Here is a 71,661-nt window from a genome sequence, read left to right as displayed (position 1 = left end):
GCAGCGGACGCTGAAGGAGTCGTCCTTGACGTTGAGGTGCCTCGACTTCTCGAGCGCTTCCCTCCGGATGAAGCCGGGGAACCCCCAGTGCGCGCCGGGGCCGACGTACGGGGCCGTCGTGCCCGTCCTGGTGTAGGTCGGCGCCGGCTTGCCCGCGCGGTCGAGCAGGCTGATCGAGAACTGCGCGAGCACGGGGCCGCCTTCGGTGCCGGGGGCGACGCCGTTGAGGACGAGGTACATGGAGATGTACTCGGAGCGTTCGGCGCAGTCCCCGTTGGGGAGGTAGGCGAGGTGCCAGGAGTGGCCGCCGACGATGAAAGAGCAGGACTTGAGGTGGACGCCGGTGGCGAGGCCCTTGGTGCGCGAGTAGCCGTCGATCTTGAGCATGTGCGAGGCGGACGCGGTGTTAGCGACGATGGCGGAAGTGGTGAACGCCGGCTCCGACGACATTGTGGCCGGCGGTGGCGTGACACGAAATAGATCGGAACTCGGAAGGAGGGTTTGGGCTCAATCTTTTCTCTAGAAGATCGCGATTGGACAGCTATTGCTTAACCAGCAGGGAAAGACTAGCTAGTAGCAATGCATGTCCATGAGATTGTGGCTTTGTTTCACATGTCCCTCAGGCTCGATCTCCAGAATGGATGATTAGAAGCACAACTAGGAGGGGTTTTATAGATGATGGGAGATCAATGGCGTGGGACCGGGAGGAAAGAATTGGAGATAGATAGAAAAACAAGCCAAAGAACGGAAGCGGCGGGAAGTGTGAACTCTGCAAGCATACCACCCTAGGAAGGATTTAGATTGGAAGTCTTTTAGTAGGTCATTAAGAACTACTATTTTTTTCCTATTGTATCTTACCATTCGTAGTATTGTATATTTTAAGAGATCATTAACGATTCAACCTTTTTCCACTTATATCTTAAGATTACTATAAGCCAATGCTCCCTTTGTGATTCATAGTAGGATTGCACCAGCACCGGTACAGCTAAGATAGATTTATCAGAGTCTTATCTAATGGGATCAATGTAGATACATACTTGGTAGAATAAGAAATCGTTTCATATTGCCAAAGATTTAGGTGTTTCTAAAGCTAATATCTATTAGCAAAATAGTAGGTACATTATTAGATATACTATAACATCTTGAGATTTGAAAGAATAACAAAATATTTTATTATTTATATTTAGATTCTGTGGCACACATTGATCTCTAGTGTCCTGGTTATATTGCTATTTTGGTCGTAGTAACTGTACAAATAATAGGGAATCAAAGTATCCATTATATTCAACAAGATAATAAGCTAGATATTATTAACCAGAATGCGTTTCACCTTTTTTGCTTGTCACCACAGTTTTGTGTACGTTTGCTAGCATAAGCATTAATTAATTAGTTTCCTCCAGCTAGTTTTAACAAATATATTTGCTACACATTTGCTAGGGGACAGTAAACCATATCTAGCAGCAAATAATATACTCCTAGAAGTTGGAACACATGGATAACCGGGAAGGTATGTAAAATTTGTATAATTTGATTGTGTCTTAGAGTATAATTAATATCTTCCCATAGAATGCAATCCTACCAAATCATCCCCAATCTATTGAGGGTACTACTTTTATCAACCTTGGTCTCATGCATATCCATATCGTAGCAGTTATCAAAGGGTCCTGGTATTAGCTTTAAAATTTTCTTTTGTATATATTTTTTTAAAATAACATGTAGATATGTCGTACTAACCATTAAAAACAAGGATAACGTATCTCTAGGGTGTGCAGCTGCTATGGATGGCAGCAATGGTTAATTGCAGAAGATGGAGCTAGGCTATAACAGCACTCTAGACTCGGGAGCAGGGCCTGCTGTTGATTTGCGGGTGCGCGAAGATTTCAGAGAGCAAAATGACAATAGAATGGCCCTCACTGTTCCCCATTATCCATAGGATTTTTTTTCTTTTTAAAACATTCCCTAAAGAAGGTTGCCTAGAAAAAAATGCAAAAGTTATTTAAATCAAAATGAGAAAAGACTTTTTACTTAAAGTTTTTCACAAAGGTGTATTAGAAAAAAGAAGTACAACAAATTTATCCTCGAAATTTTCTAAAATAATGTTTTCTAAAAAATTGACAAAACAAAATATTTAAGGAAAAGTTATAAAAATAATTGTTCATGAATATTTTTTTTGTTGAAAAAAGTTTTCCAAAAAGTTATAAAATAAAGTTCTACTAAAAATGATGAACAAGTTTTTCCTAATAAATTATTAATATTGTTTTCATAAAAACCTAACATCGGTTTTGAAAACCAAAATAGAAAAATTAAAATAATTAAAAAAGGAAGTAGATCTTGCCTGGTAATGGAGGTCCCATGTCGTGCTGCCGCTCGCCGAGCTTGCCACCGTTGGTGGCCATCCGTGTCACTATGGCTACTACCATGCTTGATGAGCCACCGTCGCAACACCCTCCCGATGTTGCTTGACCATGCCTGCTGCCGCATATCACCAAGTTGGGCCTGCTTGCATCTCCGGTGTCCTCCAAGTGCATCCCGTGAGCGCCGCCACCGCTTAGCCACACGTTGGCGATGTGTGCAAGTTGTCGTACCGCATCGCACCCCCACCGCACCATAGGTGTGGTCGTTGGTCTTCATGGAAAGCCGCCCTCAAGCTCTGCTCCCCTCCATCAGAAGCTGAGGCCAACCTCTACCGAGGTCGACCAGATCTGAGTGAGAGGGGAGGATTGAGATTGGAATAGGTTGTAGAGGGAGTGAACGAGAAAGGCATAGAGGCGAGAGAGATATATAAAGTGGGGAACAGGTCAAGCGAAACGCTCCGTGGACCCCTGTTATAAACTTGCAAGCGAAGCTTCTAGCAAAGTGAGTGGGCGTGCTATATGGGCCCAAAATCGGGCGCTAGAGCCGTCATGAACCATAATAGAAGCCCATTGGGAAACTATGGTTCATAAGGGGCCTAGTAAATTTGGAGGTGATCAATTGGTACATCGCAAGGTAAATTTTATGAATAAAGTTGATGGTCAAGTGACAAGTGTCACTTAACTGATTGCTTTCTCGGCTTGAAGTGGTCCTTTACCTCCACACGCACTTGCTCCATGGTTTTCTCATCAGTTAGGTCATAAGGTTTCTTCTTAGGTAAAGACTTGCTAAATGACATGCTTGGCTTCTACTCTTGCGGGCGGGGTGGAGGTGATGGGAACTACCTTTCATCCATGTGGTAGCGTTGGTTGTCCACGTTGGAATCCCCGTGGAAGCGCAGCTGCTTCGATACAGAGAGGGGCTAAGCATCACATTAGGAATTGATCCAGTTGTCTAGATCTCGCTAAGTGCAATCAACATTTGTTGTTTAACTTTGCTTGGCTGCTTGCTTCATTTGCAGCTAGCCATTCTCCTAAATTACAAACCCTGTACTCATGTTCGGCCTTGCTTCTCTTTCGATATCTATAAGAGTCCATGTCTTGAGCAAATGCATATATACTTCCACAATCCACAGAATCACGCTTTGTGATTTGAATATATTCCGGTTATTTTTTAATAAACATGGAGTTCTCTCTAAGCTACAAATACAATTTTAAAATTTTCAGCAGGATTATTGTATTTACTGAATATCATTTCTATCCGTAGGGTCTGGTAAATTTTCCTAGCCTATACTGTTTGTAGCTAAGGCCCTGTCCTCATCTGTCTTTCTGACCACTTGCAATTGTGAGTACTGAAGCCTCATGCTCAAGTCCTGATTTTCAAGGCTATAAGCAACCACGGGATTCTGAAAGGAGCTGCTGCGGGCCACACTAATCGGCTAGAGGCAAGTTCTGTTCCTAAACACAGTTGCCTTCAATCTTACCCAACATCCATTTCCAGCATGTTGGCTTCGCATGGACCGAAGCCAGACCAGACAGATCAAGAGAAAAAGAACTCAAGCTTAACTTAATAACCTTAGAGTGATAGAGTGAAAAGAAGAGCAAGCCGGATGAACAAGTAAACAAATGAGCTTTATTTATAGGGAAGAGGTGACAGTTTATATTTATTCCATTGGTAGGGTCGAGTATTATAAGAAGGTCCCTACAATTTTCAAAAGAGTCCCTGAAGCTTACAATCAGGTCCCTAGATGCTCCAACTAAGTTCTTAGACCTCACAAACAAACTCTTAGACCCCTAACTTAGCCTCTTTTACACAAAAGGTCCCTAGCCTTAGGTGATGGTCTAAAGCGCACCCCAACAGTAGCCCCTCAGCTATTCGATCTTGGCTAGCACAATGAGACCGAGTAGCTGATGCTGTTAAAAGAGGCATATCTACAAACCGGACCCCGGTTGCAAGGAATGTCCTTTGTAACCTACACATGTGCGCCTCGATAAAAACTCCATCCAAAAATCCATTGGGAAAAAAGGGGATAGAAAAAAGAGCACGCACATGTTTTGATTTATACGTATAAGTGCCAACTTTAGATCCTACAAAGCTTTGATTTTGCGGGCAGCTTCGCTCTTGAGCTTTGATCAGCGGGTGGCTCCTCTTCCGATGTAGTCGGAGTAGTCGTGGCCGAAAGTAGCCACCACGTCTTCGAGTCTTATCTCACGAGCGTCGGATAAGACTCTGTCGTCTAAGATGGACTGGTCCTCCAGTGGACCCTCTAGCTCCTCTTAGCTGGTGTTCGTGAGATAAGCTTCGTATGTAGTGGAAGTAGTCGATGTAGGTGATGTAGTAGTTGAAGTAGTTGTAGTAGTGGTCGAAGGTGATGCAGTTGTCAAGCCGAAGGTCACGGCAAGCCCCTTGAGCCGAAGCTACGGAGAGGATGAAGCTGGTGGTGAAGTCGAAGGTCCCGGTGAGCCCCTCGAGCCATCGTAGCGGAGAGGGTGAAGCCGGTAGTGAAGTCGGAGGTCCTGGTGAGCCCCTCGAGCCGTCGTAGCAGAGAGGGTGAAGCCGGTGCTAAAGTCGGAGGTCCCGGCGAACCCTCGAGCCGTCGTAGCGGCGGATGCGAAGTTGCTGACGATGCCAAAGGTGATGGCGAAACCCTCAAGCCAAAGTAGTAGCTGAGATGAGTCAAAGTTGAGGCCGAGGGTGTCAACGTTGAGCCCCTCAAGCCTAAGTGGAGATGACCACTTCTCTACTCAGCCTGAGACACTACCGGAAAAAAGATCTTTGCCGAGTGTCAAATATTTTGCCGAGTGTTTTTTTTCGGGCACTCGGCAAAGAGCTTCTTTGCCAAGTGCCGGTCTTTGCCGAGCACCTTTTTTAGACACTTGGCAAAGAAGCTCTTTGCCGAGTGCCTTTTTCAAGACACTCGGCAAAGAAGCTCCTTGCCGAGTGCCTTTTTTAGACACTCGGCAAAGATAATTTTCAAATCATATTTTGAAGTAGTAAATTAATTCAAATAAAAATATTTTCAACTACAAAGTTGTATAACTCATCAAGATGCACAATTCTTATTTTGAACATTTCTTCATTTGACAAAATAAATGTACATTTGTTCACAAAACATATATATCTCTCTCGTAGTTTATGAAACTAGAAGAGACATATATAAGATTTGTGAACAATATTAGAACTATCATGTCAGATGAAGAAATGACAAAACAACCAAAATAAACTTTATAAATCTTGAGAAGTTATAAGATTTTACAGTTGGCAACATTTTAATTTGAAGTCATCTTAACAAAAACTACATCTGAATATAGAAAATTAAAATTTGAATTTTACAAATGACCTCGAATGGAAAAACCATCAAAATTAAAGTTGTAGATCTCAAAAAGTTATAAAAGTTTGTAGTTTACAACTTTTTGATTTGAAATCATTGTGTCATATTAAAATACGTTTGAAATTTTCAAATTTTGTAAACGATCTCGGATGAAGAAACTACCAAAATAAAAGTTGTAGATCTCTAAAAGTTATGCTACTTTGTAGTTCACAACTTTTTCATTTGAATTTATTTACTATCTCAAACAAATAATTTACACTCGGTTAATTATAATATATGGAGAATAAAAACGTAACATTGACACACGTGGTCCAATGGTGCAGTGGTAGAGAGAGTTGTTTGTGTGTAGGAGGTTGTGAGTTCGAAACCTATCATCGACAAATTATGAAAAATTGCTGAAAAAATGTGCAACCCATTAGATGGGTGACTAGTTGGATGTGCATGCCTCCCCAATAAATTCGTTTTTTTGTTTCATTTTTTGGATTTTTTTCGATTTATATTTTGCCAAAAAATACTCGGCAAAGACGTCTTTGCCGACGAAATCACTGCCGAGTGCCCTTTGCCGAGTGTAATCGGGGCTTTGCCGAGTGTCCTAGACACTCGGCAAAGCCCCTGATTCTGGTAGTGAGAGCAACCATTCTCTACACGAATGTGCAGCCCCTTAGCCTGCAAACATAGTTTCTACTCCGAAAGAACGTTAAGGTCCCTTTTGGGACTGAGGATATAACAAACTCGATTGGTATCGGATCGAGATAACCGTAGACCGCCTCTTGATGAGAAGGTTAGTGCTAAATCAACACATCGCCGTCATTGTTCATAACCTTCTCTCGGTGATAGGCGCTCTATCACGTTAACAACTGGAAGATTTATATGTTCCCCAACACCATATGGCTGAATTGGAGATGATTCAAGTGACATAGGTCTAGGAAGCTTCGCTGCCAAGCCATCTTGTTATGCAACTTGGTGCTATCTTTTGACTTTGCTCTCTCTTTTCTTTTTGATCGGAGGTGCTCAGCTAAATATTTTTAGCTTTTGGAAGTATTTAAGGACCATCGATATGCATATCTCATCATGAGTTTGTACTGTGTTTTTTTAAATTAGCTTTGCTGCATGTCTTCCGTAGGTGGGTTGCTTCAACCAGCTTGAATATGTCATGCTTGGCTAGGCGAAGGTGCCAGAAAGATGGTGTGCAAGGGTGACGTCGCTGTCCGCGGCTTCGATCGATCAGCACGACGTGCGGCTGAGCGAGGGCGACTTAGGGGTGACATGCAGAGCTGACGCAGATGACTCATGACTGCATTTTTTTTTCAGGGTAGATGACTCCAGCTTCGAATGGCTCGACATGCGACAGGCTCCTACGACCTCACAACCTTGCATTGCTGTCATGCCTGGGTGACGAGAAGCGGACATATAAGTAATTAGACTATTAGAGCTCTGCATTCTTCCTTGCCACCGAGCAGTTTGGTTGCCTTATTTTTAGCTTCTGCGAAGGTGATCTGCTGCCTCGCTCGAAGGTGACGAGGTGGTCAGCCTAATGCTCGAGGGTGGTGGTGAGCAGGTTAACTGTTATTCTCTTAGTCTCCACTGCATTCGTTCTTGCCTCGAGCGGACATGGCACTGTTCTTTCCTTAGCTCAAGAGAAGGTTGCCTGTGTTGTTACCTCACTCGAAGGTGACAAGGTGGTCGAACCAGTGCTCGAAGGTGGTGAGCTTCACTTCATGCAGCTTTAGCATTAGCGTGCACCAGTTTGGTTGTGTAACTTGGACGAAACCTTGAGCGAAGCTGATGCTTGGCTTTTACGTTTCAGTTGAACACAAGTGAAGGCCCTTTACTGCTGATTGATCAATTAACTTGTCAACAATAGTGGTATTACTGGCAGCTTCGCTGTCTTTTTCCTAGCAGCTTCGGTCCGAGCTTTCTAAGGAGGCACCGTCTAATTCTTCTATTTGGTAACCCATCGAAGGTGATGTGATAATAATGATCATAGTTACCATCTTGCTTGGCACCCTCGTTGCCTTCGATTGGCTTGGTGTGCAGAGATTCGTGCCGTTTTGCCGGACAACGGCTTCATGTCGCACCGCTTGTATGTACATGACCTCCGTTTGGGCTGTACCTCGGCCTCCATATAAGCTTCGCTACTAGAAACACCTGATATTGATACTAGTGTTCTGGTTCCGTGCAAAATATATGGGCAAGACCATCCAACGAAGGTTAGGCCATGACGATGATGATGACTGCCAAGTTGCTTGGCACCTTCGATCTTGGCTTAGTAGATTGCTGCACTCATCATTTCTTGTCAATTCACGAGGGAAGGAAACGCCGAGCGAAGGTGACGCCAGGTCGAGAGCATCCATTGCAAGGTGCTAGTGGACCTTCGTATGTTGATTTGCTTGCATTTCAATTAAGTATTCGATGGTGGAGACTGTTAGGCAACATCGGATCGCTCAATGAACTTCGCTCTCTGCTTCTCCTCGTACAAGTGACCAAGGTCTACGAAGCTTCACTGCTATTGGGTTAGGATAACCAAGATCGGCTTCGTTATGAGAAGATTATTGCTGAACCATCTTGTTACCCTTGTTAAGCTCATAACCTTCTCTCAGAGAGAAGGTGCCCCCGGACTTTATAGGTGAACTCTAAGGATGATGCCTCTAACGAAGGTAAAGAAAGCTTCGAACCGCCTCTTTTCAAGGAGGTTAGTGTCGATCAACTTGTTGCCCTCAACAAACTTATAACCTTCTCTCAGTGAAAGATGCCATATCGCATCAGGACACTTCTTATTTTTAGAAGGCAAAGTCTCATTGTAGAGGTCACAAGCCTCTTAGCTCCTCCTCGAAGCTAATATTTTCTTTGTCATGCATGAAGATGATGTGTTCATACGATGAGATGATTTGATGTATATTTTTGATGCGTATGAATGGAATGAATGCATTTTCATAAATATAGTTGAAGGTTTTTTTAGCCTCTAGTTACTTTCAAACCATGAGAGCCCCTTGGCTTTCGAGTGCTTATTGCACTTTTGCTTTTGAGCCGAAGGTGTTTTGGCTTCGATACCCTTAGGTTCGACAACCCCTTGGCTTTCGAATGATTATTGCACTTTTAGATAAGTATGCAAAGTTTGCGGGGTATGGGAACTTTGCTAACTTACTCGATCCGAGCATTCAAGATGCGATGGTCGATGTTAGCAACTCTTCGTTGCTTCAACCCAAGACAAACTATGATCTTCTTCAAAGATCAATAAGGGTAGAAAGCCAATAAGATGACAACCTTCGTTATGACCTTCTCTATAGGCTAAAGAAGGTAGAAAATTAAAAAGGTCGTAACCTTCTCTAAGAGTCAATAGAGATTGAAACCTAATAAGATGATAACTTTCGTTATAACCTTCTCTTAAAGCCCTGACCTTTTTGGGGTAAATAGAAATCGAAAACCAATAAGTTGATGACCTTTTATTATGACCTTCTTTGAAAACCATGATTGGCCTTCTTCAGAATTCAATAGGGATGGTAAACCAATAAGGTGATAACCTTCTTTATAAGGCAAGTATGATTACTCTGCATTTTTGTAAGAGAAATTATCCCCAAGAGAGGGGTTAGTGAGTTAATTTCACTACATTGCACAGACTTAGTTGGAGAACAATGAGCTTAGAGCATGCTGATACAATGAAAAATGAGTAATAAACAAAGTTCTTTAAAGTATACACCCTACAAATATAGGGGTTAATTTTAAGAGAGGACTAGGCCCAAACATTAGGCTTAAAATTTTGCTAACAGTAGCTGTAGATAAAGGACCCGAACCTTACCACCAAAACCACCATAAATGAATCGGTGCAGATGGAACCTTCTACCCTTTAACTCCGTGGGATCAAATCCCCATCTGTGCACTTATCTCTTTTTTTTTCAGCTTTTGATGGTCTCGTTGAAATTTTCTCCATGACGAGACATTTTTCCCAAACCTTCGCTGGGTACTTAGTAGAAAAATTCAGACTTTCTTCAAGGGCCAATGGAGATGGAGCATTGAGAACCCAATAACCCTTCCTGGCGCAGCTCAATATGGTAAATATACTTTTTATTCAAATACCACAGATCTGCATTCCTTGGAGCAAAAGTAGCTTCCGTAGTGTCGGTGTTTTACTGCCACGCCCACCGAGGATACCTCCGAGGTGGTGAGTTTGTAGGTAGGATGCCGCCGAGATCAGAAATTCGAAGATGTAAGGAACACAAAGTTTAGATAGGTTCGGACCACCGAGAGCGTAATACTCTACGTCCTGTGTGGTTTGTATTGCCTTAGGTGGTGATCAGGTGATCGGATGGGTGATCTGTTGCATGAGACAAGAGTTGTCCCTCATGCTCCGGCTTGAGAAGGGTCTGCCCTTATATAGTCTGAGGGGACAGAGTTACACAGAAGTCCTAATTGGATAAGAGCCAGGAGTCCTACCCGAGTACTTTTCGGATAGTTTCCTACTGTATCGTACTAGTTTTACTACTATATGATTAGTTCTACTATGCTACGAGTAGTTACAACTAGTGTAGAACTAAGATGTAGGCCATGTCTGCAGTCCCATGGAGCCCGGGTCTGACAAGCCCCCAAGCTTTTCTTAATCAAGTACTGTAGGCTTCAAAGTACTTCTGAGGACGTCTTCAAGTTCTCCCGAACTCCATCTTCAATGTGTCTTCCGAGTACTTCCTTGGCTTCATCTAGGCTGTGAAGTGCTTATGCGTGTAGTTGTAAATTCAACTCGTACTCCATATGGAGTAGCCCTCCGAGCCTTAGGTTGACTCATAGAATCAGGTTGAGGGTCAATTTAGTGTTGAGTCTTCTGTCCTTACTTTCCAAAAGATTTGAAAAATAAGTCGCTAATGACACGTGTCCCTGCAGCCTCCGAGCCTTGAATCCAAATCCTCAAGGTTTTAAATAAAGAATCCAAAGAATCGTGGCATGCAATATAGGATGGTGAAGATTTGATGGTAAGATGGACAAGTTGGTACAAAAATTTGAAAAAACCACTTTTGAGGATGAATTTCCTGAAAAAATGGTTAAACAAATAACTTCACCAAAGAGTGTCCTAGAGTACCGCTCAAATCAAACCTTCATCGCTGAGAGCCATATCGTATCCAGCCCCCGAGCCTGGGAGCTAGATGAGTCACACAAGATACACTTAGTAGTAAGTGGCGCCAGCCCCCGAGCCTAGGTATTGGCCAAGTTGCCGCTGGATCTTAAACTCTCGATGAAACCGATTAGTCGGAGTCGATTCCGACTAGTTTTGTAGGCAAGATGAGTAGTCGAACACGCAAAAAACTAGTTGAGAACTAGCAAACGTAGTGTCATGGGAGCGAGACCCCTTCAGTAACATAGAGTACCAGTCAAGAACTAGTTATCTGACCGTTACTGGAAGCGTGGGAGCAAAGCCACTTTAGTAAACTCTACGTAGTATCAGTCGTGACCCAGTACACGGAGTAGTACTGGAGTTGTAGGAGTGAGTCTCATGCAGTAAACTCTACGTAGTACCATTCATGAACTAGTAAATGAAGTAGTACTGGAAGTATAGGAGCGATGCTCATGCAGTAAACTCTACGTAGTACCAGTCGTGATCCAGTAAATGGAGTAGTACTGGAAATATGGGAGCGAGTCCCATGTAGTAAACTCTACATAGTACCAGTCATGAACCAGTAAACGAAACAGTACTAGAGTTATAGGAGCGAGTCCCATGCAGTAAACTCTATATAGTACCAGTTGTGAACCAGTTAATAGAGTAGTACTGGAAGTATGGGAGTGATGCCCATGCAGTAAACTCTACATAGTACCAATCGTGAACCAGTAGATGGAGTAGTATTGGGGTTATTGGAGCGATGCCCATGCAGTAAACTCTACGTAGTACCAGTCGTAAACTAGTAAACGGAGTTGTACTGGGAGTATGGGAGCAATGCCCCTTTAGTAACATAGAATACTAGTCGGAAACTAATAATCTGAACATTACTGGAACTATGGGAGCGAGGCCCCTTCAGTAACATGGAGTACTAGTCGTAAACCAGTAGTCTGAGCGTTACTGGAAGTATGGGAACGAGACTCCTTCAGCATACTTGTATGGATACCAGTCGTGAACCAGTAGACGAAGTTATACTGGAAGTATGGGAGCGAGGCCCCTTCAATAAACTTGCACATATACCAGTCGTGAACCAGTAAACTGAGTTGTACTGGAAGTACGGGAGCGAGGTCCCTTCAGTAACTTGCACGTGAAGTTGAATGAGGAATGCCGTGCCCTCGTCAAGCACAACGCTAGTGAAGTTGAACGATGCCATCAAGTTTTCCGGTTGATGCTCGATGAACACCCTACCTGGCGCACCAGATGTCGGTGTTCTACCGCCACGCCCACCGAGGGATACCCCCAAGGTGGTGAGTTTGTATGTAGGTGTCGCCGAGATCAGGAACTCGAACGTTTAAGGAACACAAATTTTAGACACATTCAAACCGCCGAGAGCGTAATACACTACGTCCTGCGTGGTTTGTATTGTTTTAGGTGGTGATCGGGTGATCGGATGGGTGATCTGTTGCATGAGGCACAAGTTGGCCCTCGTACTCCTGCTTGAGGAGGGTCCCTATCCGCCCTTATATAGTCTGGAGGGACAGAGTTACATAGAAGTTCTAGTTGGATAAGAGCCCAGGAGTCCTAACCTAGTACTTTTCGGATAGTTTACTACTGTATCCGACTAGTTTTACTGCTGAGTGAATAGTTACAACTGGTGTAGAGTGTGGGCCATGTCCCACTATCCTGTAAGATGTAGGCCATGTGCGCAGTCCCATAGGTCCGGATCTGATATACAGTGGGTTAGGTAATCCCAACGGTTCATAAAGAGATGAAAAATGCAAAGATGGTAAAAATGAATTTAATAAGTATTTTAAAGATGCATCCTGCAAGCAAAAATGTTAGCTTAGAGAGAGCTCAATCTATGGATCCATATGCACTTGGATAGTGTACAAGGTGCAAGTGTGAGAGGAAACCACAAAATGTGAGGAGTGTTTTTGCTGTTTTGGCTGCAAGTTCTTAGGCTCCATTCTTTCTTAGAGCTGGTTTTTTTAAAAGTTTTGATAGCCAAAGACATAAAAAAGAGGACCGAAGCCCGCCCCAAGATGCACAATGGCTGATTTGGTAGAGAGGTAACCTTCGGTGCTTTCAAATCCCACTTTACGCACATGCATTATTATTGCTTTTTATGTACCTTAATGCCACTAAGCAGAGAGAATCACTGCTCTTTTTGACAACCGAAGGTTCTGCGACACTTGAAAAATCATATTAACTCGTACGTCCTATAAGCTTCGATCATGTGCTTGCCTGATACAATCGCTACAGGAGCTGGAAAGAAAGCTGCCGACGGTTCTGCATGGTGTTAGGCCCGAGGCTCCTTTAGAGCACCTATCTGTCAAGGCTCTTCAATCTTCGCTTGATGATTGACTGAGTTGACGCATGCATGCGTACTTTGCTTGATGCAGCGCATGCATGCGGAGGTTGAGCTCGAAGGACCAAGGTACGCACATGCCGCGAGGTTGCCGCTCGTCCTGGAGGTTGACCTCTCAGCGGAGGTCAAGGCTTGCCGCGGAGGTTCAGCTCGACGTAGAGGTTCGTGAACCCGGCGCGGAGGATCCCGCCGAGGTTCAGCGCTGGCCACGAAGGTTCTTGCTTGATGTGGAGGCCGCTGAAGGTCGCGAGGGTTCAGCTTCCTATGATGGACAGCAGCTTGGCGCGCAGCAGTGACGATTGACTAGCATTGCCCGGCCTGAGGCGCCTGCACTCTTGCTTGGCACTCTTGCCGGCTAGTCAGCTTAGAGCAGCAAATCAAAGAGGAAATGTGATTAGGAACTGCAATACATTTTGACAAGTACCTCGAAGGTGATAGGTAGAACATTCTATATAGAGAAATGGGACATGACCTTCGATTGGTTGCATACATGGTATCGCATTGAGAAAACTGACATTGGCCCATAACAGGGTGTGCCATGTGTGCATGCGCCGCGGAGGTTCATGCTTGTGGCAGAGAGGTTGGCTCGTTCCGGTGCAGGTTCATGGTTACCACGGAGGCCGTCATGTGTTTTCCGCGGAGGTTCATGCTCGCAAAATGGAAACAACTGAGGTGAAGTCATCAAAGTGATTAACGTAGAGAAAAGACATGACCTTCGCCTCTTCAAGCTTGGACTTGCTTCGCCCGATTAAAGAATTGGGTCGAGCTTCGATCAAGACAGAGCAGGCTTGCATAATGCGAGGCTTGTTGGCGGCTCGCGTCTTGCTGCTGTGCGGAGGTGTCACGCTGAGCTGACGATGTACGAACTGCGCCATCTTTCTTGGCTGAACCCTCGCTCGGCCTTGGTGCCTGGCAGCTTCGCAATGCATGCATAGATGACGTCAGCGGATTGCGAGCCGCTGAGTTGCTAAGTTGCCAAAACTGCTGGATTGGAGTGGGCGGTCCACAATCGAAGGTGACAATGTTAGCTTCTTCTTTGCTTTACGGTGATGGGTGAACTTCGATCGGATTTGCTGGTTTTCATTGGCCGGAAATGACGCTCATTTTCTAGCTTGCAGCTTTCCTCTTGTCAAAGTGATAAGCCATCAAAAGAAAAGTGATTAGAAATCACACGCTTTTTCTGGTTGCTAAACAAGAAGAAACGAACGAAGGTCACGTGATCAAAATATTTATTTTTGGAACAAAGAACGTAACTTTCGCTCATATGCTTTGCTCCGTTCTTTTTCTTCATCGGTATCATCGTGAGCTTTTATTTCGTGCGAAAACCACGGTGGGCACCAAGTCATGCTCAAGTCCTGATTTTTCAAGGCTGAAAGCAGCCATGGAATTCGGAAAGGAGCTGCTGCGGGCCACACTAATCGGCAAGAGGCAAGTTCTGGTCCTAAACACAGTTGCCTTCAATCTTACCCAGCATCCATTACCAGCATGTTGGCTTCGGACGGGCCAAACCAAACGGATTGAGAGAAAAGGAATTTAAGATCAACTTAAAAACCTTAGAGTGATAGAGTAAGAAAGAGCAAGAGTAAATAAATGGCCAAAAGTCCCCTCCTCCAAGCGCTAGGGCTCGGGAGGAGGAGTGGCAGTTTATATTTATTCCATTGGTGGGGTCCAGTATTACAAGAAGGTCCATGTGATTTTTAAAGGAGTCCCTAAACCTTACAAACAAATCCCTAGATGCTCCAACTAAATCCCTAGACCTCACAAACAAGCTCTTAAATCCTAACTTAGCCTCTTTTACACAAAGAGGTCCCTAACCTTAGGTGATAGTCTAAGGGTGCGTTTGGTTGGGGAGCGAAGTAGAACGGAGCCGTTCCGTCCTACTTTTACAGATGTTTGGTTGCCAGACTTGTGGAACGGAGCGGCTCCCGACAATGAATATTCCCGTCAGATGCCGAACGAGCCCGCTCCAAAAAGTCGGGCGGACGGAGCCGTTCCGCTCCGGACTCGCTCCTGCTTCGCTCTCCCGTCTCTGTGCACAGGTTCGTTCTCCCTCCCGTGCTCCCATGGTGCCCAACCAACCTGCGCCGCCTCCTCCTCCCTGGCCAGCCAATGGATTATATTATCTTCATGTATTGTGAATTGGTAATTTTTTCCTTGTTGTCTAATAATATATAGATGGGTGAGGACGATCAGCTTCTTGTCTTTATAGCTGCTACTCATGTGTTGCTTTCAATGATGGCAATGGTTATTAAAAGTAGAAAAAGAAAACGCCACGGTCATACACCCGTAGGACAAATTAGATATGCTCCAATTGATGAGAGGGATAGGAGGAGGTTTGAGTACCTTAATGATAAAATTTGGAAGAATGATATTATTTGTGTCAATATGCTTAGGCTTAATAGAGCATCGTTCTTTCGCTATTGTAAAATTTTTAGGGATAGAGGTTTATTAGAAGACAGTACACACATGTGTGTTGAGCAGCAAGTTGCTATGTTTTTACACACAATTGGCCACAATGTTAGGAATAGGGTAGTTGCCACTAATTTTGGTAGGTCCGGGGAAACCGTTAGTCAGTACTTCAATAAAGTGCTTCATGCAATTGGAGAGCTATGCAACGACTTCATTAAGCCACCATCATCGGCAACACCATCTAAAATTCAAGGGAACCCACGATGGGATCTTTATTTTAAGGTAGTATTTGGTTTGTTTGCACAAATTTTATTGATTCTAGGTAGACTTTTGAGGCCTTACACATTCTCATTGTAATGCTAAAATAGGATTTGTATTGGGGCAATTGATGGCACACATATTCGAGCGTCTGTTCCTAAGGAAATGGAGGCTGCATTTCATGGTAGGAAGAGTTACACTACATAAAATGTAATGGCAGCCGTAGACTTTGATCTACAGTTCACATTTGTTATAGCTGGTTAGGAGGGAACAACCCATGCCATCTCAATTTTACAAGATGCTTTAGAACGCCCAAATGGTCTTCGTGTCCCCGAAGGTACAATAAAATTTGAGTAGCTCATTTATACTAACCCACTGTATATAATGACTAGTGTACCTCACATACATATCCTTATATGATAGGCAAGTTCTACCTAGTTGATTCCGGATATGGAGCCAAACCGGGTTTTCTGCCTCCTTATCGTGGTGTGAGGTACCACTTGAATGAGTGCGGCAGCAACCCCGTACAAAATGAGAAGGAATTGTTCAACCTTAGGCACTCATCTCTCAGGGCTACAGTAGAGCGTGCATTTGGTTCTTTGAAAAGGCAATTCAAAATTCTTGATGATGCAATACCATTTTTTTCCCTTCCCTACCCAAGTAGAAGTTATTGCTGCTTGCATTATCCATAATTGGATCATAGAAGATGGCGGTGATTATTTGATTATATCTGAAAATGATGACCTCCCTAGTATTACCCATCAAACATCAACACATGGACAAGCAACGGAACATGCCTTCATGGTTAATTTTAGGTAAGAACTTGCCAATGCCATGTGGGAAGACTATCAGCAATATTATTCCAATACTTTATGAGTTATGTATCTTTTTATTTGTATGAGTCTATATATCTTTTGTTTCTATGAACCTATGTACCCTTTTATTTGTATGAGACTATGTATATTTTGTTTCTATGAACCTATGTACTCTTTTATTTGTATAAGTCTATGTAACTTTTGTTTCTATGAACCTATGTATTTTTTCTATGAACCTATGTATCTTTTGTTTCATTTAATGATGAAATCAGATTTACTTTGTACTATTGATGTTGCTGAAATTTAGTTTAATTTTCTTTCATTTAAAGCTTGATACAATGGAGGGAGAGGTAAAAGGTGGCACTGTTTGGACAGCAAGTCAGTCCACTTTTGTGCAAACTTTTCTTGCTAATCTTGTAGCTGATGGTTCCAAAACATCAAGTGGTTTCAAGAGAGTTCATCTCAATGCTTGTGCTAAGGCTTTGAATGATCATTTTAAGATCAATAGAACACATGAACAGATTTCCAACCACTTGAAAATATTGAAGAAAAAGTACATTAAAATCAATCAACTTAGGAGCAAGAGTGGTGCTGTTTGGGATGAAGAGAACTTTATCATCCATTATGATCATGAGACGTACGCAAGTCATTTTAAGGTAATAACTTTGTTGTACTTGTATATTTTCTTTTGTCATTATTGCTGTCCTGTAGATATTAATTACCTTGTCCAATGTTAGGATGAGAATGGAAAGAAGAGAAACAAGGGTGATGATGAGTACATAAACAAGACTCTTCCATACTATGGCAATCTAGCTACAATCTTTGGTGATAGTGTTGCAACAGGGCAATTTGTGAAGACCTCAAGTGAACCTCTTGCTGTAGATGTTGAAGAGGATACACAAAAGGATGAGATGAATGTTGGGATATCATCTAGTGCTACTATTGACAAAGATGACACGGCGGCTTCAGGCAATAGGCCCTCCAAGAGAGCTAAGAAGGCTGACAATGGAGCTGATCCTTTGGTTCAAGCCTTTGATCGTGGTACTCAAACCATAGCCAGTGCCATACGAGATGCAGCATCAAAGGAAGCTTTGCCACCGGGTTTGTCCGAAGCTGTGGATAGCCTTCCTGGTTTTGAACTTGAGCACAAGGCTAAGTACTATTCTTATTTGTTGAACCATCCTAATGTTGCACATGGCTTTGTGGATGCGCCGTTGTTGTACAAGCTCTCTATGGTTACTGAGTTCATTAATGCTGACATGTAGGCTTGCTAATGAGCAAATGATAGCAAGACTTTATTTTGGATGACATGAACTTGTATGTTATGCTTTTGATTGTATCCATGAACAACGCACTTTGGATTATATGCATGTCGTGATGAATTTTGGTTTATTTTATATGTTATGTTATGATGAATCTTAAGGAGGTGTAATCTTTGGATTATATGCTATAATGTTATGATGTCATTAATATTTTTGGATTGATTATTTAGCTAAAACATGAGAATGTGATTATTTTCTACTTTACTTGACTCCTCAACCAAACACAGGATGGAGCCGATCTGTTCCAGTTCACTCTGCAACAAAACAAAAAATAGAGCCGCTCCATTCCAGTTTGCCAAACACGGAACAGAGCAGCTCCGTTCCTAGAATCTGGGACGGAGCTGCTCCGTTCCACTTCGCTCATCAGCCAAACACTACCTAAGGCGCACCCCCGACACAGCAGCGACAATGACAGGTTAGTGTATCTTATTTCGAACAATACAGGTTAGTGTATATGGCGACCAAGACAGGTTGCATGCTAAATACAGCTAGGATGGGAATTCTCGACAATCCTCTCCGTCCATCTGGTTTCAGGAAGCATGCAACATCTGTAGCAACAACCATGCTCTTCACCAGTTTTAGGTACGTGTACATGGTTCAGCACTAACAGAAACTGTGAAGTTCAGCAGAGTGCTTATGTAACATCCTGAATTTTACCGAAATGTTATAAATATATAAAATTGTGAGTTTTCAAAAACTTTTTGTGAATGTGCTTTAGCTAGTTCCAAAAATAAGCATAAGTTCTCCCTATCTTGAAATGTTAGTGACTTAACTCAACATTTTTAGTTAAGGACCATTAAAATGTTAGTGTGGAATAAATTGGAATCATTTGGATTTAATTGCAATCTACCTTGTTGAAATTGATGATTGGATCTTACTCGATTTGCTTCTAAATTTGTTTGATTCAATTGGGTGGAATTTGAATTTGAATGGGCCATTCAAATTCAAATACTAACTGCCTAAACCTACTTGGGCCTATAGCCTGAAACCAGCCCATACGAGCACAGCCCGGCCCAGCATCCTTTCTTCTTTAATTTCCCCAGCACAGCCCGCACGGCCCACATGGCCCGCTCGTTCCAACCTGCCCCACGCGGTCCTCAGCCAGCCCACATCGCGGCCTAGCCCACACGCGCACTGCCGCCCGCATGCGCCGCGCGACCCCTCGCCTACCCCGTACTGACGCCACCGCCTGACCCCACGCGTCACACGCGCACTCCCTCTTTTCCCCTTTCTTCCTCCTGGCTGCTTTACCGCCAACGCCCGCCGCCGTCACCTACGCCTCTGGCCCACTCGCGTCATCGGCCCCGCTCCACCCCCATGTCGCGACAAAGGAGCCCAGCAGCCGCGCCGCGCCCGCCTGCATCACCATGCGCCGCATTGACCACCCGCGTGCGCTCCGCGCTCGAACCCTTGCCCGGGACCCCCTCGGATCCGCGCCACGCGTCCGCGGCACGGACGCCGAGGATCCAAGCCGTCCTCGTGCAATTGGCCAAGCCAAACCCTAGCGCCGCACCTATAAGAACCTCCAGCCGCCGTCTCCTCGAAACCCTAGAGCCTCGAGAACTTTCCCCATCCGCCGCCGCCACCGCCAGATCGAGGGAAGGGGGGAGCTCCACCCGGAGCTCGACGCCGCCACTGCACTAGGAGAAGAAGCAGAGGGAGAAGTGGAGCACCTGAGGAGGGAGAGCAATAGCCACCGCACCAAGGAGTCGACGCCGAGCCGCCCGAGGAGAAGAAGGCCGCCACCGATGGAGAGCTCCATCAAGCCAGCGCCCCGAACGACGACAACGCCATTGCCGCTCAGCACGGCACTGCCCACCTCACCACGACCTTGACTCGCCCCTGCTGCACCCGTTCTTCAACGACCATGCTGGTAGGGAACCCCCTCTTGGCACACCCTACAGAGTACCTGTTGTGGGTACAACTTGTTGGTTACTTGTTTGAGGTGTTGGGGGTGCCCGTAAAGGGTGCAGTTGCGGACCATTGCGATGGAGATGCATATGACGAAGATACCCGCTTCAGCAATTGAGGACCGAGTGAGTGTAACTATGAATTGTGCGACTATGGTAAACGTGCACACCACTTACCCATTATGAGGGTGGGCCCGGTTCGGGGCTAGTAAGTGCGGTACCAAGCCGGTAGGAGGATCGAGTATCGGTGCAGGGGAAGGAGGTGCTGACCTCACGTTCCCCGAGACGCAAAGGAGGCTTCACAGTCCCGGGGCGACCTCTTGCAGGAGGATGCGCCCAAGACCCAGGAAAGTCGGATGGTGCCGTGGCTCCTAGTTTTTGTTTCAGTAGACCGGTGTCTCGTCATTCAGGTGGTCGATGGACCATTTGACTTCGATTCGAGTGGGTCCAGGCGTACAACCCCTACAGGGTGAAAACTATACGTATAGCCACGTCCTCGGTCATGGACAACCCTACTCTTCTGTTGCTCTTATTAGTTAGTGTCTCTCATGATTTCTACCTCCCTCTAGAATGACTTCCTGCCAGGGGGCAGTTGAGATGCGAGGAGAGGGAGTCCTCGCATCAACTTGGTGGTTTTGAAAGGTGTGCGTTGGGCCGGGAGTCCGGAATGCCGGAAGGGCTCGAGTCGGAGCCGGAAGAAGGTTATGCCTACTTATATATGATGTTGCATGCATAGGAAACCCTAGCTTAATTCCTTGAACTTTGGTATACCCTTAGAATAGTTCACTATAAAGCTTGCATTCGGATGGTGACGTGAACCTATCCGATACCCTGGGGATAGCTTGGTACGATGCAGGGTCCGATCCGGAATTCGACCCCAACGATGACGGTTGGTACGACTGAAGCCCATGCTACGCTCGAGTTGCCTGTGGAGCAGGTTCCAGGAGATGAAGGACGGCCAGAGGCCTAGCTACCGCTTTGCGTTTTCTGCTTCATCGTTCCAGCTGAGAGGCTTGTAATAAATTCCGTACTACAAATTCTACGGATTTATGTAATAATTAAACCCGTGTTTGACCTTATGTGAAGTGTGACTATGATATTATGCTTAGAATGAGTTCTGTATGTGATAGCGCTTGATCCAAGGACTATCACAATGATACAGGGAGTCGGATTCTCGATTTGGGAATCCGGTTCATTTTAGTTGGTATCAGAGCCATACTGGACCATAGCTCGAGCCATAGAAATGGTCGGTAGATTTAGGACATTCAGAATGATTCTATCTGTTTAAATATACTACCTTGAACTATACTCTCCCCATACTTGACTTCTCCCCCACTTTTGTTCATTCTCTCACCTACGCTAACATCGCTCTTGCGTATTTTGCATAGAGTGAACACCGCTATGGAAGTCGCCATGATGAGTGTGACCCACGAGCCAGAGACGTACGCCCGCCATCGCCAGGGGCTAGTTGCCTGGTTGGAGCGCATCTTGTGGATCACCGGTTTCAGCCAGAACTGCATCAAGCTTTCCACGCGGATGATGGGGTCTTCCCCGCACTACTGCTGCAGCATGGTCAAGCTAGTTGTCATGCCCGATCTAGCAGTACTTGATTTCTCAGGAGAGATGGTCTTCAGCTCAGGCATTCTACTCACCACAGCCATCCAGTCAGCGGCTAGGAAGATGGTCAAGAGGATCCTCGCCAGGTACTGGGACGTCGTGTTCAAGGAAACCCACTCCAGACTAATCCCTAGAGCCATATTGGTAGCCAAAGACAGAATGACCGCCCACCTGGCAATGGCCATGGCTCCACACCAAGAATGTTAGGGAGACCACCTACTCCACACCACCGGGGACAACGTGTGTAGATGTTGGAGAATGAAGTCTAGAGGTGGACCTTGTCCTACGCTAGAGTAACTGCTACCGCGCATCACGTGAGCGAAGCCAAAGGACACGCTAGAGCTGAAGCTCTAGGAGGAGACTGCCCTGAGGGTAGCTGTCGAAAACAAGCTTATCAAGCAAGGATTGCCGAACTCGAAGCACGTCAAGCCGAGGAGGAGGAAGCCCCGTCACTCTGAGGACTAGGAGCACAAGATGGGGACCCACAAATATCGTAGGTTGTAAACTGGTAAGCCGACGACCCATCCCGACTGAGTTGTCCTGAGTCAAGTCTGTTTGTCGATATCGCATGCTGGCGGTAGTGCTAGGAGTTGAGTTTTCGATGTCTTGGAACAGTCACCCCCTCTTTTGTAACCTTCACGATGTATCTTTAGATGCGGGAGTAGCGTGTTATCTACAAGGTGTAGTCGTAACCTCGGGATAACATGGGTGTATGACTTGTGCTGTTGAATGAGTGAATGTTGAATCTTATACTTCCTATGATTTTACTTGCTTCTTCCTAATGAGTGAGTTTGTATTGTGTGTATCTGGGTTTCACCCTCCCTTGTAGTATGCAATGTTGCTAACTAGTGTACCGCCACTTGCGACTGTACAGAAGGATGTCGATCCGAAGGTACAATTGTTTGGTCGCACGCTTTGAGCAAGCTGCTCAGGAGGAAGCTGCCGCCGTTGCGCGCGGACGCGGTCGTTCTAATGGCCGTGGATGCAGATGTGCACCTCAAGTACCGGCCCCAGCAGTGGGACGCAGAGGGGGTAGAGCCCCCGCTGTTGAAGTCGCACCCTGCCCCGTTGGACAGGCACCAGAGGAGGATGAAGACGAGGAGGAAGTCGATGAGGAGTTCGATGTCGAACCCGTGCCAGAACAACCGCATAGAGGCCAGAACAACCGCCAGCAGCAAGCACCATCGCCGCCACCAAACCTCACTGAGGTCATGGCCGCGCAAACCCAGTTGCTACAGTGCTTGGCCGAGGTAGCCGAGCATCGCAATAATGGAGGCAATCATCAAGGCCAACCTGAAGAGGACCTCCAATGCAAGATCGAGAGGTTCATTCGCCTGAAGACCCCGACTTTCAGCTACGCCGATGACCTCATGGAGGCCGACGACTGGTTGAGAGTGATCGAGACCAAGCTGAACCTCACCAACTGCACTGATGCGGAGTGCGTCGACTTGCTGTTCACCAGCTTGAGGGACCTGCTATGTCATGGTGGGACAGCTACTGTGACTCCCACCAGGTCCCCGCGCACATCACCTGGGATGAGTTCGCTAGAGCCTTTCGTGAGCAACACATGCCCCGACAGGTACTCAGCCAGAAGGCCCAGGAATTCCGCACCATGACTCAGGGTATGATGAGGGTGGAAGAATATAAGTGCCACTTCACCAAGATGATGAGGTACGCTGTTGATGACACCAACACCAAGGAGAAGAAACATTTCTGGTTTCTTCGGGGACTACACCATGGCATCCGACAGATTGTGACAGGATGTGACTACCCATCACTCTGCAGCTTGGTCAACCGCGCCATAGCGGTGGAGACAGAGAGAATAGGTTGGGAGGACCGCTAGTGTGACAAAGAGAGGAAGACCGGATACCAGACTCATGACAGAAACCCCCAGAGGTCATGGAATGCACCATCCCGTCCGCCCAGGAACAGCATACGTTCTTACTTCAGCCACCCGAACATGGACTTCGGTGGCGGAACCGGCCAGTACTCAGGCAACAGAACCTTTGGAGGACAGACTCAGGGAGGAGGAAGCTTCAACCGCCAGCAGCCAACGCCAAAGGCCCCGACACCGGCTACCCCATTCATTTGCTTCACTTGCAACAAGCCGGGCCACAGTGTCCTACGAGTGCCCCGATCGAAGGACCTCCACTACAGCCCGGACTCCTGGTTCAGCTAGCAGGCCAGCTCAGACACTGCACACCGCCGACCGCGGCCGACTCACCCACCTGACAGAGAAGGCGACCAAGGCTGCACCCAACGTGGCAATAGGTAAGCACCTTTCGAAATCTCCAAGCATTGGTTTTGGATGACTCCTGAACTACATGCCCTTTCGAGCCCTAAGTTGCCTCTAATCTCGGGAACGAGATTCTTGTGAGGGGGGAGTCTGTAACATCCCGGATTTTACCGAAATGTTATAATATACAAAATTTTGAGTTTTCAAAAACATTTCGTGAACGTGCTTTAGCAAGTTCCAAAAATAAGCATAAGTTCTCCCTATCTGGAAATCTTAGTGACTTAACTCAGCATTTTTAGTTAAGGACCATTAAAATGTTAGTGTGGAATAAATTGGAATCATTTGGATTTAATTGCAATCTACCTTGTTGAAATTGATGATTGGATCTTACTCGATTTGCTTCCAAATTTGTTTGATTCAATTGGGTGGAATTTGAATTTGAATGGGCCATTCAAATTCAAATTCAAATACTAACTGCCTAAACCTACTTGGGCCTATAGTCTGAAACCAGCCCATACGAGCACAGCCCGGCCCAGCATCCTTTCTTCTTTAATTTCCCCAGCACAGCCCGCCTGGCCCACGTGGCCCGCTCGTTCGGATCTGCCCCGCGTGCACCTTAGCCAGCCCACATCGCGGCCCAACCCACTCGCGCACCGCCGCCCGTACGCGCCGCGTGACCCCTCGCCTACCCCCGTACTGACGCCGCCGCCCGACCCCACGCGTCAGACGCGCCCTCCCTCTTTTCCCCTTTCTTCCTCGTGGCAGCTTTACCGCCACCGCCCACTGCTGCCGCCTGCGCCTCTGGCCCGCTCACGTCATCGGCCCCGCCCCGAGCCGCTCCACCCCCATGTCGCGACAGAGGAGCCCAACGGCCGCGCCGCGCCCGCCTGCGTCACCCTAGCCCGAGACCCCCTCCGATCCGCGCCACGCGTCCTCGGCATGGATGCTAAGGATCCCCGCCGTCCTCGTGCAATTGGCCAAGCCAAACCCTAGCGCCGCAACTATAAGAACCCCCAGCCGCCATCTCCTCGAAACCCTAGAGCCTCAGGAAATTTCCCCATCCGCCACCGCCACCGCCAGATCGAGGGAAGGGGGAACTCCACCCGGAGCTCGACGCTGCCGCTGCACCGGGAGAAGAAGCAGAGGGAGAAGAGGAGCACCCGAGGAGGGAGAGCCATAACCGCCGCACCAAGGAGTTGACGCTGACCCGCCCGAGGAGAAGAAGGTCGCCACCAACGGAGAGCTCCATCAAGCAAGCGCCCCGAACAACGACAACGCCGTTACCGCTCTGCACGGCACTACCCCACCTCGCCACAGCCTCGACTCACCCCTGCTGCACCCGTTCTTCGACGACCATGCAGGTAGGGAACCCCCTCTCCTAGCTCCCCTATCCTCTGCTGCCGGCGAGATGCCCAGCGCCGCCGATGAGCCGTCCATAGCAGCCACAGCAACAGGGCCACCCTACCCCATTTCTCGTGCAGGAGCCCACGCGCCGCCATGCTTCCTGCAGCCACTGTCACCCTCTCTCCGCTGCACCATGCCGCGGGCCCTGAGCACTGGCGCCCCGCACACGGCGCAGCCACGTCGCGGTCCTGGGGTACCAGGACCCACGCGCGTGCATGCGCACCCAACCCACGAGGCCGAGTCGTGACCTCCCCAAGCCCGCCATCGTGATCTCGCCTTGCCTCATGCCGCCGTGCCACGTCGCGAGTCCGGAACGCCGGCGCCCCGCACGCGCCATGGACACGCGCGGACCCGGAACGCCGGGAGCCCGCGCGTGGGCAGGACCGCCGCCGGAACTTGCCACGCGTGCCTCTCGCCTTGCCTACCCTATCGTAGTCCTGCCGGCGCCGCGCCTCGACCCCGCCACGGCCTTGCCGTGCGCGGTGACCACGCACCGACGCCGCGATGTCACATTCGCATCACGGCTAGGCCAGTGCGGCCTTCCGTCGAACACGTCCTGGGCGCACGCCACACACACACACACGGTCACGCACACAGGACCGACGGGCCCAAGTCGCACCGGATCTGGCCGCCACACCAGATCCGTAGAGAGACCGACAAGTGGGGGCCACCTGTCAGGGGAAGCATGGGTGGTGCCCCGTGGGCCCGTTTCGACACAGAGAGGGCAGAGGAGGATGGAAAGTGGGCTGACTTGATAAGGCCGAGTTGGCCCACTACGCGTAGCCAGGCCGTAAGCCCGAGCTGGCGTGCCGAGCCACAGGCCGAGCTGGCCCGCGAAGCCAAGCCGAGCCTAGTTGGGCCGAATGAGCCGGCCCAACACTTTTGAGCCCAGAACCGAGCCGGGCCCTTTTCCTTTCTTTACCCGATGCCTCAGGGTGAGGCTGACCAGCGGGTCCCACTGACCCGCCGACCCATTGACCGGTCAACGCTGACGTTAGCAGGTACTGACCCCAGTGACGTCATGCTGACATCAGCATGACACGTGGAACTCTCTGGTGTTGCCACGTGTCACTGTTGAGTGATTTTCCTTTCTAAAATTCCTTTATTAATTTCAGAAATAGGTTTTTCCTTTAAAAATTCATAATAAATCAACCGGACCTCCGAAAATTATGAAACCAGTTTCATAAATCCTCTAAAATCATGAACTATCCGTTGGATCAGGTTTTGTGGTGATTTGGATATTATTTGGAGACTTTTATGTACTTTTGCATTTTGGTCCTTGCCCTTACTTGTATTTACGAAGAGGACCCCACTACGAGGGGTTGACCGACGGCCAGGACCACCCGGAGGCTCAGGAAGACTTCGAAGAACTACCAGGTTCACGCCCATCTATGATCTGAATACCTATTAGGCATTGCTTGCTAGATGTGCTACCGCTTCATGATGTGTTACTATGAGATGAACCTGCATAGCCTATTTATTTACCTGTACTCCTTGCAATCCTATCACACTTGAATAATATATGAAATGCCTCGCTATGCCTTGCATGTGTATGTGTGGGAATGGATGGATAGTTTTGGCGTGAGTGGAGATACACTTCCAAGAGTTGGTGAATAGGACTTTTAGCCGGGAGCGGGCAAACTTAACTTGATCGTGGAATCGAGGGTTTGGGGTGTGTATCTTGGCACACCCTACGGAGTACCTGTTGCGGGTACAACTTGTTGGTTACTTGTTTGAGGTGTTGGGGGCGCCCATAAAGGGTGCAGTTGCGGACCATTGCGATGGAGACGCATATGATGAAAATACCCGCTTCGGCAATTGAGGACCGAGTGAGTGTAACTATGAATTGTGGGACTATGATAAACGTGCACACCACTTACCCATTATGAGGGTGGGCCCGGTCCGGGCTAGTAAGTGCGGTATCAAGCCGGTAGGAGGATCGAGTATCGGTGCAGGGGAAGGAGGTGCTGACCTCACGTTCCCCGAGACGCAAGGGAGGCTTCACAGTCCCGGGGCAACCTCTTGCAGGAGGATGCGCCCAAGACCCAGGAAAGCCGAATGGTGCCGTGGCTCCTAGTTTTTGTTTCAGTAGACCGGTGTCTCGTTGTTCAGGTGGTCGACGGACTGTTTGACTTCGATTCGAGTGGGTCCAAGTGTACAACCCCTACAGAGTGAGAACTATACGTATAGCTGCGTCCTCAGTCATGGACAAACCTACTCTTCTGTTGCTCTTATTTGTTAGTGTTACTCATGATTTCTACCTCCCTCTAGAATGACTTCCTGCCAGGGGGCAGTTGAGATGCGAGGAGAGGGAGTCCTCGCATCAACTTGGTGGTTTTGGAAAGTGTGCGTTGGAATGCTGGAAGGGCTCGAGTCGGAGCCGGAAGAAGGTTATGCCTACTTATATATGATGTTGCATGCATAGAAAACTCTAGCTTAATTCTTTGAACTTTGGTATACCCTTAAAATAGTCCACTATAAAGCTTGCATTCGGATGGTGACATGAACCTATCCCGTACCCTGGGGATAGCCTGGTACCATTTAGGGTCCGATCCGGAGTTCGACCCAACGATGACGGTTGGTACGACAGAAACCCGTGCTACGCTCGAGTTGCCTGTGGAGGAGGTTCCAGGAGATGAAGGATGGCCAGAGGCCTAGCTACCGCTTTACGTTTTCTGCTTGATCATTCTAGCCGAGAGGCTTGTAATAAATTCCGTACTACAAATCCTATGGATTTATATAATAATTAAACCTGTGTTTGACTTTATGCGAAGTGTGACTATGATATTATGTCTGGAATGAGTTCTGTATGTGATAGCGCTTGATCCAGGGACTATCACAATAATAGAGGGAGTCGGATTCCTCGATTTGGGAATCCGGTTCAGCTTACCTAGATCATGCACTCATGCATCTAGGCATCCTACAAAAGAACACATGCAACAACGAGCAAGAATTCATCAGGTCGACACATCTGGTTCTGCAGAATGGGTACCTTGGAATCACAGATTCGCAACTAGTGCTGCATACAAAAGGAACAAACAGAGCAGAGAGTTACATCTCATCTTGATGACAACAATGTTGCGAAGGACTTGCTGTGTCCTGATGCGCGGTACTGAAACATGCTTCTGCAGCTACCATTCTACCACCACTGAAAGCTTAATGTTCGTCTTCCATATCAGTGAAGAGTGAGCTTGGACATGAGTTCCTCCAGCACGGTGGGGCAGCTAGTTGCCAGGTGGTTGAAGCCATCGGTTGCCATGACGGCATTCAGACCGGTGGACTTGAGGAACTCAAAGCATTTCTCCTTGAGCCCCTGGCAGCTGTGCTGCTCGGCCAGCACGAGGGTGGTCACCACCGAGCCTGTGTCGATGCACCCGCACAGCTTGTCCTCACACAAGAGCTTCAGCCTCTGGAGGTTAAACCTGTCGGCCGCTTCAAGCAAATGCTGCGACATGGCGGCTTCTTCTTTCTTTTCCACCTCCGGCAAGGCGTCGGTGTACATGAACTGCAGCACGGCCTTGAACACGCGTGGTTCCATGTCCTCGATGTGTATGTCGCAGTTGCTGGTACCCTCCTTCATGGAGCCGAGGAGCTCCGCCTTGAAGACCGGGGACCGTGCAGCGAGCACGCACCGGTGAGCATCGAACCTCACCCCGCCGGCCTGGAGCGTGACGTCCGAAGCCTCCCCGCTCAAGAGCAGCTCCCCAAGGTGGCGCTGCAGGTCGGGCGGCGGCACCTCCACGAAGGGAGCCGTCTTCACCGCGCGGAACCTGTCGAGGACGACGACCTCGCACTGGAGCGTGAAGCCGTCGTCCCTGAGGAGCCCACGGAAGGGGCGCTCCAGCTCCTCCTTCTTGATGAACCTGTAGAACCACCACCCTCCGGCGAGCTTGTGCACGGGGCTCTTGCGTACGGTTTCCGGGGCCGGCTGGCCCGTTTGGTTGAGCAGGGAGAGGGTGAACTGCGCCTTGACAGCCCCGTCGGCGGCGGCGCCATCGAGGACGAGCTGCAGGGAGACGTAGCCGCGGGCGCGCTTGAGCAGGCGGCCGCAGCCGTTGGGGAAGTAGTTGATGTACCAGCTGTAGCCGGCCGCCTGGAAATTGGAGGACTTGATGTGGGTGCCGCGGGGCACCGCCGTGGTGAGGGAGTAGCTGTCGATCTTGAGCTGGTGCTTCCCGGTGGCCGCGGCGGCGGTGATGGAGGAGCGGGACGAGGGCTGCGGGGGCGCGCCGCTGCTGCCGACGGATGAGGCCGAGATCGACATTGCGAGCCTGCTGCAATCAGGGGAGGGAAAAATTCAAGCTTTTTTCTCTTCCACCTCGCTAGTGAATTCTGGGGACTGGATCATAAGAACCCCTGGTAGAATCGCAAAGGTAGAGTCCCTATCGATCAGGGGGCCTAAGAAAAGCAGGGAAATCCATTCTTTTAGCAACATTTGGGCGGATATCGCAAGAACATGGTGATGATGCTGTGCAAGAACAGGAACAGATGAGGAAAGGGAATTCCCCTGCTTGCGGGGGGCGTGCGGTTGGTCGCTACTTACAGAAGAGACGACGCGGGGCTCGTCGCGGTCAACCGGTGGGAGATGGGCCGCCTGCTCTTGCCCCCTCCCCGGCGCCGCCTGATCACTGTTGCTGCTGTCGAAGAGGGGTTTTGCGCTGGGACAGAGTCGGAGTGAGTGCGGGGGAGGCGGCTGAGGGGAAAGGTTGGTTCGCGGATGGATTGGTTTCCTTTCTGGGCAAAGGCTCTTCTGGGCCGGGCTTCCTATATGGGCCGTGACCTGAAAAGCTTTAGTTTAATTTTTCTGACTTTACCGTGAAGGGTCCAAAAACATTTTTCATGTCGTGTCATCACTTGATTTTTTGAGTATTTGTTATTGTTCTTTCAGTTGATTTCTCCGGCCATGGTTGTAAGTGGGATCTAACTCCTGTTGTGGTATGTATTTGTGATTGTTTTTTCTATAAGTTACTGCTGATCTCTTTGGAAATATTAGAAGTCACACGTGGTCAAACTATCATACAAGACGGAACATTTTTTTATATTGTTAGAAAAATTGTTCCGCGTTCAAAAAATTATTCTAAAAAAAATCATCCTAGTGTGATCTTGTTTTGAAGATTTCATCGCAAGGGACACAATAGTGCAGTCGGATTTTAATTTAAATATACGGTTTTGAAAAATATGACTGTGTGACACCTTAACTGCTAGCCACGTGGGTGACTCCAAACAGCCTCCGATCTCTCGGCTTCATGTCTCATCTACATCACAGCCACCTCTCCCGTTTATGCATCTTCCAATTTTTTTCCTCTTTTGTCGCTGGTTCTACAGCCCATCATGGCCCACAATAGAAATTGAAATAACTCGAGTGATTTGTAGTCTTTACAGTCAGCTGGTCTCTCTTTATTAAAATCGACTGAATTTAGTTCGGTTTTCACTCAATTTTTCTTCCCAGCACTGCTACATGGCATGACTGGACTGAATCAAAATTCGACTGAAGGTGAAATAGAAATCTCTCGAGTGATATATGTAGTCATTCCCTTCAGAAAATGGCACGTGTATTATTTCGAATTGAAAATAGACACCATCCATGGTATGCTTCCAGGATGCCCACTTCCCGCTCCATGTTGCTCAATGCTGAATCCAGTTGAATATAAGCCCAGTGTGTGCTAATCCATGTAACAATTTCATGGATTTTTCCCGAATTTCATCTGAAGATCAAGCAGACATGAACGACAACTGAATCTTTTAAAGGAAAACACGTCCGGATCATTGTGTTACATATTTACATTGCCTCATTTTCAGACCTGCAATAGTTAAATATTATTTATCGAAGCATTGAACTATTAACATGTACTTGATATGCCAGTATACTGCAGTAAACTGAGTACAGGAAATCTTGCCATGGACCAAATACAAAGAACAATTGACATACAGTGTCTACAAAGAGTCCCTACATTACCAAACTGAAAGTCTATAGCTGGAGAAGAAAACATGTGGTTAAGAATTGAGTAAAAAATCTGGCTCCAAGCCATAATCCATATATATTATCAGAACACTCAAAACAATGTACACGTAGATCCTTCAGAAACATGGACCATGAATAGCTTTGTACTAACTGTTAAAAAAAAAAGAATAGCTTTGTACTACCTCACAAAAAAATGAATAGCTTTGTACTGCCTCGCAAAAAAAGTAAAGCTTTCTACGCTGTGCAATAATTTATATTGAAAGAAAGCAGGTCAATCTTCTAGAATACTCTTGAACATGTAAGAAATAAGATATTTTAAAGGTAAAGATATTACCATGGATATAAATATTTATGGAAAGTTTTAGAGTCACTTGTCTTATATGGCAAGTGAAAAAATATCTAGGAATATTTTAGAATATCTTTTGTTGTATGATAAAGTAGAAAATATCTAGGAAGGTTCTAGAGTAGGGGACACATGTTATCACCATATTTGTCGTCATGGTCTATATATATATATGAGAACCCCCTCTCCCTCCCCTAGCAACCTAAGAGGCAACAACACATACAAGCCACAATCATAAGAGAGAGTTGGGGTTGTAGTGCTAGGTGAGTGTGTGAATGAGTGCTAGGAAAGCCACTTAAGAAGTGTTCACACTCTTGTGTAATATTGTTGTTGGTGTAATAAAGTGTTGTTCAAAAGAGTTGGTCTCCCAATCTGCTTCTATAGTTTCTAACTACTTAGTGCGTGGATTGTGATCTATCGAAGGTTGGCTTTGCCCCCGGGATCACAACGGTCCAAGCTTTATCTGAAGGTTGGCTCTGCCACCCGGAAGCAAGCTTCATCTGTAGGTTGGCTCTACCACCCGGGAGCTAGAAGGTCGGCCCTGCAGCCAAAAAGGATCAAAAGGCACTAAGTAATTAGAAATTATAAAGCTGTCCACTACAGAGTGAGTGGATGTTCCTAGGTATAGGTCCACCTTCAAGTGGATGATTAGGGCCACCTCTATTTCCAACAATTTATCTAAGAAGTTAATGATATATCAGTGCATAAACAAAGTGCAATCATGTGAAGCAATTCCAATCACAAGACTTCGAGATTGTTATATGATTATGTTTGCTACAGATGGATGATCATATTAAATTGCTTTATATTCCTGAAAATAGTTAAATGTTACCCTGACTCGATTGGGTTTGTGTGCCTTGATCGAGGATCTAACTTATGCCATGTGCTTATTTAGAACGAGATCGACAAAACCAAAGCTGATGAAGTAGTGCTGAGCAGCAGTAGTTGTTGCAGAATCAAGTCAAAATCCGATTGCTCTGTTCAGGTTCAGTCAGGAGAAGATAACCTTTTAAATTTAGCAAAATAATTGCATGCATAATTTGCAGAATGACGTCGACCTTGTGTATGATTATGCTGCTATGCCATAATTTGCATCAGAATATTAATGATGCCTCAATCACGAATAAGGGGCCAGGACAGTCGAAGCATGTACCCGCATATGATTATTGATACCTTTAAATTAGGAATGAGCTAAGAAAGTTTAAGTCTTCTTTATAGTATGTAGTCTAATCAGAGAGTTAAGCGAGCTAGCTCTTCTTCACTGGATTTACCAATGTGTCTTTAATCACAATACCCTTAATGAACTTGCATCAAACATTATGCTGACCAAAAACACATCCACGAAGCTAACAATGTGATGAGTATTAGCAGGGCATAGCAGAAACTAATTCAAATGCTCAGCAGATACAAGATAACAAAAATAATGATTTACTACCAACAAACTTTCGCGACAATTTGGAGGCTTATAACTGAATCACAATAGCATGCCTGTTTCTTGAATCATTAATAAATGTATCCACAAATGGCATAACAACAAATAAAAAACCACACCCTTTTGCGGATACTAGAACTAGTACCTGATAATTTTCATTTCAAAAGAAAAGAAAAGAAAGAGCATGAGTTTCATAATAATGCAATCTGTCCTCCTGGACACTGTTGAATTTGAAGCCCCATGCTGTTCTCTTGTTCATTATTCATGCCTTTAATTCAGCAGCCACAACTGAAACATTTGAAGGAACCAAGGACACATCATTATGTTACCCTGATTCAGTTTGCTTTGTCTTTTTTAAGTTAGGATGACCTGAACTATACCATCTACTTAAGATGCCATACTGCATCAAGCTGATTGCAGCATCTTGCATGGTTAGATGCACGAAAAATTGACACATGGTGCATAGAAAGAGGTCAAACAAAACCAATCTCTAGCTGGAGAGAAGAAATCAAAATATGTGGTGACAAATTGAATTAAGATCTGACAGTCTGATTCCAAATCATAAATTAGCGACATTTCCAAATTTCCTCATGACAATCTACATTATCAGTATACTCAAACAAGTACTTATAAATTCTTGAGATTGTTGATAGTGCCAAGATTGTCAGCATACTATATATAACAGAAATGGCAAATCAGCAGATAATAACAAAGTGGCAGGATTGTCAAAGCAATTCCATTTACATGTATATGAGATTATCACTTTCTAATGGTAATTAAAAAGCTATCGACAAATGATGTGATGACCAAACAAAATAAATCACAGGAACAATGCATCCTTTTGCGGACAAATGACAAAGCACAAAATTACTAGAACCAGTATTAGATCGCAAACTCATTATCTAGTCTTTCTGGATACTTGCAGTTGGCATTCCTGGTCTACTGAAACTGAAACACCCCATGATCACACCATGCATTTGCTCTTCCAGAACTACTCAACGCTGAGCAAGCTTTGACCTCAACTCAAACAAAGCACAATGGGAGCTTTTCGCCAGATGCCGGAACCCATCGGTTGTAATGACCTCATCCAGCGTTTTCGGAGACTTGAGAAACGCAAAGCATGCCTCCTTAAGCCCTTGGCAGCAGTGCTGCTCAGCCAAGGCCAGCGTGGTCGCGACGGTGCTCACGTCAATGTGCTGGCACAGCCTGCCCTCGCACATCAGCTTGAGCCTCTGCAGGTCATACCTGTCCGCAGCTTCTAGCAAATGCTGCGCCATCGTGGCGCCGGCCTCATCGTCATCATGCGCTTGTGTCTCTGGCAGCGAGTCGGTGTAGATGAAATGCAGCAAGCTCTGGAACACCTGGGGCAGCATGCCATCAATCCGTACGCAGCTCTCCGTGTCCGTGGCGGTGCCTTCTTTCATGGGGCCAAAAAGGAGCGCGTCGAAGACAGGCGACCGCGCCCCCGCGAGCACGCACCGGTGCGCGGCAAACACCTCGCTTCCGACGAGAAACCTCACATCGGCACTCTTTCCTCCTAGGAGGAGTGCGCGGAAGTGCTGCGGCGAGTCTGGCGGCGGCACCACGACGAAGGGAGGAGCGGCCGCCGGAACCATGGCGTCCTCCGTGCTGAGCTCTCTGGCGACGAGCACGTCGCACCTGACCGTGAAGCAGTCGTCCTTGAGACGGCCCGATTTTTCCAGGGTCTCCCTCTTGATGAATTTCTTGTACCCCCACCCACCATCTTTGGTATTTTTGCTGAGGAACCTGTGCGCCATGAAGGTGGCTATGTAGGATGGGTCTTGCTTCTCCACCTGGTCCACGAAGCTGATCTCGAACCGCGCCACGACGGCGTCGGCGGCGGGGTCGTTGAGGACGAGGAAGAGGGAGATGTAGTCGGCAGTCTCCGGGAGGGAGCCGTTGGGGAAGTACTTGATAGCCCAGGTACGGCCGGCGACGCGGAAGGGGCGGGACAGGATGTGCTTGCCGTTGGGTAGGGCGGACTTGGTGAGCGAGTAGCCCTGGACCCGGAGCACGTGGTAGCCGCTCGCGGTGCCGGCGACGATGACGGAGGCGGAGACCGAGGGGAGCCCGTCGTCGCTGGCGGTGGGCCGGAAGCAGGGCAGCCGGAGGGTAGGAGCCATGGGAAGCGGCGCGATGGGGTCGGCGGCGGAGAAGGGCGGCGACAGGCGACAGCGAGGGTTCGGGGGGTTTCGATGGGTTTCTATACGAGAGGGAGAGAGAGCCTGGCGCCCATCCCCAGACGAATCCGAACCGTAAAGATAAACACAACCCAGCAGGCACATGCTGCGTTGTATTTTTCAATAATATATTATGTACGCGCAGATCCAACAGTCTGTTGACGCTTTATTTTTTATATAAGATGTCTAGCTTATCTGACATTTGTTAGTTGAAGCGGTACTTCGAAATGTTTTTTTTTCTCTATAAGTACTAGCTGATATAACACTTCTTGTTGCCTTAATACTTCATATAAGACTAGCGATCCAACATTTATTGGACATGTTGGCCCAACTTTTCTCATGAAACTAGTTGATTCAACATGTTTTTTACTTTTTCTAAAATATTAGCACAAGAAATTTTTTAAGATAGTTGACCTAATATTTCTAGTTGATTTAACTTGTGGAACAATCCGTTTTCAACACGACTTCTACTCGTGCTACATCAGAATTCCTTTGGTCAGATTCAATCTGATCCAAGGAACAGCGTATCCGAGTCCCTTTCGGAGTACGCAAGCATGATTCAATTTTTCTTGTCAACCTAACATTTTTTAAATAGTGTTGGCTAAATATTTCTCATGAGACTAGTTCACTCAATATTTTTGTTAACTTTTTCTTAACAAAAATAGGTCATCAATCTTATAATAAAAGTTCATCTAACATTTCTAGTTTGCTCAACATTTTTTAAAATATTGGCTCGGCACTTTTACAAGACTGGTTGACCCAACATTTGTTATTGACTCAACTTTTTTTTTGAAAAATGTTGGTCTAATATTTCTCATGAGACTAGATGATCCAACAGCTTTTCAGTTCACCTAGTATTTTTTTCATAAAATGTTAGCTCAACATTTTGTATGATACTAATTGATCCAACATTGTCTAGTCCAGTATTTTTTTCATAAGGCTTTAACATTTGTTGTCACATCACTCCCCTTATCACTTGGAAATCCTCTCCATCCGGTCTTAGGAGAGGACTGCATCGTCCAGGAGCAGAGAAATCTGATAAAGAAGGTTTATATCTTATAAACACTCCAGCTTGATTGGATTGAAGGGATGTGCTGATCACTCTACATGGACATACTGAATAGAATGGCTGAACTTATGACCAGTACTACTATAAATTCCTTAAAATATAACAACAGGATTTTTTTTCCAATTTAAATACATGCCAGCATAACAAAATAACAGATTCAGGGCTAAAACAGCCATTCCAAACTCATACCCCTCACCAGAATCCAAGGAAATCACAAAACCATGAAACCAGGAGCAGGAAGAGCCTCAGAATTTTATCACAACCCCTACTGCAAAGCACAAACGAGAAATGCAAACGGCTTCCAATTAAAAAAAATGAAATGTAGGCTGAAAACGGAAGTGCAATTATGCAGCAGTCAGGGGACAGATGCGCAAGTCTTCAACATCATGCCGACGAACAGAGCATAAACCGTTTACTTGTAACAATATACCATTAGCTATAAGCCAGATTACAGATTGATGCCTGAAGCTTTTCCTGCACAGAAAGCTTCTACATGTGCGCGTCAGCATCTGACTAAAAGTACCCCCCCTGCACAAAATGGCAGACTGTAATGTATACAGCTGAATGCTCAAAAGAGATCAAGTGTAATTGTGCAACGTCTTGATCAGACTCAAATGAATATGGCAGAGAGCTTTCCATTAGATATTGTTTGAATTACCAAAGCTTTCAGGACATGGCAGTGATAGTGCACAAACAAAATAGACAACCAGAGATGTTCCACGTTAGCAAAGGTATATCGAAAGGAAACAATAAAAGAATCAAACTGATCATCATTTGTTGTATGTACCACTCCATGTAATTGTTTCACAAGTTATAATTTTCCAAACCGTTTCAATCTAATAAAGCGGAGCATTGATGGTAAAATAAAACAGCAAACAAATTTTTATTTCAGATATTAGAAACATGGAAAATACAGCACATGTTTTCCTTAATGACTGATGGATATTCGTATTATATTACCCAGTTTCATGTCTGCACTAGTTAAATTGATGTGGGCCTTGAAATTGAGAGGGAGAGAACGGCAAATTGGAGGCAAGATAAACAAGTTCACCCTCCAAAGACGTTCTGAACTATTTAGGTTTAACTCCTGCGTTTGATTTCCCTGATTGACTTCCCCTCATATATATAGGTCCTGTTACATCGGCTCAAGCTTCCAACCAATCTTTCTAACAAACCTAGCCAAAGAATCCTCCTAACAAATTGCTAACTTTCCTAACAATTCATAGCTGAACAAACTTCAAAACCGAGTCAATCTCCAACTGAGATAACTCTAAGCCAAGACCTTTTTTTTTCTTAAAAGATGCTATTATTGTCTCCCAAGGAAAGCGTCCACAACATCAATATTATCCTGATTCAATCTAACTTATTCCTTTTTAATCTAATATTTAAACTATACTATGTACTTATTTACAACACCATACTGCAATGAGCTGATTGCAAGAACAATAGCGCATGGTGTTTAAAGAGGCCAACAAACCGTGCCAAAGAAGAAAAATATTGGGTGAAAAGTTGAGCAAAAATCTGAATACCTAATTCTCTGTAAATCTGATCCCACGGATCATTCACTACTTTTAAATTTTGTATAATATTTTTTAAAAAATAATTTTTTACAAAAAAGAGATCCTGAATAACTTTGTAATTAGCCCACCTCTTGTTCATTCAACGTTTCATGTCTTTAATTCAGCAGCAGCAACTGAAACTTTTGAAGGAACCAAGGACACATCATTATGTCCCCTGATCTGGTTTAATTCTTTTATTCCATCTAGGATATAAACTGCGCCATGGATTGCAGTAAGCTGATCACAGGACATCTTGCATGACCAGAGGCAATAACACTTGACACATGGTGCTTAGAAACAGGTCAAACAAAACCAAGCTGAAGAGCTCTAGCTGGAGAAGAAAATATGTGGTGAAAAATTGAGTCAAATCTGACAATCTGATTCCAAATCATAAATTAATGACATTTCCAAATTGTCTCATGACAACCAACATTATCAGCATAATCAAACAAGTACGTGTTGATTCTGGAAATACAGAGACCATGAATAGCTTTGTACCACAATGCAGTAATTGTTCTGTAACAGAAATGGCAAATCAGCATATAAATAAGTGACAGGATTTTTGAAGCAATTCCATTTACATGTATATGAGATTGTCAGTTTCAAATGATGGCATCAAGAAATTGTTAACATTCTAAATAGCAATCATACCAGTGACCGAAGAAGTTCTTCACTGAATAGTACCCTCATGTTTAATTGTACGCTACGTGAACCTGAATGAGACACTATACTGAATAAAAACACATACAACCTGCAAACAAATCACTGAAAGTCAATAGAAAAATGCAAAATAATGGTGACGAATGGCATTATAAATTACCATAAGGAATTTCCAGGTTAATTTCATGGCTTAAAGTGAACTAACTGCTGGTGCCATTAGCATGCATGTTCCTACCTAGCATCATAGCTATATCCACAAATGACACGACAGCAAAACAAAATCAGGCACAGATATGTCACAGCCATTTGGGGATATGACTACAGATACAACAACCAGGACAGGCATTTGATAGCAAACCCACTAATTAGTCTTTCTTGATACATGCAATTGACATTTCCGATCCACTGGAAACTTCATGTCTATGCCTTTCGTTTCATCTTCCAGAATTCAATGTTCAGCAGCAGCAAGCTTGGACATCAACTCAAACAAAGCAGAAGGAGAGCTTTTCGCCAAATGTTGAAATTCATCGGTTGCCATGACCTCATCCAGCGTTTTTGGAAACTTGACAAACTCGAAGCACGCCTCCTTAAGCCCTTGGCAGGGTGCTGCTCGGCTATGCCAGCGAAGTCGCCACCGTGTTCACCTCGATATATCCGCACAGCATGTCCTCACAAATCAGTTTGAGCCGTCCCATGCCGTATCTGTCCGCGGCTTCTAGCAAATGTCGAGTCATCGTGGCGCTGGCCTCCTTATCTGGCCCTTGGGCCTCTGGCAGTGAATCAGTGTAAATGAAATGCAGCAAGCTCTGAAACACCTGAGGTACCGTATCATCAATCCGTATGCAGCTCTCTGTGGCTGTGCCTTCTTTCATGGGGCCAAAGAGCAGCGCCTCGAAGACCGGCGACCGTGCAGCGAGCACGCACCGGTGCGCGGCAGCAAACACCTCGCTCCCAACAAGAAACCTCACATCGGCACCCTTTCCGCCTAGGACGAGAGCGCGGAAGTGCTCCGACGAGTCTGGCGGCGGCTCCACGACGAAGGAAGCGGCGGGGACCGGAGCGGCCTCCGTGCGGGGTTCGCCGATGACGATTATGCCGCACCTGACCGTGAAGCAATCGTCCCGGAGGTGGCCCGACCGCTCCAGCTCCGCCGCCTCGACAAATTTGTCATGGCCCCAGCAGCCGTGGGTGACGAACCTGTCCGCCTCGACGGTGCGGACGTAGGACGGCTTCTGCTTCTCCACCTCGTCGACGAAGCTGAAGACCGCCTGCACCATCAAGTGGGTAGACGGAGATGTAGCCGGCGGTGTCCGGGACGTTGCCGTTGGGGAAGTACGACGGATGGCCCAGGTGTGGCCTGCGGCGCGGAACGGGTGGGACTCGACGTGTTTGCCGTTGGGGATGGTGGACCTGGCCTGGTGCGCGAGTATCCCTCGATCCTGAGCAAGTGGTAGCCGCTCGCGGCGCCGGCGGCGATGGAGGCAGAGCCGTCGGCGGCAGCGGTGGCGGTGGAAGAGGAGGGAGGCATAGTTGCAACCATGGACGAAATAGCAGTGTGCTGGAGCCGGTGTGCCGCGGCAGGGCACGGACGCGGCGTGGTCTGGTCGGCGGTGGCCGGCGGGGAAGGGAAGGGGGCGGCGGCGACGGCGAGGGTTTTGGGGGCTTTTTCACCTTTACGCCTTCCGGGCGCGAGGCTGGTGGTGGGCCGGTGTTTTCGTGCGCCGTGGGATGGCTCGGCCCAACCGTCCCGGGCGAGTCGGTGGTCAGGAGGAAGCCGCCCCTGACAACTGCCAAAAGCCCACCCCACCGCGAAATAATTACTGCGACGCGAAGCATCGCAGAAGGGCGCTGCTGCTCGCTGACCGGTGGGCTCAGCTACTGTGTCTCTTCCTCCTCGCGACGCCGGCAGGTTTGGGTGCGAGGTGGGGGGAGCGGCCGGCTGGGATGGTGGTCGAGGCGGTGGTTTTAGGATTTGGGGTTTTCGGGGGTGGGGGGTGGCTCCATGGCAAGCGGCTATGGAGAGGAGGTCGGGAACGGTGGCGGCCCGGCAGCGGTGATGGTTCGGCCGGCGGCGGAGGCGAGGCGGGGCGGACGGCAGGCGGCGGTGAGTGGGCGGACGGCACGGTAGCGCGTACGAGCTGCAGATGGCCCGCGGTAGGCCTTCTGCGACTCTTCCTCTGGCGGCCCTCCCAAAAATAATCAAAATATTTTTTAGAAAGACACCAGAAAGATGTCTGATATCTGGTTCATATCAAGAAAAACAATTGGAAGGATAACTTGACACAAAATGATATAAAGAAAATAAAATTACATTGAAGAGCTCTTTGGTCGTCTTCTTCAGTCGATTGTTTGTCATCCATTTGAGCTTGAAAAATGCACTGGAAAGGCAGCAAGAAAAAGGGATACCTGCAAATACCATCACCGCACAAAGCTTCGAAAATCACAAAAACCACTCGCTGCTTACAACAAGATCTACCAACCGCTGAAAGAACATCGGCTGGGGGAACACCCCCAAGCAACGCAGGCTTGCAATCCTTCACCAGCAAAATAGAGGATTGAAGAAACTGGATCTTGACGCAGAACAAATTGAAAGAAGAGGTTGAAGTCGTCACAACAAAAGACAGCCAACTACATCTCTTAATTGACACAACAACTGCAAAGATCTTGAGAGAATCTTCAGATTTAGCAGAAACAGCTCTCACTAGCCCTTCATCGACGCCGGATCGGACTCGTGGAGGTAGGGAGAGACCGGAGAGATCTTATTCCACAGCGTCGTCATCGCCACCACCTCGCCGATGTCTCTAGAGAATCAAATCTGGAAGAAAACTAAGAGAATCAAATCTGGAAGAAAACTAAAAGACTAGATCTATAAAGAGGACGGATCCCCGCTCCACCTACCGGCGAGGCCACTGGAGGGACAGAGGAGGGGGACCGATAGGGCAGCAACTGAGAGGCCCCGGTGGCGGCTGCAGTTGCGGAGCGAGGTCCTTTTTCTTTTCTATTTCGTGACAAAGAAATATCTTGATGCGATCTTACGTAAAACTGCGAAATGTCAACAGCAAAAAAACTGCGAAACGTTTCTTTTTTATGTTCTGCTAATGGTGAAGGTCAACTGCCTACGTGGACGGCCATGTATACGGCCCCTGGCCCACAACGCCACCTATCCTCACGACTTCACCAACGTCACTGCTGCAAGCCAAGCGAAAGAAGTTTGTCATCCACTTATCTGCATGTGGGACCTGCCTATCAAACTATGTCGCACAGACGACATGTACAATTTTTCTCATGCAGCTACATGCCTACATCAGATCATGTTGTTGATGTTCCACAAGCAGAAGCATTAGCGTTTCTCCGAGCACTCTGAGAACTTATTCAAGATTAGGCATAGTTCGAGTTATCTTCGAGACAGATTGTCAAATCTTTTCGTAAGCCATGATAAATTATTAAGACATTACTTCTGCACACGTCTCCTAGATTCTACCTCTTTGAAAACAAGAAGAACAATTTGCGCGCACGCAAAAGAAGGAATAAAATAGAAATGCATCTTGGTACGGTCAAGATCTAAAAAAAACTCGATCCGGGGCAAGACTGTCCCCACGGTATTGTGTTGTAGTAAGATGATTTTCTCACACAGATCGAGAAAATTCTCGAACCTCCGCTCCAACCGTACACAGCGGCACCGCAACCCTTGTGAGACTAAACCGGCCTTAGACCTGTGCTTTGGAGTGGAGCGAGCGAGGGGATTTTTTTCAACGCGTAGATAAATTGTGCCAACCTCTGGCCAACAAATTCACCCTGGCGGGGGATCCAACCTGGACCGGCGGGGTGCCATGCGCATGGCTAGACCAACTGGCCTAGCCTTCCCTAGCACGGTCTAGATATAAGGATTCAGGTTGTTGGAATTATGTCGAATATCATGTCCTAGTTGGTTATGTTTGGACTTGGAGTTGTATTAGCGGTAGGGTGTAGAGTTCGTGTCAAACTCTAGCCCGGGCTCCTCATAAATATGAGAGGAGGACCGCTGTTGTAACCATGATGATATAGCGACAGGCTTGCAAGGGAGGCGGCGCATTGCCAAGGCCTTGGAGCGACCGGTGTTGCAGTATCGGGGAGGAGCGCCAGTAGCTATGTCTTGGGGATGTAGGCTTCGGCTGAATCTCGTCAACAAATATTGTGCCTCCGGTGTCGTCTGAGATCTTGCATATATCATTTCGGTAGATCAATCGTTGCTTCCGCGCGCTTATTATTTTAACACATGTCATGGCATGTTTAGAACAAAAATTTCATGCACGCCATTAAAAGCATATTGTCGGCTAGAGCGTTTAGCGGCAGGGCTGCCGTTACGATATTTAGCAGGCTATAGCTGGTTTTAGCAATCTAAATGCCATGGCGGCTGTTTTTTCTAGCAGCTATAGTCACTAAGCTAGCTATTTAAAACCTTGCTTCCAGTACGTGGATCCATGCTGGGAAGCTCCCTTTACATCCGCAGAGCCAGTCCAAGGTTAGGCTCCTTGTCGGTATTGAACAAGCTGATCCAAACAGAAAGGAATTAAAAAGATTCAAACTCGAATGGAACCTTATATGCACTTATAAAATTTTAAAAGATCAAAATCATCTTGATTACAGTAAAAAAAATTTATACTTTCCTACCTTAATTACATAATCTTTAGACTAAGACCTCTGGGCAACTTAGTATATGCTAAAGATATTTCAGAGCCGAGGGTCTTTTTATAGCTTGAAGTGTAAAATTTGGCTTCTACTACAGGGATCACGGCTTTCGCGTGGTCCGAAGGTGACCTTCGTTCGCCCTTCACGTCTATGACCTCCGAGCACCAAACCGTCCTTCCTGCACACAAAAACGAAAGAAACAGTCTCTCCAAGAGGCCCTCTGATGGTCGAAGGTCACCTTCCTGATCCTTGTAAGTTCGCCAGCTCAGGCATAACCTTCGGTGAGTGCCCATCGGAGGTGGCGATCCCCAACACTCCTCTTCTATCCCATGGGGCTGGTTGGGCTAAATACACACCTAGCCCAATCACGTCCTAAGTGTAGAACTCGATGGTGAGATTTGGCTCCATCGGTTTGAAACAAGTTGTAGTAGCTAATTAAGATAGTATAATTACTATACATAAAGTGGTAACGATGCGCTGCCCACCATTCCACCGGGGTCTGCTTTACCTGATCCACCGTACCAGAAATAGAGCATGGCTGAAATCATGTAGCAGAAATAATAAAAGTGTGCATGTACATAATTACAGAACGCAGAATATCTTCCTATTCAAATCCTGCCATCGTAGCGATTCAGAGCTGAACATCAGCACCCACTTCAAATCCATTTCCTCATATCACAATCTGATGGAATCATCAAGCCATAAAATAACAGACAGCAGGAAAGGAGCTCAATGCATGGGTTTAATCATAATCAGAACCCCTACTGCAAGTGTGCAAAGCTCAAACAACAAATGCAGACTCATCAAAACAGAAGTGCAACTGCTCACCGCGCGCGCTGAATATCTTGGACCATGGGCGCTTTCCAGGATTTCCATTTGGAGAACACAGATGGCTAAGCCTTCATCAATATGCTGACAAACAGAGAGCATAAACCATTCAGTTGCAACAACATACCATTATTTATAAACTAGACAGCAGGCTAACGCCTGAAGCTTTTCCGGTGCACCAAGCAATCCTTTCACACGATGCCCAAAAGGCAAGGTAAGGTACGAACACCCAACAGTCACAAAGACGATCAACTGTCTAACTATGCCCCACCTTGATCAAACGTCACAAATCTTGGAGAAAGATTGCCGTTCTGACATAATCTCAAGAACCCAAAGCTTTCAGTGCACAAACAAATAGACATCCTGAGATGTTAGAAACAACATATCAACCAACTCCACATGATTGAAGCCAATTGATGGTCATCTTTTCTATATGCTGGTCCATGTAATTGTTTCCTACGATAAAGTTTCCATACAATTTCAGTTCAGAACCAAGCACCGATGACAATAAAGCACATCACAAGACATATAATATTATTAAAAAAGGAATAGAGAACATGCTTGTTCTTGTTACAGATGGATGGATGGATGCTCACTGCAACAAGCTCCTTACAGGAAATCTTGCGTCGGCCAAATACAGAAGAACAAACAACAGATGTTTAGAAACAGTCAAAGAGGCCAAGAAAACCGTGTTGAAGAGAACAATTTGTGGTGAAGAATTGGACCAAAATATGTGTAGTGAAGAACTGAACCAAAATATAAAAAATATGATTTCACAGATCAATCATGATTCACAAATTTAATAACGTTCTCATGTTGGCTCATGCCAATCTACACTATCAGTATATATCAACACATGGGCCGTGAATAACTTTGTACTACTATTTAGTTATTTGCTTGAGAAAAATATAATGATATATCAGCACATAAACAAGTTCCGCAATTGTCAATGAAAATTTTGCATTCACATGTGCATGTTGTCACTTTTGAATAGAGGCATGAAACAGCTTACGAATAACCAAATCATGAAAGCCGACACTGATGAGGACTTATGCTGTAGAGTAGTGCTACTGCTGCTTCACTGAATTTACACTTACCCAATCTGAACCTGCATGAAACATTATACTGAACAAAAACACATCGAAGCTGCTGATTTCTAACAATACAATGACAGCCAATAGAACATCACAAGTGCAGTGCTGGAAGGCATCATAAGGAAAAATAGTAGATTAACAACTAACTTTTTGTTTATCTTGGATCCTTAGAAGTGAACTGAATGCTGATCAGATCAGCATTTCTGTTCCTGCATCAGAGTTTAAAAGGTATCCGCAAATGACACGATGACCTAACGAAACAAGGCACACAGATACATCACAGCAATTTGTGCATGACTACACAGTACACACATACAACTACTAGAACAGGTTAATAGCAAACCACTCACAAGTCACTTGCAATAATTGTGTAAATCCTGGGTCTACTCAGACCCCATGATAGATCATGCCTTCCATTTGCTCTTCATGATATATTTCAACGCTCAGCAAGCTTGGACATCAGCTCAAACAAAGCAGAAGGGCAGCTTTTCACCAGATGCTGGAAGCCATCGGTCTCCATGACCTCATTCAGCGTCTTCGAAGACCTGAGGAACTCGTAGCACGCCTCCTTCAGCCCTTGGCAGTGGTGCTGCTCCGCCAACGCCAGCGTGGTCGCCACCGTGCTCACGTCGATGTGCTGGCACAGCCTGTCCTCGCACATCAGCTTGAGCCTCTGCAAGTCGTACCTGTCCGCTGCTTCGAGCAAGTGCTGCGCCATCGCCGCGGCTGCGGCCTCATCTAGCCCCTCCATCTCCAGGAGCGAGTCGGTGTAGATGAAATGGAGCAAACTCTCGAACACCTGAGGTGCCATACCATCGATCTGAATAACGGACTCCTCCGAGGCAATGGCCTCTCTCATGGCGCCGAAGAGCTGCGCGTTGAAGACGCGCGACCGCGCCGCGAGCACGCAGCGGTGCGCCGAGAACGTCTTGCCGCCGACAAGGAACCGCACGTCAGCACCCTGCCCGCTCAGGAGGAGAGCACCGAGGTGCTGCAGGCAGTCGGATGGCGGCACCACGACGGAGGGAGCGGTGCCCTCGGTGCGGATCTCGCCGGCGACGATCAGGTCGCACCTGACGGTGAAGCCGTCGTCCATGAGGCGCCCCGACAGCTCTAGGTTCTCGCTCCTGATGAACTCGTTGCGGCCCCAGGAGCCGTCGGCCTTGAACTTGCTCGGTGGGATGGTGCCGAGGTAGGCCGGCGTTTGCTGGTCCAGCTGGTCGAGGAAGCTGAACCAGAACTGGACCATCAGGCGGTCGGCGACGGGATCCTTGAGGACGAGGAAGAGAGATATGCAGCCGGTGGCCCTCGAGTTGATGCCATTGGGGTAGTACTTGATGGTCCAGGTGTGGCCGGCGGCGCGGAAGGGGCTGGACTCGATGTACTTGCCGTTGGGGACGACGGATCTGGTGCGCGAGTAGCCATCGATCCTCAGCACGTGGTAGCCCCTCGCGCCGGCGGCGACGATGGCCGAGGAGGAGCCAGGGGGCGCGGCGACGGCGGCGGCGATGGCCGAGGAGGGGCCGACCCAGTTCGTGCCAGCGGTGGAGATCGGGAAGTAGCCCCAGGGCACGCCGGCGGCGGCGGCTGCGGCGAACTCGGGATCCTCCGCTGCACCTGGGGGCAATCCTATTGGGGTGAACCGGATTGCCCGAGCTGAGCCGGCGCGGCGAGGCATGGTTGCGGGGCACGGAGGCGGTGGGTTCGCCCGGCGGCGGCTACTGGGAGGGTTTTGGGGATTTGTGAGCGTACAGTGGGGGTGGGGCTCTTGACTAGGGTTAGTCAGTCGAGCCGGGGGAGTTGGGATCCAGGGCAGGCCCTCGCGAAATGAAACGCTTGCGTCATTGGAGATTTGGAGGCGACTAGCAGCTAGGGTGGACACGGCGCCGCCAGCGAGCTCCTGCGGGATTTAGGGTTCGCGGGTCACGAGGAAGGGGATTGAAGGTTGTTGGTGTTAGAAGAAAGCTGTCTGCGAGAGGTAATGAGGTAGGACGGTCTGGCAGTAGGCGTGGCGGGACCCGAAATGCTTCTAGTTGCAGACGGCACTACGGCAGAGCCATGGCGTGAGGCGCATGGGAAGTGACATACAATGGAGGAGAGGTGGATGGGAAGTGACAAGGAAGTGCAAAAGCTGGTTATCCGGAAGAGGACGGTTTTGTGGGGTAGTGGGGAGTAATGTCTCTAGAGTCAGATGACGGAGCTACGAAGGTGACTTGGATCGGAGGTGACATACGGTGGAGGACAGAGATGGGAAGTGACGAGGTAGTGTAAAATAATGGGATATGGGTTCTCCGGAGGAGGGCGGGCGGAGGGGGCGAGCACGCATAGGTGACGCGGGAAAAGAACTAAGCTATCGAAGGAGGAAGACGACATGCAAGCCGTTAGATATGGATTTTACGCTCTAGATTGATTGACTGGATCAATCATATTTTTCAAATTTAGCATCTTCCTGTAAAATTCTATTTTTGACTCTCTTTAATTTATCCAATTTATATCCAAATTCTCAATATATTGAGGCTCTCTTGTTCCGAAACTTAACCATCTAACAACTCGGGTCCATTTGATGTTGTTTTCACATGAATGTGGTGGAAGTTTTGAGTTCCAGGAGCAGTCTAACTAAATACAAATGCAAGCAATTGCAACGTATGTATAAATAATTCTGAAGTAAAACTGCATGCATTATTGTCTCATCCTAAAATATCAAAGCTTCCCGCAACTAAAACACTGCAACAATATAAACAAATGTTCAATCGAACTGCAAAAGATCTCCGATGCAACAAAGATCATAATAACTCCATCAGCTGCAACAAAGGAATTAAATTTACTTTAGAACATCAAAAATTAGGTACCACAACATCTATGATAGCATTTCCATTAAACCATCTCCACTCGATGCAACACGAGCGAAGTCTTGCCATCTGGAACAAACCAAATATGCTTCTACAATATCTAGGAAAAGTATTTGCCGCCATTGCAATAATTATTCAAGTAATTTTTTGTAAGAAAAACAACCAATATCTATGATGGTGTACTCCAACAATTGAATTTACCTTTTGCAATGCTGTTACAAACTCGGAGAGGATGGGAGTGCCGAGCTAAACAACCTCTCGTTCGTGGACGACAAGCTCCAATCTGTACATGAACAAACAAGTGGAAATAAGACTTTGGTTACTAGCTGCTTGGCTACTAACTATGCCTACTAAGAATCTCTACTATGAAAAGGCCTAAAGGGCCTTTGGCACAGCTGAAACTTGTTCTGAAGCCAGCTGGTGGCTAGCTGGCCAAAGAAGCAGCTTGTTAAAGAAGCAACTGGTCACAGAAGTTAAACGTTTGGCCGACTACTTATTGAATGGGCTGAAATCCTGTCTGAAGTGAGAAATGACTGAAATACCCTTACTGTTTACTGAATACATGTATTTCTTATATACAGATATATATATTTATTTTTATAACAGAATAACAATAGAATTATTAACAACACAAATATATCAAACAATTAATCATAAATTACTCTTAAATAAGATAATGATAACTTAATTATAAATTAGATAACATAGTTACAAATTAGATAATAGAGTGTCATTACATCATTTTTTTGCGCAAATTACATTATCAATATCCTCCAGCCAAAGCTTGCGCAATAGCATCTCGTACATCTCTCATATCTTCCTCATCACCAACATAACTAGTAGTAGTTCCCGCATCCTCATCAACATATATCTCATCAGATGCAAGTGTATCAAAGTCATTATCACTCAAATTGCTATCTCTAATAAAGTTGTGCAACACCATGCAGGTAATTATAATCTTTGATTGCTTCTCCATTGAGTAGCTCGGCATTTTTAAAAGAATGCGCCATTTCATTTTCAGCACCCCAAATGAACGCGCAATAACATTTCTAAGCGATGAGTGAGCATGGTTGAACAACTCCTTCAACCCAATTGGTTGGCCAGCATTTTGAAATTCTGTGATGTGGTACCTTTGATCTTTATAAGGTGCTAGATAGCCCTTTCTATTTGGGTAACTTGAGTCAACAAGATAGTACTTCCCGTCGGGAGGATGTGGAAAATTATTTTTGTATTTATTGAACACAGTGTCCCTCCATATGCGAGTATCATGAGCGGACCCAAGCCATCCCACTACCACAAATGTGAACCTCATATCAAAATCACAAACAGCCATAACATTCTGACTGCAATATCCATATCGATTCATATGCACTGCCTACTCAGATGGTGGAACAATGACTTCAATATGTGTTCCATCTATTGCACCTATGCAATTTCTGAAATGAGGCTAGGATCTATGCTCTCGGATTTTTGGATGCACCATAGCAAAGGTCTCATCTATGGGTTTGATATTTTTAGCAGCCAAAAGATTCACAGCTTCTAAGACATCATTGAACCTCCTACTCACAGTTTCTAAAGAATGTGAAAAAATATGCTTTGCTTGCCGAACTGATTGAGGTGCACCGCACATCCATAAGAACATACCAAGTGCTTCAATCGAGCATATCTCATCTGAGGATGTCAAACCATAATTGTTAACTAATTCCTTATGCAAGCTATAGAACACTAATCTTCCCATTCTGAACATGTTATAGCAGCTCTCTTCATTACTAAGTTGCCTCTGAACAAATTGATAACCTGATTCTTCTTGCACTTTTCTTGGCTTCTTTTCAGATGAAGATATCTCAGAATCAAGCATTGCATAAGCTGCTATTGCTGCTGCTTCATACATCCAACCACTTGATTCACTTGAATTACTTGCCATTTCAAAATCATTAGACTCACTTGAAGTGAAAGCCATCTGTACAGATAACTGAAAATCATATATCAAAGTTCAAAATTCAAAACTGGTTCAGCATACAACATACTAAATTAAAGGTACAATACAAATGATAATTTGAAAATACAATGCACTAGTAATCTCTAGCATTTCTTCCTCTCCTCCCAAGTCCTCTTAAGCCATCCAAGCTTCCCTTCAGGGGTTTTAAGAGTGACAAACACATCTCTAAATTCCTTTTTGATGAGGAGTTGAGTGGCATAAAAATGTTCATCACTTCCTTCACATGCCCCAGCTTCAATGACTGATTGCAATATTTCTGCTATCTCTTGCCTAACATGATCAGTGGGTGCAGAAGTTGCAGAGCTTGAACTAGCTTTCTCCACAAATAAGTCCACAAAACGCTTGAACTGCATATCTCTAAAATTTTTCTTCCACTTCTTTGGAGATTTATAAGCAGCACCTCTTTTCACAGGTTGTTTTTCAGCAGAATTTGGATGTACCTCTTGGACATCATCACTACCATTATCCTTACCATTACCAGCTGACCCCTCTCTTGCACCTGGAGCCACAGCATTTGCATTGGTGCAGGACGCACCACTAAACATGATTTCAACATCTTCTTCATTATCTAAATGGGCAAATCTAATTTTTTTGCACAACGGCATGGCCTGAAACACAAAAACTCTATAAGTTTATATTATCATACAACAACATAATGAGATATACAACAAATTCAAACACAAGGTTGCTTACCTCAATTTTTTCTTCCCACCAATCATCACTAGCCGCAATTGTACCGGTCTTTGGGTCTCTTCCCAATCCAGACGCACTAAGAAGTAGTATCTTCCATGTGGTAAAATCAGCTTTCAATGCATCACATCGGTTTTTCATTTGAACACGGGTGTAATTCCTACCCGTCCGTTCATTGAATTGGCTAATTGTAAGTGCAATCAAGCTCTTTGTGGGTTTTGGCGTTGATGACCACCTAATTAGGGAACTAATGAGATTCATCGAGATGATATGCAGGGAATTTAAAAAGGAGGATGATGTACAGGTTGGAGGATTTCCCAAATCGATATGATGGCTATCTTGACTCATGAAGGCTTAATTTATTTTATATTTTGAATATTGAGTTTAAGAAAAGTCGTACTATAAAGAGGGATCCATGAACAACTGTCCAACTGTTGAACCAAATGCTCAAATCCTGAAAACCACATCCTCATACCCAACCAAAACAGCCACCAAAATTTCACATCCAGCAGGGTTGTTTTGATGGGTGCGGCAGTGCCGAACCTTGGTGCGGCAGTGCTGCACTTAATGTACCGTTGGGACCAGAGGGGTATAAATTCCCCAATGGTAACAGACCACGCCCGCAAGCTCTCCAACGTTCATATTCGCAGAAGAAAGAACCAGAGCTCCTCTCTCCCTCCTCCATTGCTCCCAACTCTCCCCCTCAAGTGGATCTTCACATCCAACCACCAAATCTTGAGGGAAAAGGCAGCAAACTTCGATTGGAGAGCAGATCTACTGATTTCCCCACTCAAAAGAGCATTTGGTTCACGTTTGGCCGGCGGTTCTAGGGTTTGTTACTCTTGGAGCTTGCTCCTAGCCGGCTAGGCGTCGCCCTTGAGCTTGCCCCTTCGTGTGGCAGCCTTGGGAGCTCTGTAGCCTTCTCTTGCAGCTAGTAATATCACCCCTCATCTTAAGAGTTCACTCTTTTGACTTAAGAACGAGGAAGGGCCGACCTTTGTGGTGAAGCTTAAGCCTTTTGTGGCAGCCTCAACAACGTGGACTTAGGCCAGCCTTTGTGGCGACGCCGAACCATGGGATAAATCTTTGTCTCGCGTGCTGATTTACTTTATTGCTAAGTTACTTTCTTGTTCTAGGTTTGAGGCCGATCTACTTCTCTACTGTGGTGTCCTCTATTTTAGTTCCGTATATGTGTTGCTGACACCTGCAGGAAACCTAGAAATTAACTCGATCTACTTTTGGTTCGTCAGATTTTGAATTCTATAATTTATGTTCTGTTGAGCGCGGCAGTGCTGTACTCAGGCACGGCAGTGCCGCACTCTCCTCTAACGAGAATTTGGAGTTGAGTTTTTGCAGGCCTATTCACCCCCCCTCTAGGCCTCTTTACTGGTCCAGTGATGCTACAAGTGGTATCAGAGCCGTGTTGCTTCATATACGCTTCACCGCGTGAAGTATGGAGACCGGTGGAGGTTCGAGGAAGACCGGTGGCAAGGAAAATGAGGTTCGCATGGAGAATGTTGGCAGTAGTAGTGAGTTGTCACTATCTACAGCCAGCAACTCCACTCTCAGGGATGCTCCCGAAGGGAACACCACCGATGCTACAAGAAGAAAAGAAAGAAAAGAAAGAAGAGAAGTAAAGCTCAAGCAAAGAGAGGAGCGTGAGCAAAAAAAGAAGCTTCAAGAGAAGCTAAGCCGCAAGGAAGCTAGAAGAATCACAAGAGAAGAAAGAGCCAAGAGAAGAGAAGAAAGGGCCAAGTTGGAGAAGGTCAAGAAGGTGTATGAAGCATCATCAAGTGAACTATCATCTAGTTCGGATGATGGTGATGATGATGTATCATACCATATCTCTAAGGATAGCAAGAAGGGTGAGAAGAAGAAGAAGGATGAGAGCAGTACCAACAAGAACAAATACTCCGCTGTATCCTTCAATTATTCTTCTTGTTTCACTAACCGCGATAAGAAGTCTTTCATTAATGTACCCGCGGGCAAGTTGCCTCATTTCGATGGGATCAACTTTGCCAAGTGGAAGCACTTGATGAGAGCCTATCTTATTGGTCTTCACCCCGGTCTTTGGGAGATTGTGTGCAGTGGTTTTGAAGGACCGGAGGATCCCGAAGCTCCCACAAATGAAGAGCTAGCTGCTGTCCATCTCAACGGCCAAGCCACAAGCATTCTTCTTAGCGCCTTGGATGGAAATGAGTACAATAGAGTGATGAATGTTGATGTTGCAAAACAGATTTGGGACACTTTGCATCTAGCACATGAAGGTGTTGATAAAGTGAGAAAAGTAAAGATTGACTTGTTGATGGCCAAGCTCAATCGGTTTGTCATTGTTGATGGAGAAGGGCCACAAGAGATGTTTGATAGGTTGATGATTTTGGTGGGCAAGATTAGAGGATATGGTGGTGATGAGCTTGATGACCACAAGGTAGTGAAGATCATGTTAGAAGCCTACTCACCAAGAAATGAGACCGTAGTCACTTTGATTAGAGATAAGAAAAAGTTTGAGCACTTCACTCCCAATGATGTGCTTGGAAGACTATTAACATTTGACATGCAAAGAGAAAAAGCAAATGAAAGGAGAAAGCTTGGTGAGTTGCAAGCAAAGTTAGATGGCATAAAAATCAAAGATGTAGCCCTCAAGGCCAACAAATCAAGCAAACAAGGCTGTTCAAGCAAGGCAAAGGGCAGCAAGCAAACTTCTACTTCTCAGCCCAAGAAAGAGAAGGAAATGCAACAAAACAATGATTCAACTTCCTCCTCAAGTGAAGAAGAAGACCATGGGGCAGATTTCAAGAAGATAGATGATATGGCACTATTCATCAAGAAGTATCACAAAGGGCTAAAATCAAATAGGTACAAGCTCATGCAAAGAAGGTTCCCAAACAAGAAGAAGCAGACTTGCTATAATTGTGGCAGCACCGAGCACTTCATAGCAAATTGTCCTTATGAGAAGAAAAGCAACAACTACAAGAAGGACAACCATGAAAGCAAGCATGAGCACAAACAAGAGTATAAGAGAAAGAAGAAACCTATGGGAGAGGCACACATTGGGCATGAATGGGATTCGAGTAAGGAGTCAAGTGAAGAGGATGTGAAGATTGCAACCATAGCCATCCAAAAGCCATCCTCTACACCAAGGCTCTTCAACAACATGTCCGATGATGATGACTACCACTCCTCTCACATTTGTCTTATGGCAAAGGGTGAGAAGGTTAAACTAAAAGCCACACCTCCTCCCTCACCATCTCCTGGTGATATCTCTAGTGAACTTAGTGATAGCTCTAGTGAAGATGATGTCTCTAGTGATGAGGAATTAAATGAGATAACTAGAAAACTAGACCCTTCAACTAAAATCTTCATCACTAAAACTTTGGACGACTTAGAGAGTGTACAAGCTGAGCTGGCAACTAGAGATGATGATCTCTTAGCACAAGAAAAGCTGACATTGCTTGCAAGGAAGCTCTTGCATTAGAGAGAAGTGAGGTGTCCTCTTTGCGCAAAGCTTTAGCTAATGAGTAAAGAGAACATGCTCTCGCAAAGAAGGCAAATATTACACTCAATGACAAGTATTGTGTCTTAGATGAAAAGTACAAGGACCTTGAGATGCAATATAATCTTCTTTGGGAGAGCACCTCACATCCTTCTAAAGCAAAGGACACCTCTACTCCCTCCACTAGTCAAGATTGTGGAAAATGTTATAATGTTGATTTGAATGTCTATTCCACTAACCTTGCAAATATGGAGGCAATGAGAAAGGAGATTATTAGGCTCAATGCTATGCTGAACAAAAGTGGCAAAGATGAACAAAAGAGGCCAAAATACAAGGATGGAAGATTACCTCACATCAAAAATGGACTTGGTCATAAAAAGGGTAACAAAACCAATGGTCGCAGGGTGATCAATGGTTTTGAGTGTGTTCAGTTCATCAGCAAAGGGAAGGTAGGTACAGATAGACCTGCACAGAGTGTGACACAAAAGCCAACCGAGCAGCACAGCCTGCCAAGCGCAGCAGTGCCGGTGTGAAGGGCAGCAGTGCCGCAACCTCAAGAAAGGGGAAGGTCACCTATTCTTCCTCTGCTCATGATAAGCCCAAGAAGCAGGTCTACAAAGTGAAGAATGAGCCCCAGAAGCCGAAGAATACCATCTGGGCCACCCCAAATAGATATTCTTATCAACCAAAGGCTCATGCACATAGACAAAGCTTGAGTTCATGCTTTGTATTGAAGAACAACAGCAAGGGGGAGGTGTATGCCAAATATGTTGGCAAAGACAGAAATGTTTATATTAACACCTCTATTTGGGTTCCTAAGATTCTTGTTACTAATATGCAAGGCCCCAAGAACATTTGGGGACCTAAATCAAGGAACTAAATCTGTTTTGTAGGCATACTCCTCCGGTGGATCAAGTTGGGTGCTTGACAGCGGATGTACAAATCATATGACCGGAGAAAGGAGTATGTTCTCATCATATTCCCCAACTACAGATTCGAGTGAGAACATTGTTTTTGGTGATAACTCAAAGGGGGATGTGATTGGTTTTGGTAAAATTGCTATTACACTTGAGCATTCAATTTCTGATGTTTTACATGTTGATTCGTGTAGTTACAATTTGTTGTCAGTTTCACAACTTTGTGAGAAAGGCTTCAATTGTCTCTTTACGGATAAGGGTGTGGAAGTCTTTAGTAAGGAGGATTCCTCTATTGTCTTAACAGGCCACCTCAAGAACAAGCTCTACTTAGTTGATTTCAACAAAAGTGAGCCTAAGCTTGAGACCTGTTTAATGGCAAAATCTAGCATGGGTTGGTTATGGCATCGCCGACTAGCTCATGTTGGGATGAGGAACTTGGCCAAACTACAAAAGGACAACCACATTCTTGGACTAACCAATGTTGATTTTGACAAAGACAGGATTTGTATCGCTTGCCAAGCCGCAAAGCAAGCAGGCGTACCTCACCCACCAAAGAGCATCATGACCACCACTCAACCTTTGGAGTTGATTCATATGGATCTCTTTGGACCGGTTGCCTACCTTAGCATCGGGGGTAACAAATATGGATTAGTTATTGTTGATGATTATTCCCGTTTCACTTGGGTATTCTTTGTCTTTGATAAGTGCCAGGTACAAGATAAGGTGAAGACATTTGCGAGAAGGGCACAAAAGGAATTCGGTCTCCCAATCAAGAAAGTGAGAAGCGACTATGGGACCGAATTTAGAAACACCCAAGTTGAAGAGTTTCTTGATGATGAGGGCATCAAGCATGAGTTTTCAACCCCATACACCCCTCAACAAAATGGTGTAGTAGAGAGGAAGAATAGGACACTCATTGTCATGGTAAGGATGATGCTTAATGAGTACAAGACGTCGGATATCTTTTTGTGTGAAGGCGTCAACACCGCTTGTCGAGCCATCAACCGCCTCTACTTACACAAGAAACTTAAGAAGACTTCATATGAACTTCTCACCGGTAACAAACCAAAGGTATCATACTTTAGAGTGTTTGGGTGCAAATGCTTCATTCTAAACAAAAGGCTCTGAACATCTAAGTTTGCACCTAAAGTTGATGAAGGCATTTTTCTTGGTTATGGATCAAATGAGCATGCCTATCGTGTCTTCAACAAAACCTTGGGTAGAGTTGAAGTCACGATAGATGTGACATTTGATGAATTTAATGGTTCTCAAGTAGAGCAAGTTGATTCAAGTGTTGTAGGAAAGGAGCATCCACCATGTGAGGCAATCAAGCAATTGGCCATCGGCGACATTAGGCCACAAGAAGTTCAGGCCACAGATGAGGAGGATCCACAAGCTGTTGTTGCATAAGATTCCGCTGACGTACTCGACGACCAAGTGCAGCACACACCTGCTGGAAATCAGCAGAGCGGCAGTGCTGCACTTAGGAGCGGCGGTACCGCTCCGTCTACCTCGGCAACAGCTTCACCAACTTCTGCACCACCAATTCAGGGGGTCAATCTTGATCCCATACTTGAAGAAGAAGAAGCTGAAGGTAAAGAAGAAGAAGAAGAAGGTGTTGAGCATCCAAAACTACGCCAAACCATTCAACGGGATCACCCTATTGACAACATCATTGGAAGCATCCGAAGGGGAGTGACAACAAGATCACATTTGGCAAGTTTCTACCAACACTACTCCTTTGTGTCACTCAAGGAACCAACCAAGATTGAATATGCTCTCAAGGATCCCGATTGGGTCTTGGCAATGCAAGAAGAGCTCAACAACTTTGAGAGAAATCAAGTGTGGAGCTTGGTGGAAAGACCCAAGACCAACATCATCGGCACCAAATGGGTCTTCCGCAACAAGCAAGATGAGAATGGTGTGGTGACAAGGAACAAGGCAAGATTGGTGGCTCAAGGCTTCACTCAAGTTGAGGGCTTGGACTTTAACGAGACATATGCATCGGTGACAAGGCTTGAAGCAATCCGGATACTTTTAGCCTTTGCTGCTCATCATGACTTCAAGTTATACCAGATGGATGTCAAAAGTGCATTTCTCAATGGCCCAATTCAAGAATTGGTCTATTCTAGGCAGCCACCGGGTTTTGAAGATCCCAAGTTCCCCGACCACGTCTTCAAGCTCCATAAGGCGCTCTATGGGCTTAAGCAAGCACCAAGATCATGGTATGAATGCCTTAAGGATTTCTTACTCAAACATGTCTTTGAAATAGCCAAAGCCGATCCTACTCTCTTTACACATAAAGTTGGCAATGATTTATTTGTGTGCCAAATATATGTCGATGACATAATATTTGGTAGTACTAATCATGTGTATGTTGAAGAGTTTAGTAGGACCATGACAAAGAGATTTGAGATGTCCATGATGGGTGAACTCAAGTTTTTCCTTGGATTTCAAGTCAAGCAAATGAAGGAAGGGACCTTCATATGCCAAACCAAGTACACCCAAGATATGTTAAAGAAGTTTGACATGGTGAATGCAAAGCCAATCAAAACTCCCATGCCAAGCAATGGACATCTTGATCTTGATGAAGAAGGAGCCCCCGTGGAGACCAAGGTATATCGTTCCATGATAGGCTCTCTACTTTATCTTTATGCATCTAGGCCCGATATTATGCTTAGTGTGTGCATGTGTGCTAGATTTCAAGCTAACCCGAAAGAGTGCCATTTAACGGCTATTAAGAGAATCTTGAGATATTTAGTGCACACTCCTAACCTTGGCTTGTGGTATCCCAAGAGCTCCAAATTCAATCTATTTGGGTATTCGGATTCCGATTACGCCGGTTGCAAAGTAGATAGAAAAAGCACTTCGGGAACTTGTCAATTCCTTGGACGGTCCCTAGTGTCTTGGAGCTCTAAGAAGCAAAATTGTGTAGCCCTTTCCACTGCCGAGGCTGAGTATGTTGCAGCCGGTGCATGCTGTGCTCAACTACTTTGGATGAGGCAAACCTTAAAGGATTTCGGATGTCAATACTCAAAAATCCCACTCTTGTGTGACAATGAAAGTGCTATCAAACTTGCAAACAATCCTGTAGCACACTCTCGCACCAAACACATTGACATCCGTCATCACTTCTTGAGAGACCAAGAACTTAAAGGAGATATCGAAATTCGCCATGTGAGCACCGAAAAGCAACTAGCCGATATCTTCACTAAGCCTTTTGATGAGTCAAGGTTTTGTGCTTTGTGCAGTGAGCTAAATATACTTGATTCTCGTAACGTGGTTTGAATTCCTGCACACCTTCTGATTGATCAACTAGTATGTGTAGGAAAAGAATTTTAAAATAAAACATCATATTGGGTTTCAAAACTAATTGCAAAACTAGCTCCAAAGATCCTGACCATAGCTTGTATTGATTATTTGTTTCTGGTCATGAAATTTGGAGAATATATGTCCGTATCTAAGATGAAAAGAGTCACCTAGATAGTAGCTAAAACTAGTCACTCTGGGCAGGTGCGGCAGTGCCGCACTTATGGTTTTCTGTAAAATTCGCCCGTGACTCGTCTGCTCTGTGGGGCCCTTATTTATTCGTCTCTATCCACTCTGGCCCCGCGGTAACTCTTCTTCTCTCTCTTTTCCCCGTCGCCCGTGACCGTGCGCTCTCCTTTCCTCTCGCGCACGCACGGAGTGACGGCCGCAGCGCGCCCTGCCACAGCATTGCCGCGCCGTCCCTGGGTGGCCTCCTGCTCGTCAGCACCCAAGGGCTAGGGTTCCTGGCCGGACCCCTTCTCTCCTTCCCTCTCCATTCCACGCGGGCAGTCAAGGTGAAACCCTAACCAAATCTTTTTGTGCCAAATCTTTGCAATGTGATATTTTTGCTCTCGGATTTCTGTTTCTAGATGCAATGTGGGGCATTTAGAATTGATTTTGGTGGTTTAAATTGAATCAATTTGGTTTTCCATGATTTGGAAGAAAAAGGGGGAGGGCGGCAGTGCTGCCCAAGATAGAACATCAATGTTCTTTGTTGATTCAAACAGCACTTAACCCCTCTTTCATCCACGTCGTTGACAACCAAGTAGATTGGATTTACTCTTTACAAAGTCAAATTTTTTTATCTCCCATGGTTATTGTCTCAAATTTATGAGCAAATATCATAATATTTTTTGACTTTGATTCAGAGATTGTGGTAAAGGAAAGATAGAGCATGATGATGATCAGAGAGGCAAGAGGAAGCCAATTAGGAAGCAGCTTACTCGCAGAGGCAGGGGGAGGCGATCCAGCAGCAGTGCAGCCCCTCGAGAGTCAATTGATAGGGAAACTCACAGGCAGAAGATGCACCAGGAGGATGTGCAGCAGCAGATTGTGTACACCATCCCTCCTGAAGGTGATCAAGGCACCCCTTTTCACCTTGCAGAAGCCAACATAGGATATATGGTCTTGAGGACAGAGGAGTTTAACCTCACAACTCCAAAGAATGCAACAAATCACCATTTTGAAAGCTATTACAGGAAATTCAAGGAAGTGGCGGATGCTAGAGAGATCAATACTTATACAAATCCAAAGAGTCTAGTCGTTGACCATAGATTTTGGGATGGGTTCCATTCCAACTTCTATGCTTCTGTCATCTTTGATAGTAAAAAGGGTAAGATTTGCAAGATGCACTATATTGATTGGGCAGCTATGAGAGACAAAAATGAGCCCGAGTTCAATGCTGCAATTAATACTTGTGAGAGATATGACTTGACTAACATCATGGGTTTCAGGTATAATTGGAATGTGGAGATCCTTGCTCAATTTCATTCCACATACTTTTGGAACAGGGATTCAGATGAGATCCACTGGATGACTGATGGCAGACACTACCATGTTAGGTTTATCACTTTATGCCAGATTCTTGGTTTTGGGGAGCAGCACAGGACTTACTCCAGGATACACCAGGATAATCCTTTCAGGGTCAGTGACATTAGTCACTGTTGGAGAGACCCCAGCCAGGCAGATGGCAAGAGGAGTGGTCTGAAAAGCTACTATTATGTCATGAACAACCTTCTGAGGAACACCATTGATCCTAAGGATGGAGCAGCTTCAGATATTTGTGGCTATGTGAGGAACTTGCTTGCTCGTTTTCCTGATGGTGAGAAATTCAATGTTGGTAGGTTTATTTGGGTGCAGCTGGCTTATGCTATGGATGATGCTAGGAGGAGTCTGCCCTATGCTACCTACCTTATGTTCATGATTGAGAGGGTTTCTGGTTATATATTTCCTAAGGATGGTTTCTACATCGTCTATAATATTGAGAAGACCCAGTCTTATGCAGCACCACAGAGACAGTTGGTGGCACCTCCAGAGGTCGTGAGGACGTTCCCGAGAGTTCTCACTCTAGGTCTCGCTCTAGGAGCAGTGGCAGAGGACTGAGTAGCATAGTCAAGGCCTGGATGAGAGCTATCTTTGGATATTGCTCTTATGCTTCTCAGACAGCCTATGACACCAGGATGGAGCTCAGAGAGTCAATCAGAGAGACCAGAGAGCGTGCAGGACTTGCACCGTTTCCACCTGCTCCTGTCCCACCTCAGTTTGAGTTGCCTGACCTTTCTAGGACAGAGCAGAGCAGTGACTCAGGACAGCATTCCAGTGATGGAGGACGTGCAGTACTCTCTTCTGATGATGAGTGATTTCTTTATCTTCTCTTCTCTTTTTGGTACTTGATGCCAAAGGGGGAGAAAATTAGAGGGGTCAAACTTTTTTTCGATGCCGTGTCCCTGCTGCCCTTCATGTCAGATCCGATGAGAGTAGATGTTAGGTTGTGAGTTTGAGAGTCGATCAAAACTCTACTTGTATAATATTGCTACCTATATGACTCTATCTGTATCGGTTTGTGTGCTGTAGCGTACTTCATATTTATGCTAGAATATTATCTTTCATATATGTCTTACTGTGAAATTTTCTTGTTGATCTGAATGATGCATATGAGTGCGGCAGTGCTGCACTTTTGTGCAGCAGTGCTGCACCCCATTGCAACAGCCAGAACCTGTTATGCTCTGAACTGTCACATGCATCACGTATTATTGTTTTGACACAGTGTTCAGCACCCCACAGCAGGCATGGATGTAGCGGGAGGCCCCAAATCACATCTAAATATATGAACTTTGACTTTTGTGTCAAAATTGGAATTAAAATCCAACTCATATATTTAGGGGGAGGCTCCTACATCCATTTCTTGAAAAATTCTCAGTTATAGTTTATACTTTTGTAAGCTCTAATTGGGTTGTCATCAATCACCAAAAAGGGGGAGATTGTAAGTGCAATCAAGCTCTTTGTGGGTTTTGGCGTTGATGACCATCTAATTAGGGAACTAATGAGATTCATCGAGATGATATGCAGGGAATTTAAAAAGGAGGATGATGTACAGGTTGGAGGATTTCCCAAATCGATATGATGGCTATCTTGACTCATGAAGGCTTAATTTATTTTATATTTTGAATATTGAGTTTAAGAAAAGCCGTACTATAAAGAGGGATCCATGAACAACTGTCCAACTGTTGAACCAAATGCTTAAATCCTGAAAACCACATCCTCATACCCAACCAAAACAGCCAGCAAAATTTCACATCCAGCAGAGTTGTTTTGATGGGTGCGGCAGTGCCGAACCTTGGTGCGGCAGTGCTGCACTTAATGTACCGTTGGGACCAGAGGGGTATAAATTCCCCAACGGTAACAGACCACGCCCGCAAGCTCTCCAACGTTCATATTCGCAGAAGAAAGAACCAGAGCTCCTCTCTCCCTCCTCCATTGCTCCCAACTCTCCCCCTCAAGTGGATCTTCACATCCAACCACCAAATCTTGAGGGAAAAGGCAGCAAACTTCGATTGGAGAGCAGATCTACTGATTTCCCCACTCAAAAGAGCATTTGGTTCACGTTTGGCCGGTGGTTCTAGGGTTTGTTACTCTTGGAGCTTGCTCCTAGCCGGCTAGGCGTCGCCCTTGAGCTTGCCCCTTCGTGTGGCAGCCTTGGGAGGTCTGTAACCTTCTCTTGCAGCTAGTAATATCACCCCTCATCTCAAGAGTTCACTCTCTTGACTTGAGAACGAGGAAGGGCCGACCTTTGTGGTGAAGCTCAAGCCTTTTATGGCAGCCTCAACAACGTGGACTTAGACCAGCCTTTGTGGCGACGCCGAACCACGGGATAAATCTTTGTCTCGCGTGCTGATTTACTTTATTGCTAAGTTACTTTCTTGTTCTAGGTTTGAGGCCGATCTACTTCTCTACTTTGGTGTCCTCTATTTTAGTTCCATATATGTGTTGCTGACACCTGCAGGAAATCTAGAAATTAACTCGATCTACTTTTGGTTCGTCAGATTTTGAATTCTGTAATTTGTGTTTTGTTGAGCGCGGCAGTGCTGTACTCAGGCACGGCAGTGCCGCACTCTCCTCTAACGAGAATTTGGAGTTGAATTTTTGCAGGCCTATTCACCCCCCCCCCCTCTAGGCCTCTTTACTGGCCCAGTGATCCTACAGTAATAAGGTTGGCGTAACCTTTGTTGTTCAAACAACCTTGTAGTCTGTTATTTGCCAACACTTGTTCCACACATATCTCATTAAAATTTTTTGCGGCATTTGAATCCCATTGTGCATTGGGTTTCCTAGTCTTTGGCATTGGCATATTCTCCATCTATGCATTCAACAAATTCAACAAAGGAATTCACTCTCAAGTTTGCCAAACTCTAAATTTCAATGGTCTAACCAAAAAACAGCCATGCATCCGTGATGGATATGATGTAATCCATCTTGCAACATGATCATGGAACAGCATTTATATATCTCAGGGAGTATATAAATGCAACAGCATTTGCTCACAGCACTTGGGTAGTGAAACAACTAATAAAGCAACATGATCAAGATAAAGCAACATGATATACTCCCTGAGATCAACATGATATATCTCAGTGAAACATAATATTGCATTTATATACTCCCTGAGATCAACATAATATAACATTCTTGAAAGCAACATGATCAAACATAATATACGCTGCAACACAGTGAAACAACTAATAAAGCAGTAACTTGAATTTTTGGTACTACTTAATGGATTTTTTTAAAGGTAATGCGTGAAGTTTTAATGCATAACTAGAAATATATCCAACTGCAAAAGCATCAATATATCCAACTAGAAATATATCCAACTTACGCTGACAAAATCAAGACCGGCGGCGCTGGGCGGCGCGGGAGCCGGCGCGGGGGGCCTGGCGCAGGGGGCGGCGCGCTGGGCGGCGCGGGGCGGGGGGCATGGCGCGGGGGGTGGCGCGGCGGGGGGGGGGGGCACGGCGCGGGGGCGGCGCTGGGAGGGGGCACGGCGCGGGGGCGGCGCGGGGGCCCGGCGCAGGGGAGCTGCGCGGGGGGGGGCGCGGGGGGTACGGCGCGGGGGGCCGGCGCGGGGCGGCGGCACGGGGAGGCTGGCGCAGGGGGCCGGCGCGGGGGGAATGGATTGGGGAAGCGAGAAGCTGCAGAAGCTGGTCAGGCGCGGCTGCTCGTTTCATGAAGGCGGTCGGCAAGCGCTTGGGGGGGAAGCGGCCCATAAGCGAAGCGTTTGGCCAGCCCGCAGCTTAAAATTGCTCACAAGCTGGCCCATAAGCTGTCCCAAACAGGCCCAAAGTGGCAACTTGTATGATCCATCGGATGTCGGTGCCACTAAAAATCCTTCATCCTACCGATTCTAAACATCAGCCGTGCGATTAAACCATCAGAACATCGCCTCAGGGATCCAATGCTCCTTCACGATAGCAACCTCACCCTTCCAATCCGTTTTTTAATTTCCTAGCTTCCCCAGCTCCTGCAATGCGGTTTCTCACCTACGATCAGTATGCGTCGTCAAGTAAACCTGCCCACGCATGTCGCATGCGGTCCTCAGTCAATCAAACCGCAATACTCGCCCATACAAGTTCACTATCGTCATTGCTGGTTTGCCTTCACTTGTTCCTCCCGATGCGGCATGTGCTCGGTGATCCCCCTACCCAGGAGTTTGGCTGCGGTGCTGCAATCGCAGTGCTTCACGGCTAGACGGTCGGTGATCTCATCCTCAGTCATGGTGAAAAGGTAGAAAATAAATATTTATAGTTCTTTTAGAATTTGTACTGAGCACCATCTTATTGATGCTGCATCTTTGTTTAGATATCAAGTGATGTAAATATGGTATAAATATGCAACATGAGTACTTAATATCTTCTGATATTTATCCAGGCAACAAGCTTAATGATGACAAGGCATCAGAAACGTAATATTGATGAAATAGATGTGAAGGTAGTCTGCAGACTGATTGTACTTTTATTACATTCAGTTATATGAAGATTTGTTATTTGTTAATTGATGAAATGGGTCTGCTAGTTTGTTCCTCTAGTTTTACTGTGCTTCGCACATCAGATTGTCGGTGAGGTTTCTTCAGTGTTTTCTTGTTGACCATTTTTGCTGATGCTCTTTCAATTGATCATGAATTGGTTTTTATGCTTCCATTTGTTAAGCAACTTGAGGCTCAAGATTTTTCTATCAATACTCTGTGATCGAGGCTAAAGTTTATGACATACACATTGATTGTTCCAGAAATTTTTAGTGTATTGAGCCGTGATTCATTGATTACCAAATTTATTTAATGAGAAAAAAGAATTACAATGTAATTTTCTCCATAAGAATTTTTTAAAAACAAGTATAAGTTCTTTTCCTAATTTATTGAAGAGTAGTAGATGTTCATGTTCCTGAAAGTCTGCTACAAAAGTGCTAAAGAACTGATTGATGCAGGATGTGGAAAATGCCGCCTGAGCCGAAAGAGAATATCTGGAGATCCAACTGAATTTACCAAGCAAACTATTTGGACAGCACCAAAGACATAGAAACTTGTGATAAGAAGGGAAAGGATAAATGCTGGTAGGTACAGAAATGATGTTTGCACATGGTTACCAATGCATGCTACCAGTTGGTTTAACTATTTCTAATAATTCTAATGCTACACTACATAGTTTGTCCATTGATAGGATGGGACTGGCTCCAATTAGAAAATATTGACTTAAACATTGTTAGTCAGCCTACAGGTTTAACCATTTGTAACTGTTCCAATTCTACACAAAATAGTTAGTCGATCAATAGAATGGGAATAACTCCAAATAGAAAATATGAATTAACCATTATTATTTGGCACGGTACTGATCTGATTTGCACATCTCCATCTATCTATCTGGCTAGACTAGATCAGGGACAAGAAATATTTGAATAGGTTTTAAATGGTGGTGCACCTAAAAAAGTATTGTTGTAAGTGCAGGAATTTATGCATCCTTATGATTTTTTTTTCTTTTTCTATGAATGTCACATGGTGATACCGGAATCCAAGAACAAATGGCAGATTGGCCACAGGGTTGTATGCCTGGTACAGATTTCGCAAATTCTATGCTTGCAAACAGAAGATCGAGATTGGAACTGAAGATGGAATACCTCAAGGAGTTAGCAAGACTAGAACATATGAGATCTATGGTTTCTAGAAAGTTTGACACAGTTGAGTGTTGTAGTGTAATAGGGTTGCCAAAGTGAGGGAGTGTTTAAAACTTTTGCTGATGGTTTGATGCCATCCAAAGTGTTGTGAACAATATATGGGAATCATTGACATCATTATTGATGCATATGAGATCGATTTCCTGTCCATTGATCTTTTTTATGTATTTGATTGATCATCATAAACATTTGTAGCCAAAATATTTTTTTAATTCAGCTGTCTCATTGATATGAATTAAAGAATGTTGTTGCAGTGCTGGGTGATCTCAAAATATCATGGTTATTAGTGTTTCTATTGTGTTGAAAGTTTTTCGGTTCCCTTGGTAACGCACGGGTATAGACATAGTACTTAATAAAATCTCAAAGACGCATCCATATGCATTAAGGAATCAAAGAAGGTGAAGCAGTTGCATCTCAACATGCTATTGGAGGTCGAGGGGACCAACATAAATGGAAAGTATAGTTACAGGTGAAGTTGATGGAATAGATGCAATTTTTACAAAATAAAAAATAAAAAAACTATTATTACAAAAACAATAGTATTGCCTTTTCCATGCTTAGGAACGACCTTCTCATCGAAACAAAACACAGACTTACTTTTTTACGAAATAATCTCCACTCAAAATACAAATATTTGATAGTACCCCTAGATTAGCATCATTCATGGTGCTTGCTACCAATGTGTTCTGGAGGTGAATGTGTACATATATGTCAATTATTCTCACTACTTAGAACATCAATAGTAAAGTATTCTAGTACCATCCAAGTCATTAGATACTCGGAGAACACCAGAACGAACAAGGTTCCCAACCCTAAGATGTCGAACATATATATCAACACAGCTGCCCTTCATAGCATAGGTGATCATTCTACAGTTTCCAGGACACTTTGCGGCCATTCTTTAGCAATGACACCTGATATAGATTTCCCATAGAGAACAGATGGCTAAGTTTTCATCAACGTAATATCAATTGTAATCATTGCTACAAGATATACGAGGAGGGTGGGCGTGTTCGCAGCAGGGATGTAAAAAATAGATTGATCCTGATAGAAGATAGCAGTGGATCCAACGGTGAGGGCAGTGGCAAAGACAGCCAAAGGAGGATGGGGTGGAGCAACTCGTTCTTACAGAATAAAAAGAGAAACAGTGACCTCAAGGTGGAAGATAACACCAAGCAGGGACGGAGCCAGGAATAAGATATATGGGGGGGGGGGGGGTAAACAATTGAAACACACATAGTATAGTAGAAATTTCAATATTATTGATATTAACCATATTGATACATACATAGAAAGAAAACTTTCACTAAATATGCATTCATATAATTTAAAATCCAACAATTTTGCCATATACAAAATCGAATGGTAAGCATATACTTTTATGAAGTGATTCGACTTAATTACCTTGATGTCTTGATCGTTGATTGCCTAACGGAGCGATGGAGGCACCCACACTCGTGCAATTAGACATCTTAGGCAATCAGGCAGTTGGGTGCTTAAGATTCAACGCTCATCTCCCCTGCAGCCGACATCCTAGGTTGAGTGACCGGCTATTCGCTCCACGCAATCGGAGGAGGTCCACCTGGAGGCGAGGAGTTGCGGCGTATTTGGGGAACGCAATGAGGTACGATGAAGGGGCGAATTGAATGTGAAGCATGATGCATACTCATTGGATTGATGCAATCATGGGAAGCACAGCGTGAGATCAATGGAATGGAAGGCAAAAATAAAAGGTGATCATGATCTGGATCTTTAATGGCTTAGGCGTACAGCACATCGCATGATCAAGAAGACATGGAAAATAACAGAACATGCTACACATTGTTCGTAGTAGAATGAGATATCTTTTTTTTGAACAGTGAAATAAATTCCTTTTATTTTGATTAAAATATTCCGCTTATTAATAGAAGGAATCTCCTCACGCGTCTTCAGAGTTAGATTATGTGAGCAATCTCCTTAGCGCTGCATGCGCTCATCTAGCCATTGTGCTGCTCTTCAGGAAGTTCTTGGAGTATGGGAAGGTGAACAAAGCCCCATCCAAGGCTGTGCAAATATGTCGAGGATTCAGCCTAAAAGTTTTGCAAGTTAGCTAGCCTTTTCATCCGGTGAATGGTTGTCCCCAACGAAATTTCTAAATCCTTTAGTAAAGCATATTTTGGATTTAAAGCTCACTTATCATGTAAGCTTTGTGAACCGACCAATCTAAACAAGTTCAAGTATGCGAACCAACGTTCTATTGATATCCGGCTCGATGCATACCTGAAACAGTGTAAATCCGGCAATCCGCCGGGTGTCCTTGGGACTCATCACCCGAATCATCCACTTTACAATTTTCATCTCATCATAAATTCAAGATCTCCTTACGTTGGATCTCATCACATGCACCACAGATTTTAATAAATAATGATGTACAACATGAGTTAATACAACCTTAAGAGTGCATTAACTTAGTACATGCAAAGGACAAGACTTAAAGAGTGTTTAAAACAAACCACAACACATCAGCCAAGGGCAATATTGTTATAAAGTTTTTTAAACAACACTACTACAAAAGAGAGAGACATCATGCCCATGCATGATGCATCTGTTGTCTTCTAGCGACTTCAACAGCCTTAAAGCGAGCTTCTAGTGACGATCTACTCTATGGATCCGGTTCAACTGCAACAAGGGTCAATTAACCCTGAGTATGAAGGTACTTAGCAAGTCTTACCCATCTAAGCAATATAGATATTTGAATCCAAGGGTATACATAGCCTTTATACGGGTTTGTTGACTCCGGTCTTGATGTTGTGAAGTTTCTAGTCTACCCATTGATCCTTAAAGCAAGTTTCAGCATAAATTATGTTGACTTAACCATAGTTATGTTGGCAAAACATTTGGACCACAAAAGAAACACATTCAACTAAACATCCATACTCATCCTAAAATCATTGAATTTCTCAAATTAAACGACTCTATGATGTTGGTAAAAGATTAAGCAATATTCATATTGAGAAATGTGACGATTCGAATTGATTTACATTGATCCTGCAAGAGAGACATAACCACGTGACACATGTGTTTCCCATCGAGCCACATATGGCAACTTTTCCCTCTTTAGCCTCTGTTGCCCGAATTGAGCCCACATAGCCTGGACGCCAGTGTCGTGTCCTCACACATACATCCAAGTCCGATTCAAGGTACTATGAGTTACTAACAGTGACCCTATCCACATTCCCCCCAAAGATGGCGGGACAAAAATTCAGACTTCCACACATCAGAAGTATGCTAGTTTGTTGAGTCCCATAGGTCGGCATATGATTAGCACGTTCAAAACTTGATCAACAAGCCAAAACAATGGTCGGGCATTACTTTCATTTATTCAAATAGAACTATGATCATAACACAACTCTACAATTAAAACTTGTCATATCCCACCTATCTTTTTTCAAAGCTAAACAAGTTTTAGATGTTCAACCATAGGTGCAAGTAACAGGTGATTGCTCAACATCTAGTCTCATTTAAGCAGAGCTAAGTCTACATACTTAATCTTTTTAAACAGGTGGCAAAGATATCCTTAAATTAGGGAATGATTATGTAATAAAGTGGGATTCAAATAATTCTTGAACTTAATACACATACATGACAAGGCACAATAATTAATTGGACAAAGGCATCCTTTCGAAATTGACCAGTTGCGAGTTGCCATCTCCGCACTCAGCTCCGATCGTACATGATAGTGGAGGAGAATGAAAGTCGAGAGGTGGAGACAAGTCGGGGTTTGACCACTTAGCATTCAATTAATCTACAACATGCTCTATTTTCATTTTACGTAGGCAATATTTGAGCAATACGAAAGTGACAATGAGTCAGCTCTACATGAAAGGGGAGAGATGGATGGGGCAATTTCATACTTTTGGGATAGAATACAAATAACACGACCCCCTATCAATATACATATACCTACTAAACTATGAATGTTTTGCAAAAAAAATATGAGTGAATATTTGCATACCCTTGTCAAGACGGCCCCTGCTTAATTGTGCCATCCCCTGCATCCTCTGCCCCAGTGGCGGACCCAAAAGTTTTGTAGAGCCTGGGCACACACATATCAACCACTAACGTAAATAAAATGACATCATTAGTAAAAACTCGACAGGGGGTACGACGGCTCCGGCTTTGTGCTTCCTGGTCAAGGAAACCCCTCGAACTCTGGCCGTGCCAGCGATGAGGATTTTTTAATCCTAGCCTGAAATTCGCTCCCACGGGGAGTCAAACCTAGAATATGAGAAGTGCTACCAGAGCCATCTAACCAGTTCAGCTAAAGGCACATTATTACTCAAATTTTTTTATGGGTAACGTATTGATGGAGTGTTGACCCGTCAATCAAGTATAACGATTGAGCAAAAATTAAAAGCAAAAATTAAAAGAAAAAATCAATTTTTCAATTTCTGCTTGGTTGAGTCTCCATCCTAGTACCGCTATTTCGTGAGAGATTCAAGAATATATGAAACAATAGATTGATTTTTGGGAGCCCAACAAGCTGCAGTCTGCATATTGTTGTGTTGTCTGTACTTGTGCGTCTTGCCCGGTTACTATTGGTCCATGCTAACGGTAATTATTTTTGTCCAGCTTAACTGTGCATGCAGCGCGTGCAGCTGCTTTCGCTCACTTGAGCCCGGCCCGGTGCCCAGGGTCGCCGGGCCTGGGTCCGCCGGTGCTCTACCCTCAGCAAATTCACCAGGTAAAGCCTGTGTTCTCCTATTGGAGGCAATGACATGTAGCTTCCTCCTTGGAGATGCCGATTTGAATTTTGTGCCCGTTCTGTTGGAGCCTGCTTCGAGAGAAGACAATTAACTCTCAATGTCATTGGCGTGCTTCGTGGGTCATCACTTGCTTGCTAGTGTTCACTTATGTTGGTTGACTAAATGCATCAGTATTTTTGGCGCACAGCGCTAGAACAATATTTCATCTTGAAATAAAGATTTCTTCAAATAAAATATACTCAACATGTAGGTATTTGCATTGCATGCTCTTTCAAATTGTTCAAATAAATCATACAAGTTGATTTAGCCATTAAGGTGTGGATGTAGGTGATGTGAACATGAACGATAGTAATGAACCATACAATATTGTTTAGTAATTTTTGCGTAGGAACCCTTGCAGTGCTCACATTACTCACTCTTGTGTCTATCTTTACGTGAGCTACAATCTGAATTGTGCCCAGGACTGAAATTCTCCATCTTTTTCCATATAACCATCCATGCGCAAGCGACATCTCCAGCTCGGTGGCCACCTGCCTCCGATAGGGTAACAACTCAAGGATCCTCTTCACATCTGCCAAGCTCGACGTCATCTGTGACCTTGGCGCTGCTTTTATCTACTCATCCTGTTGCTCTTTAAGTATTCCTGAATTGTTACAATATATGATCAGTTGATCATCAAGAAAAGGATGAGAGAAATCACAGGCGTTGATCGTGGCAGTTACTTCAGCAACGGCCACGATCATTACTGAACAGACATCTCCTCCCTTCTCCACCCCTTCATACATGTATAAATACCAGTGATCAATGAATAAAGGTGAACTTTTGCCTCACAATTACTACTGTAATTTAGTTCTGAACACGTTATCAGCACTGTTCTCCACGGAGCCACAAGAAACAGAGCGAGTTCCATCTGTAAGTCCTAATGTACAGAGAACTCTCCCTTGTTCTTCTCCGATTCATCCTTCGCTTCATCATGAACGGTGACCATCATCACCTGCGTGATGTTGAAATGCCCGGCCGTCGCTTGCTACGCGCTCGCACTGCCCGCCGTCGTCGTCCCGCCCACAGACTTCGACGATGTGATGCTCGGGTCACTCTTGACCCAGAGCGACTCCGGCGAACTGGCGGTGACCCGGGTGCGGGTCCTAGCGCCGCACCACCGGCGTCTCCTCCACTGGCCATGGCGGACATCGGTCCTCCACCCCCTGCACCGGCGCCACCGCACCGGCCCCCGCTGACCCGTGGGGAGGGGTGGGCTCGCCCGCCTTCACCGTCGCCTGAGCGGGTGGCCGAGCGGTTGCGGGCTTCAGAGACGCAGCAACCGCTCCGCCCCCTCCGCTTCTGCCCACGCCATGGGTGGGGGCCGTGCCCAGCCCGGACGGCGGCCGCTGCTCCTGAACCGCCGCCACCTGCATCCGGATTGGGTGACCCCACTGCCGGCGACGACATCACGCAACCACCCCCGACGCGCCCTTCCGACGAAGCAGAGCCCTCGGGAACATCCTCTCCGCCGCCCTTGC

The 71,661-nt window shown here is 45.6% G+C and overlaps 6 protein-coding genes and 1 pseudogene across 8 annotated transcripts in view; 1 reads left to right on the top strand and 6 right to left on the bottom strand.

The window, feature by feature from the left end:
- Positions 1 to 450, bottom strand: part of LOC112872899 (BTB/POZ and MATH domain-containing protein 2-like) — a 1,125-nt gene extending 675 nt beyond the window's left edge. Inside the window, exon 1 of the mRNA XM_025935932.1 lies at positions 1 to 450. This exon is cut by the window's left edge and continues 675 nt beyond it. Within this exon, the coding sequence (XP_025791717.1) occupies positions 1 to 450 (450 nt within the window).
- Positions 451 to 17,243: 16,793 nt separating this feature from the next.
- On the top strand, positions 17,244 to 17,878 carry LOC112872897. Its single transcript, XM_025935931.1, has 2 exons — positions 17,244 to 17,258; positions 17,351 to 17,878. The coding sequence occupies exons 1-2, from the start codon at positions 17,244 to 17,246 to the stop codon at positions 17,876 to 17,878; spliced, it is 543 nt and encodes a 180-aa protein (XP_025791716.1).
- Positions 17,879 to 28,040: 10,162 nt separating this feature from the next.
- Positions 28,041 to 29,801, bottom strand: LOC112876383 (BTB/POZ and MATH domain-containing protein 2-like). Of its 3 annotated transcripts, none has more exons than XM_025940480.1 (2): positions 29,646 to 29,801; positions 28,041 to 29,376 (listed from the first exon to the last, which is right to left on the bottom strand). In XM_025940480.1, exon 2 carries the CDS (start codon positions 29,364 to 29,366, stop codon positions 28,278 to 28,280), a length of 1,089 nt encoding a protein of 362 aa, XP_025796265.1. In that variant the 5' UTR covers positions 29,367 to 29,376; positions 29,646 to 29,801; the 3' UTR covers positions 28,041 to 28,277. The 3 variants fall into 3 exon arrangements, with proteins under 3 accessions (XP_025796265.1, XP_025796267.1, XP_025796266.1); XM_025940482.1 differs by having other exon boundaries at positions 28,041 to 29,373; XM_025940481.1 differs by having other exon boundaries at positions 28,041 to 29,500; positions 29,646 to 29,799.
- A 4,033-nt stretch (positions 29,802 to 33,834) lies between these two features.
- LOC112872896 (BTB/POZ and MATH domain-containing protein 2-like) lies at positions 33,835 to 34,983 on the bottom strand. The gene has a single exon (XM_025935930.1). The coding sequence runs from the start codon at positions 34,981 to 34,983 to the stop codon at positions 33,835 to 33,837; it is 1,149 nt and encodes a 382-aa protein (XP_025791715.1).
- Positions 34,984 to 38,942: 3,959 nt separating this feature from the next.
- Positions 38,943 to 39,605, bottom strand: LOC112872895 (BTB/POZ and MATH domain-containing protein 2-like). Its single transcript, XM_025935929.1, has one exon. The coding sequence runs from the start codon at positions 39,603 to 39,605 to the stop codon at positions 38,943 to 38,945; it is 663 nt and encodes a 220-aa protein (XP_025791714.1).
- Positions 39,606 to 45,354: 5,749 nt separating this feature from the next.
- On the bottom strand, positions 45,355 to 46,392 carry LOC112872894 (BTB/POZ and MATH domain-containing protein 2-like; the record flags this gene model as incomplete). The annotated part of the gene is made up of 1 exon (XM_025935928.1): positions 45,355 to 46,392. A coding segment is annotated over one exon (1,038 nt), but the record flags the coding sequence as incomplete, so codon positions are not given.
- Positions 46,393 to 49,839: 3,447 nt separating this feature from the next.
- Positions 49,840 to 50,601, bottom strand: LOC112872893 (annotated as a pseudogene).
- Between the last annotated feature and the right edge of the window lie 21,060 nt (positions 50,602 to 71,661).

The sequence above is a fragment of the Panicum hallii genome, chromosome 9 (genome assembly GCF_002211085.1).
Source record: "Panicum hallii strain FIL2 chromosome 9, PHallii_v3.1, whole genome shotgun sequence".
NCBI lineage: Eukaryota > Viridiplantae > Streptophyta > Magnoliopsida > Poales > Poaceae > Panicum > Panicum hallii.
The sequence above is the reverse complement of the archived record's forward strand: the minus strand, read 5'-3'. Positions and strand labels throughout refer to the sequence as shown.

Excerpts from the sequence above, each read along its gene's own strand:
- LOC112876383 (XM_025940480.1), bottom strand. The coding sequence starts at position 29,366 with ATGTCGATCTCGGCCTCATCCGTCGGCAGCAGCGGCGCGCCCCCGCAG.
- LOC112872896 (XM_025935930.1), bottom strand. The coding sequence starts at position 34,983 with ATGGCTCCTACCCTCCGGCTGCCCTGCTTCCGGCCCACCGCCAGCGAC.
- LOC112872895 (XM_025935929.1), bottom strand. The coding sequence starts at position 39,605 with ATGGTGCAGGCGGTCTTCAGCTTCGTCGACGAGGTGGAGAAGCAGAAG.